Genomic DNA, 72,089 nt, shown 5'->3' on the forward strand with positions numbered 1-72,089 from the left:
CTCATCAACGTAACTTTTTGATTTCATTGATGATTTTATCCCTGTACAAAAACAATTTGTATTTAGTTTCCTATATGTGAAAATGAATATTGTTTTAAGACTAAGAGAGTCTCATAATCAATTGTAATGACCCATCTCCCGTTCAATATTGCCTTGAATACTTTGATAGTTCGGCCGCATCTACCATTAGCATCAATGGAAGCTATGACGTGAGTAACATCATCTCTCCACCTCATAGAGACCGTTGCACCACAAGTGCCAGCAAATTACACCATCAACAGCTGTGTAAAAAACAATAATATTGTCTATTAAAAGAACACGGTCATTACAATGAAAACTTACATAATATGGACAAAATGGATATAGGTCAAGAATAATACTATATCTTCACTAGATAATTGATTGGGGCAAAAAATTCATTCTCTGCCTACAGTGTTTGTGACAATTTCGTTGTTTCTTGCCTGCAAATTAAAAAAAAGATGTTTTGTTAATAACAAATATAAGTTTTCACTACATCAGTAACTAGAGTTTCGTGGAAATAATATACAAAACCTTAATTAAACCTAACCCTAAGTAGATTTTCCTAAATACGAAGGATTTTCATTGAAAGTGACATTTTCGGAGTAGGGCTTCCTAAATATGAACGAAATAACAACCTCATTGTGCGTACGTAATCCTAGGGTTTAGGGTTTTGTGGTTTCATAAATATAAAGAAAAGTTAACTATTTTCGTGTACGTACCATTGTCGAGACTGAAAGATCTTCTAGGCAATATTTTTCTGGTAGACGGGGAGCCGGATTCGAATCTCCGTGAAAGGAGATAAAAGCTTGAAAAGAGAGAGATGAATCTGAAGGAAGTGTTAAAAATAATGATATTAGGGTTTATATATAATAAAGCTATTAATACTAGTGAAGTAAGCATCGCTAAGTAACTCTTGAAGTGAATTATGCTTCAATGAAAAACGTCTCTTTATTCAGTTTTACATACATGAATGAATAAATGTTTTTACATGAACGTTAAAAGGTCTTTACATGGGTGTGTTGGAGGTATTACATGAACATCTAGGCATATAAACTAATTGAAGCGAAATATGCTTCACTGATAAGTGTCTCTTCATTCCGTTTTACCTGGCGCCTCGGCGAAGTATGCTTCGCTGAAAAGCGTCTCTTCAATCCGTTTTACATTGCGCTTGGGCGAAGTATGCTTCACTGAAAAGCGTCTCTTCATTCCATTTTACATGGCGTCTGTGCGAAGTATGCTTCGCTCCATAGCGCTTCTCTATATTTCATTTTACATGGTGCCTGAGCGAAGGAAGCTTCGCTCGATACCGTATCTCTAGTCATTTAAACTAATTGAAGCGGATTATGCTTCACTGAAAAACGACTCTTCATAATTTTTAATTTTTTTATTTTAATTTTTTTAATTATATATAAATTTTTCATTTTTCTTAATTAATTTATTTCACATACATGAATGAATAAATGTTTTTACATTACGTTAAAAGATCTTTACATGGGTGTGTTGGAGGTTTAAATGAACATCTAAGCATATAAACTAATTGAAGCGAAGTATGCTTCACTAAAAAGCGTCTCTACATTCCGTTTTACATGGCGTTTGGGAGAAGGAAGCTTCGTTCGATACCGTATATCTTCATTCGTTTTACATGGCGCCTGAGCAAAGTATGCTTCGCTCTATAGCGCTTCTCTACATTCTGTTTTACATAGCGCCTGGGCGAAGTAAGATTCGCTCGATACAATATATCTTCATTCCGTTTTACATGGAGCCTGGGTGAAGTAAGCTTCGCTCGATACCGTATATCTTCATTCTGTTTTACATGGAGTCTGGGGAAGGAAGATTCGCTCTGTATCTCTACATTCCGTTTAACGACGTTTGGGGTGAACCCGTAATAAAATTCGGGTTCCAAATTCTCTCTTTTCCTTTCAACCCATTTTAATTTATTAATATAATAATGCTTCTCAAATGTGATTGGTCCGCAACAAGGGAATACTTTTGGTTAAAAGGAACCCGTGATTAATATGTACATTTTGAATAGAAAAAAAAAATCCATTTCCAATTATATATATATATATATATTTAAAAGATAATTATTAAATAATAAATACTAATTGATATATAATGCTATGAAATAAATTGTAAACTATATATTATAAAAATTAACAACTGTAAATAAACAACTTTTATTATTACTTTTGTTAAAAGATAATTTATATATATATATATTTCATTCTTATAATTTAAACTAAGCCAAAATTTGATTTATTATTTAAAAAATGAAAAAATACTTTTTATTTATTTAAAGATAATGACTGTTATGCTTTTTGATCAGGTTTCTTTTGATTTTTTTTTTTTCTGAACTTTTATTAATTTTTTATAAATTAATTATTTATAATATTATTATTATTCTAATTATTTAATCATAATTAATTAACATATTTTTATTATATTTTTATTAAATTTAAATTTAAAAAATATTTTAATAATTAGAAACCCAAAATAATTTTAATATAATCTTATTTACTGCTAAGTTTTCGACGGCGAGCTGAATTCCGGTAAAGGCGAGATGCACTGCTCGTTCAGAGGACCATTGGAGGTTTTAAGTATGTTCTTGTTTCCTGCTAATTTTAGGGTTTCAGTTGGTAAATTATTGTTATTGCTTAAGAAGAACACGATGTCCCTATTTGTTGTTTGGAGAAATTACTAGCTAAGTTGGTAAGCATATCAGATGTTAGGTTGCTTAAGAAACTTTACTGTTATTGTAATTTGCTGGAAGGCTGGTGGAGGAAAGATGGGTCACTGTTTTTAGGCAGATAAAATATGCTGCCAATCATTGGAATCACTTTGGGAAATGCTTTCAGCTTATTTTTTCTTCATATTTTTGTAATTATGGTCTAGGACTGAATTATATTTTTCAGTTCTTAATGAAAATGATCATATGCAATCTAAGATTGCAACTTATTGTACTGTATTTTTGTAACTATATCTTATGATGGTTTGTAGGAGAAGTAAGTTTCAGTTTTACTGAAGGAAACCTAAGTTATCTGTAATTTGGCAAATGTTTTCCCTTGTTCCTCTATACTGAAATTTCAAAGCCTGAACAGGCTTACACCAGAAAATGTACAAAGGGGATGTAGTAGGAGATAACCAAATGGATCATCATCGCCTCCGGCTTCATGGAATTTATCTCCTTTGCGTTTTTTCTCAATGTTTGACCTGCCGTGTGTGGAAGCCACTACTGTCAGAAATCATTTGTTCTGAAACACAAAGACAAGACTGGTGCAGATTGTTCATCACAGGTTAGGGCAGTCAAACCATCTCCCATACAAGTTCTCTGCAGTTCATTAATCTGAATGTGGAAATAAATCAAAATTTTGAAATCTCAAAAAATGGTCTTTTGTTGTAGTAGTTTATTTTTTTTTTCTGGAGAAAGCTGCAATCAGTAGTATTTCGCTGAATTTCAGTTACATTTCTAGCTCTGGCGACAAAGGATTGCAGCAAATATATCTGTTGAAATCTCACATCCCAAAATTTTCTCAAGGTTAGACAGCAAAATAGTTCAGTAAATACGGTTTGTACAAGACTGGCAAAAATAGTGTAGTATATGTACCCTATCCGTTGTATTTGTTCACCAGGATTCTTTTGCAGAAATCATCAGCAAAGATGCAAATGAAATTTTCGGGTGGGAAGTCTGGGTTATCTTCTCTAAGCATGATAAATGGAAATGCTGGTAAAATTTTCATTGGAGATAATTCAATGTTACAGCAACCAGATATATGGTATGATGCGAAAATATGTGGTCCAGTTCCATGAATTATGCTAGCAACTCCAGCTTTCTCTGTGATCTAGTATGACATCCATCCTTTCTACCTAGTGGGGGTCATGACGGTGGGATGTTGTATTAGCATCCTCTGTAGTGGTCACAGAAAAAAAAATTCCAATGGAGATGGCAAGTTCTATCAATCTTTTGTTATTTAATCATCGGATGGACTTCCAAAAATATGGCATTTTCACTTGGAATTTTGATTGTTTATAATTTATAATTAAAATGTGGTCAAGGTAGACTACCAAGGCTAGAAAATACGAATAATTGTTTTTGTTGTATAAATAGGGTTGATCTCAATACTAGAAAATACTAATCATTGATTTTGTTGTAGAAATGGCGCTTAACATCACACCAAAGGTAGATAGTCGACAAATTATAACCGTTTTCATTGAAGCAACTTTTAAGAGCTTTTCGTCAGGTTCTATCAATTAAGATTGCATATAATTGTGGCATAAAATGGAAAAGGTGGTTATTTGGCGGCATGTTGATAAAAGCTCCACTAACTTGGTGAAATTCTCTTATGTTGGAAATTACATATTTGATAGAAGAGTACATCATTTCATGTTTATTGGTTTGTGAATATAGAATTTTCTTTTTGAGAAAATGTGTATAGATTTTAACTTTGTGGAAATCTCTTATGTTGGAAATTACATAATTGATAGAAGAGTACAGCATTTCATGGTTTATTGGTTTGTGAATATAGAATTTTCTTTTTGAGAAAATGTGCATAGATTTTAACTTGGTGAAATTCTCTTATGTTGGAAATTACATAATTTATAGAAGAGTACAGCATTTCATGTTTTATTGGTTTGTGAATATAGAACATTCTTTTTGAGAAAATGTGTATTGATTTTATCTTTGCCAAAATGGTACACCTAGCAATTTCATTAACAAAGCCACACCCACTATAATAAAATGAGAAAGAATGAATGAAGTTGAGTGCAAATTATGGATTATTATTTGAACTTTGGATAAACTAATGAAAAGTAGATAAATGATGCGATGATGATCCACATTGCATTTACAAACTTTATACTACTAGTTTTGGTTACCCAATTCCTTGTTGAATTACTCACTTTTTGTAGCTCGTCACATTTCTTTAGTTTTTCCCATACTTAATCCTAGTTAAATCAGGCAGGCTCCATTTTCAGATGGAGAAGAAAGAGTTTGGAAGTCTTTGATGAACATATATTTGATTCAACGTTATGCTGTCTTAATCCAAGCAACGGAACAATTTGGTAGCATTTGCCAACACATACTGACGTGTCTTTCTGTTCAGACGCCTTTGCCCTCGCTTCAAGTTTGACACGCGTAAATTTTTTAAAATGCCAGGTAATTTGAATAAAAGATAGAATTTCAACCAGATTGCAGTAATCCCAATTACATTAAGTACCACCTTCCCTAAGAAAATATTTTTCCTTTAAAAAGATTCCAAACTTATTACAGCTTTTCAATCTTATATGGGAGGCGAATTGAATATGAAATAAATAAATAAAATTACTGTTTTTGAGTGGTTGAAGATATTATTTTCCTTTTTCAGTTAGCTATAAATCGGAGTCTTGCTCTTTAGGATTATCACAGTGGTTGGGTATGCAATTAAAATCAGCATCGTCTCTCAAATGGGCTCTTCAAGAACATTTTGTTGAGACCATGGTTTCCTCAATCCTCAAAGATACAGAAAGGGAAGAAGAAAGCTGTGCTTGTTTCTGAATTACCTTCAGGTCAGCTTGTCTTGTTTGCTGTGCATATCAGTTTCTCTATTCACTAATCTTTTCTGTAGTTTAAAACAATATTTTTTTTAAAATCAGCATCGTCTCTCAAATGGGCTCTTCAAGAACATTTTGTTGAGACCATGGTTTCCTCAATCCTCAAAGATACAGAAAGGGAAGAAGAAAGCTGTGCTTGTTTCTGAATTACCTTCAGGTCAGCTTGTCTTGTTTGCTGTGCATATCAGTTTCTCTATTCACTAATCTTTTCTGTAGTTTAAAACAATATTTTTTTTAAAAGAAATTAAGGTTTTGACATTTATAAAGACAACTTTAAGATCCCATTTTCTATTTTGGAACTGACTAGTTGCATGGAACCAGAGAATGAGCTTATATCATGATCTGTTGTAACTGGTTCTTTTCTGTAGTTTGAAATAAATTTGTTTTAAAGAAATTAAGGTTTTGACATTTTATAAAAGCCAACTTTAAGAATTAACACCCCATTTTTTATTTTGAAGATGACTAATTACATGGAGCCAGAGAATGGCCTTATATTTTTTTGTTGACTTTTCCTTTCTATTTTTTTCCCGCTTCTCGGATTGCTAATGGCTTCACTATCAAATTTGTCTGGTGTGAAACAGGTTTGCCCAATTCCTAGGAACCTACCCCCTGATTTTGTTGTATCTGTATAATTTTCCAGTAAGATGAATTTTTTCATGACTGCTGCTCCATCTCCACCTGTATCCCTAGAAGAGTTCAAGAGTTTGCATTCAAATGATAGGGACCTCTACGCCGTGCTTATAAATGAGCTGGGGCGTGATTCGCTTGAGTCTATGAGGATCATGGCCCTTTGGCTATGGCTGGAGCGGTCTGGCTTCAGGAGTGTTGTGAAGAAAGCCCTGTCCTTACCCAAATTTCTAATCAATGAACTTGCAAATGAAGCTGTCGTATGCCTTAAACTCATTGAAAACAATGAAGCTGTCATATGGCTTTGCTCACCTGAATCCATAGACCTCTCACTAACCAAAAGCTTAGTGTACAAGGAAATCTCAGCCATGTATTTTCATGAAAACCGGGTATTGATTGTCAAAGGAACGACCAAGATTATAATGGATGTTTGCGTCAGGGTAATGAAGGACATCATGGAGGAAGCCATGGAGAGAAACCTCATCCACTATATGAGCTTGATGGATATGAGCAGCCCCAGGCCCTCCACCACTAATATTAGTAGTAATACAACAAGGTTCTTGTTCAATCTTAATGCAAGTGGGTCCCAGGGTCGAGAGGAAGTGTTGCACCCGGATGAAAGGACAATGTTTATGACGTTCTCAAAGGGCTACCCAGTTACTGAAATGGAGATCAAAGAATTCTTTACATGGATCTATGGGGATTGCATTGAGTCTCTATACATGCAAGAAGTGCTTCCTGGAGAACAATCTTTGTTTGCAAGAATTGTGTTTTATTTGCCTGTTGCTATTGATATGATCCTAAATGGTGCAGACAAGGCTAAGTTCACCATCAATGGCAAGCATATGTGGATTCGCAAGTTTGTGTCCAAACGTCATATGTACTATTCTTCTTCTTTTTCATCATACTTCATCGATACAACTTCAGTGCCATCGGGTATCAACATAGCTCCTTACAACAGACGCCTATTCTCTCGGTTCATTTAGGCTTGCGTTATCATTTTCACTTTTTTATTTTCAATTACTAGTCCCCAACCACACACATTTAATGGTTTCAGCATGATGAGGATTGTATTAATCTAGACAAAGACACCCTTTATTTGTTAATCCTTTAATATTGATTGTATCAATAAGTTTATTTGAATTTATTCAACCGTTATGAGATTTATTAATTGAAAAGGTTTTTTAAGTATAAAATATTTTATCAACTTTATTACATTTCCTTCTTATCCTTTCATCACATAACCTCGTTGCTTCACAAAAACATCCTCTTCAAGAAAACTGTTAAGAAATGTTATCTTCACGTCCAATTTGAATATTTTCCAATTTCTTTGTGCCGCTAGTGAAACAAAAAATCTAATTGTTTCTAAACGAGCAACTAGAGCAAATACTTCATCATAGTCCACTCTGTGTCGTTATGCATACTCTTTGACGATTAATCTCGCTGTATATTTTCGACAACACCTTTTGCATTTTTTTTTCTTTTTGAATATTCACTTGATACCAATAAACTTCTGACCCGCTGGAAGAGAAGTGAGTTCCCATGTATTGTTTCTTTCAATGACTTGAATTTCCTCTTCCATGGCTTGTCTCCATTTCTTCTTTTTACTAGCCTCTTCAAAACTCAAAGACGTTGTTTCGGCTAAAAGACAGAACATAAAGACATCATTCATTACCTCTGTATTCTCATATAGTTCTTGAATAGTTCTCATCATTCGTGACCCTTCATTAGGGCTTCCACTTGATGAAGATGCACTAGAAGATGTGTTCGATGTCATCATAGGAACTACGGGCTGCCATGTTTCTTCTCCTTGATTGTCCTCATTGAAGAATGAGAAGAATTCGTTGACGAGATCTTCATTAACATCTCAATTCCAAGAAGCATCTTCATTGACTTTCACATCATGACTCACAACCATCTTTCCGTTGACATGATTATAGAGCTTGTCCCCTTTTGATTTTCCGTCATAGCCGATGAACACAAACTTCACGCTTCTATCATCAAGTTTGGTTCTCTCTTGCTCTGGAACATGCTTGTAGGTAATACTCCCAAAAATCCTTAAGTGAGACACATTTGACTTCTTTCCGCTCCAAACTTCAATTGGTGTTAGATCTTTCACACTTTTGGTCAGACAACGGTTAAGGAGATAAATTGCACACGCCACTACTTCCGCCCAAAATTCTTTTTGCATCTTCTTATGTTTCATAATGCTCCGAGCCATGTTGAGGATAAACTGATTATTCCTTTCAACCACTCCAGTTTGTTGTGGGGATCTTGGAGTTGTGAGGAAACTCCTAATGCTATTTTCTTCACATAAATGATTAAAGGCATCAGAAGTAATTCTCTACCTTTATCGGTTCTCAACGCCCGAATCATATAGCCAGACTCTTTCTCCACCAAACTTTTGAAATTCTTAAAAGTATCAAAACTCTTAGATTTTTCTTTCAAGAAATAAACTCATGTCTTCCGGTTAAAATCATTGATGAAAAATAAGAAATAATTACTTTACCATAAGACGATGGTTTGATCGGTCCACACACATCAGCATGAATTAATTCGAACGACTTCGTTGCTCTTGACATTGCTTCATTCGGAAAGCTTTATCTTGCATGTTTTCTTAGAAGACACGCTTCACAAAGTTGATCTGGATGATTGATCAAAGGAATCCCCTTCACCATTTTCTTTTCGGACATCATTTTTAGACCACCGAAATTTATATATCACATCCTCATGTGCCAACACCACGCTAGATCCTTCACGGATACTTGCAAATAGTTTGGCCATTCGGTTTGAATAGGGAGCGAAAAATCATATTCTTTAACATCGTCACCTTCGCAATTAGGTTAGCGCTTTCGTCTCGTAGCCAAATATTACGATCCTTTATTAAAATCTGGTAGCCCATTTCTATGAGTTTCCCCAAACTCCAAATATTGCGTTTTTATTTAGGGACATAATACACATCGGAAATAAATTTGTGTGTATCATCCTTCAACCGAATCAAGATGGTACATTTGCCTTCATTAAAATCTGGTAGCCTCTTTTCATGAGTTGCCCCAAACTCAAAATATTGATTTTTAATTTAGGGACATAATACACATTGGAGATAAATTTGTGTGTACCATCCTTCAACCGAATCAAAATGGTACATTTTCCTTCAATCTGGATTTTTGAAGCATTTCCAAACGTGATATTTCTGGTTGTCTTTTTCTCAATCTCAACGAATTTCGACTTATCGCCATATATGTGGTTACTCGCACCGTTGTCAAGATACCATTAACTTCCTCCTCCAATAACTTCTTGATTTAGCGCCAACAACAATGTCGACTCCTCCGTTTCTTTTTCTTCCGTGAGATTTACTTCTACTTTCGCATTCTCGACATACCAGAAGTCATAAGCATAATGGTCCAATTTGTGACAATAATAACACTCAACGCATGCCATTTCGTATCCTTTCTCGTATTCGTCACTTCCTTGTCCACGTCTGCGTCCTCTTTCTCTTCCTCTACCTTTTGGATTTCCTCGATGTTTTTCACCATTTGCTCTTTCGATGTCTGAATTTCTACCATGTCCTCGACTACCACCACGAGAATAACCTTGGCCTCGACCGCCACTACGAGAATAGCCTCGGCCTCGACCACGGCCTCGATGAACTACGTTCCTCTTTTTTCCAAAAGAATGATTGACTAGAAGTGCTTGATCCAAAGGCTCATTTTTGTGTTTGTTCATCCGTTCCTCGTGCACCCGTAACGATCTATTTAATTCGTCGATTGAGAGTTTATTCAAATCTTTATTCTCTTCGATTGCAAGCACTACACGATCAAACTTTTGATGAAGAGAATGAAAAATTTTCTCGATTACTCATACGTCTTTTATGCTTTCTCCATTTCGCTTCATCTAGTTGACGATAGATAAGATCCACGTGAAATAGTCTGAAACAGACTTCGATGCTTCCTAATAAAGAGCTTCAAATTCTCCCCGTATGATCTGAAGTCACACCTTTTTTACCTTAACAACTCTTTTGTGGGAATTTTCTAGAATTTCCCATGCCTCCTTCGATGTTGAGGCATTTGCTACTTTCTCAAAAGCTTCATCATCCAGACACTAGTGGATGATAAAAAGGGCATGCTGATCCTTCTTTTTATTCTTCTTGAACGTTTGAGTCAAGACCAACGTCGCATCTTCATCAGGTTTAACAATCCCACTCTTTACGATTTCCCATGCACCTTGGGAACCGAGTAACGTCTTTAATCAGATAGACCAACTATCATAGGTGTCCTTCATATGATGCGGATATTGGAACATCAAAGACATCCTCGCTCTGATACCACTTTGTTGAAAATGTTAGTGGAGAATCGACTTATTTGATCACAAACTCAAGATAAGATTAAAAAAAGAGGAAAAGATTTTTTATTTCAGTTTATATTCTTTCGGCAAATACAATACTCTATTTATACTAGGACAAAAAAAACTCTTAAACGGTCATAATTAATACTAATTAAGACCCCTGTTAAACATAAGATTATAACGTCTAATATTAACTAGATATTTAATCCTTATTAAGACACATGTTAAACAAAAGATAATAATGTCTAATTTTCAATTAATTAATTTTATTTTCAACACTGGAATTTTTGAATCTTGAATCTCCCATTCTTTAAATTTTGGATTATTTTTGTTATCCCATCTTTGTTGGTGGAAGATTTTTTTTCTTCATTAATATGTTGTATGAGACCACATCTTTTAATGAGAAGAATAACTTGATGAGATTTCCACCTAACATAGTTGTGTTGATCTAGTTTTAAAGTTATTGATGGAAGCATGCTAGATTTTTATCCCCCATTAATCTTTGACGTATGGTTATCTTTTAGCTCTGATATTAGGACATAAATTAAAATACTTATAAATATAGAAATACAAAACAAATAGTAACGATGACTCTTAATATTGTTCGTGAATTGATATTATATTAATGAATGGATTAATTACAATATAATTGAATTATCTTATTTATATTTAAATTAAAAATATTAAGATTCTAAAAATAAATAAATAAAAATATTAAATACTCATAAAAGTATAAATAAGAGCACATGATTTTATAATTTTAATAAATTATTAAAGTTCTTGCGTCTTCTTTAAATTTCTAATTTTTTAAATTGAACAACACTTTGAGACATAAGTACTTAAATTTTGATTGAATGTGATATATATTGTTTTTCTTTTTATATTTATCCATGATGAGTTAAAACTTTAATGGTTATTTTGTTCTATGTTAATGAATTTTTCAGTAGGGTTATTTGAATAATTTGAATAGAGATAAAATTGATGATAGTAATGTGTTAGGTCTACGCATCAAGGCCTCGGTCCTATGGTGCACAAGGGCCAGTTTACATTTTTTGTTTAATAATTCTGTTTTTTTTTTCTTCTCTTATATTTCTCTCAAACTGAATTTTGTTATTTCTATAAGTTGTTGTAACAAGTTTGTAACCGACTACTCTTAGGTAATTCAGCCGCTATAAATGCTGATGCCCACCCCACTTTTTGGGCTATGAATTGAAGCTTGTGAAAGTTGTTATTATAAGTTATTCTCTTGGCCTTGAACCTCTATCTTGGACTACTAGGTGTATTCTAGTAGTATTCTCTTCTCACCCCGGTTTCTTTTCTCTTTAACCTCGAATTCTCTTATCACATTATATCCGCTATGCTTGATTAAAGAATTCCATACTTGGTCCCATCAATCAAGAACACGTTTCTTGAATCAAGAACTCGGAAAGTTAAGTTATAGTTTCAAGCTTAACATATTGGTATCAGAGCTGAGCGATTCTCCAAATGGTAGAAACCCGCCAGCAGACAGAAATGGAGCGCTAAAGTTCCTAATCGAAGGATTGTCCTAACAATCAGCGGCTACGCAGGTCATTTTGCACCAACACATGACTGAATCGGCTGCTATGAATGATGCCCTTAAACAGCAGATGGCCGAACTAAGCAATAATATGGACGGAAAATTCAATATCGCTGAAGAAAGACTTGCAGCAATCGAAAGTAGTGCATCGGGTAAGGGCCAAGATCCCCGCACCGGCCCCTATGATGATGATGAGCCTTCTTGCCACGGTCCCCCATATCGTCCCCATCACCCTAGCCAAAACCGCGACCAACACTATGTTCCTCCCACTCGGCTAACCAAGGTCGACTTTCCTCGGTTTGATGGACCCGATGTCGAGGGCTGGCTGATATCCGTTGACCAATTCTTCAGGGTGGACAAGACAAAGGATGCCATTAAATTAGAAATCGCCCCCATTCACTTTTCTGGCGAAGCAAGAATGTGGTACGGGTCATACCTTCAAAACCGCAACCATAGGGAAGCATTGTCATGGGATGTGTTCAAGAGAGACCTCTTGGCGCAATTTGGGCCCTCTATAAATGACACTCCAATGAGGCAGCTGATGAATTTGAAACAGGTTAGTTTGGTTCAAGAATATAATCTGCGATACATATCGATCTCTCAAAAACTCTACAGCATGCCAAAGGAATACGTCATAGATTGCTACTTGTCCGGTCTAAGGGAGGAGATTGCAAACTGCATTATGTTGCGATTTACCGAGTCTCTAAACGAATCCATGGCCATGGCTAAGGTCCAAGAAGCAACGTACCGGTCCCTAATGTGCAGCGGGCACTTGTACAGCGCTGAAGCACCGTTGCTGCCCACGCCATCCAGTATTAATACAGCCCGGCCGAGCACCAATACCGACATCAAGAATTCATCATATGGGTCCTCTTCAAGTGCAAACCAAGGCCACATTAAGCAATTAGACCCGGTCTCAATGGATGAAAAGAGAAAGAAGAACATATGCTACACTTGCAATAAAAAATGGCAACTAAACCATAGGTGCAAATCCAGATTATTCATGGTCTTGGCCAATCATCAAGAACATCAAGAACCCATTCAAGAATCTATTTTAGATGATATACCTTCGTTGCTCGGGGCAAGGGAAGAACCATCCATATTCCTACATGCATTGACCGGTTCTAAAGATTTTCAAACGCTTCAGATTCTTGGAAAAGTCGGGAACCTGCCGATAGTGATCCTGATCGATACAGGCAGCACCCACAATTTTATCAATAGCAGGATTTTGGAGAAAATAGATCACAAAATCATAGAAACCCAGGTGCAATGGGTTAGAGTGGTCGATGGGTCCAATGTTTTATGCTCTAGCGTTTGCAAAGACTTGAAGTGGTCGATGGAAGGCAATAACTATCAAACAGAAATGAAGGTAATTTCCATGGACGTATATGATATTGTGTTGGGCATTGAATGGCTGATTACTTTATGTCCTTCATCTTGGAACTTCGAAAAGCTGTCCCTTTCGTATGAGAAGCAAGGCATAACCACGGTCCTAAAGGGGATTCCTCGGTTGCAGATCTCCTTGATGCATGGAAACCAGTTGGAAAAGACTTTGGATGAATGTAGTGTTGCTGCCAAAGTACAAATAAAAAGTAAGCCTGAAGGCCAAACTGTTTCCCTCGCGGCAATGACCTTGGAAGATATTCCTGAAGATCTCCAACAACTATTTGAAGTGTTCAATGCTCTATTCCAGCAACCCGAAGACCGACCACAAGTTAGGAGAATAGTTAGAAGCTATGGCTCTTTTGCTGCCCCTGTGATGTTTGTTCGGGAAAAAGACTTGGCCTGAATTTTTGATAACACTATAGAGTATAATCGAAGCTAGAAGAAGTTTTTTATATATTTGCTCCAAGTCTTGGCAACATTGCAGCAACTAAGGTCAACTCTAAACAACGAAAAACTCGACCTTGGGTGCACATAAATTTCTAACATGGGCAGAATGGCGAAGACCCGACCAGCTCCACTACTGAAACGATTCTACCGAAAGATTATTAAGAAGTCCGGTCCTATGATGCGACCCTTGCTAAACATTCTGAAGCCCGACCGAAACAATAGTCTTTTTGAAGTTTTGAGGATGCGCATTAGAGGCTGACCAGTCCACGTTCTTTTTGTCGAGGGCGACGAACTTTGAAGGGGGAGATTATGTTAGGTCTACGCATCAAGGCCTCGGTCCTATGGTGCACATGGGCCAGTTTATATTTTTTGTTTAATAATTCTGATTTGTTTCCCTTCTCTTATATTTCTCTCAAACCGAATTCTGTTATTTCTACAAGTTGTTGTAAGAAGTTTGTAACCGAATACTCTTGGGTAATTTAACCTCTTTAAATGCAGATGCCCACCCCACTTTTTGGCTATGAATTGAAGCTTGTGAAAGTTGTTACTCTAAGTTATTCTCTCAGCCTTGAACTTCTAACTTGGACTATTAGGTGTATTTTAATAGTATTCTCTTCTCACCCCGGTTTCTTCTCTCTTTAACCTCGAATTCTCTTATCACATTATATCCTCTGCGCTTGATTAAAAAATTCCATAATCGGTCCCATCAATCAAGAACACGTTTCTTGAATCAAGAACTCGGAAATTTAAGTTATAGTTTCAAGCTTAACATAATGATTTTGAGGAGGGATGATTTTTTTTATAAAATAATTAAAAATTATTGATATATATAAATAAAATAATAATTTTAAATAAAGAAAATTTAAGATATTTTTTTTAATGAATTGAGTGATTTGATGAATGTGAGATAAATAAAATGATGTGTATTTTTTTTTGTTATTTAAATAATTCAAAACCGAATAAGGCCCAAGTATATATATAATATATATATATATATATATATATATATAAATATTATTTTATTTTATTTTAGATAAATAATTACAAATAATGTCATAACTTAAATTGTTCTGGTTTTAATTTTTTTTTTATTTTAAACTTTTTTAATAAAACTTGTTTCACTTTTCAAATTCTTATATACAGTTATACTCACTAACCTAACAAAAATAAGATTTATTAAAAAATGAAGATAACTAATCATTTAAATTAAAATATTTTTATTAATTTTAATGTTAAAATAATATATATCTTTATATAATTTTTAAAATAGTAAGAAACTAAAAAAACAATTGAATAATACATCATATCTTATTGAAAAACACTTTATTTGCATCTGTGGTCACCGCATAATTTTTATTGCGCTAATGACCACTTTATTTATTTTTTTTACGAAAATACCCCCATCGCGTAACGCGATGGGCCTTCACGTTTCGCGAAGTGAAAAAGTGTGAAAAGTCCAAAATACTCTTACTATTTAATATAACTTCGGCATCTTTTTTCATTTCTTTTCTTCTCCTTCTATCTCTTTCTACTCTTCTCCTCCTTCTCTCTAACCTAAACGGAGACCATCGATAGACAGCCACGGCGGGCGGCGATCTTCAACGGACACCAAAATGAGCACGACGAGCACGAGCACTATGACAACAGGTACGTTTGTTGTTTTTATTGTTTATTTAAACGAATAGGACATTCGGTTCTAATTCTGATTCGGTTATGAATCACCACCATCATGATGCTCTGATTCGATTATGTTTCAGAAGGAGCTTCCCGTTTTGCAAAGGGCCTTCCCGTTTCGCAAAAGGCCTTTCATTTTTTTCGAAGGGCCTTCCCGTTTTTCGAAGGGCCTTCCCGTTTTGCGAAGGGCCTTCCCGTTTTTCAAAGGGCCTTCCCGTTTCGCGAAGGACCTTTCCTTTTCGCATATTTAATGAATAATTGCATGACTTCAATAGTATTATTTATTCATTCATGTTTTCTATTGCAGCTAAAGTATTCTGAACGATATTCAAACATCATGGTATCAAATGAACATTTCATTGTCAAAATACTTAACAATCTCCTCTTGATGCGAATGCTCCTCTTCTCTGTGCCTGAAATTACAACTTATAGTCCTTTAAGGTACTTTGGTTTTGATAATCCATGAACCAATTTAGGTGTGGTGGGTCTTGGTGGGTTAGGTCATTGTGCGGTTAAGTTTTCCAAGGCTTTTGGTGCTAATGTGATTGTTATTAGTACTTTGATTAGCAAGAAGAATGAGGCGATTGAGAGACTCGGTGCTGATTTGTTTTTCTTAATAGTGATCCTAATCAAATGAATAGTCATGGAAAGATTGTTCTTGTTGGGGTGCCTGAAAAACCTCTTGATTTACATTCGTTCTCGTTAATCATGGGTAAGATAAATTTGATTATTTGGTTTGGTAATTGTTGAATATGGATGATTGTTGAGCAAGAAGGAATATAATTGTTGGGAGTAATATTTGGGGAATAAAGGAGACTCAAGAGATGATTGATTTTGCTGCGAAACATGGTATAAATGCATATATTGAGATCGATGAAGTGAACAATGCGATGGAGCGATTGGTGAAGGCGGATGTGAGATACCATTTTGTAATTGATATCGCTAACACTCTGAAAAACAAGTCCTAATTGTTCTTCATTGATTTAAGGATGATGGGGAATTAATTAATAAATGTGTATGTTGATGTGTTCTTGTTATGTATGTTGTTTATGTATGTTCTTATTATGTGTGTTGTTGGTAGTTTGGATTTGTTCAACTTTTGGGTAGTTATTATTTTTTTCCTTCATCAGTTCCTCTGCAAAAGCCTTTGGATCATTCTTTCTCTATACCAGACAACAATAAGCAAAAAGAATAAATCACATAAGCCAATTACTCGCTAAATTGTGCTTAATCCATGGTTGTTCTATCTCCAAGCTTAATTTAGGATAGGTAGACTATTTCTAATTTCTTTCAATTCAAACTCTAGAAATTTTAAACAAAAATACACATTCAAATGAATAAATATAATGACAATTGACCTAGATATCTAGTTCTAATTTCGGTCTATTTTACAGCCCGCATAGTCTACATTAGAGTAGCTGATTAGGTTAAAGCTTGAGTCCTTTGGATACCATAATTCCACATCTTGAGTGCCCTTTAGATATTTTAAGATTCTTTTGGCCGATGTATAGTGTGATTGCTTTGGATTAGCCTGAAATCTTCTGCATACTCCGACCGCAAACAATATGTCTGGTCGACTTGTTGTGAGGTACAATAATGAACCGATAATCCCTCAGTAAGCCGTAATGTTTACTCCTTGACCGTCCTCATCTTTGTCTAACTTGATAGATAACTCATAGGAGTGGCGGCTGAAGAGAAGATGTCCATTCCGAATTTCTTTAGCAATTCGGTTGTATACTTGGATTGGTTAGTAAATGTTCTACCCTCGATCTGCCGAACCTGGAGACCTAGAAAGAAGCTCAACTCCCCCATCATACTAATTTCAAATTTATCAGTCATTAACTTTGAAAATTTGTCACACAACATAGAATCGGTTGAACCGAAAATTATGTCATCCACGTAAATCTGAACCAGTAGAATGTGTCCCTTTTTCTCAAATTTAAACAAGGTTTTATCTACCGAGCCTATGGTAAAATCATGATTAAACAAAATTTTTGTTAATGTATCATACCATGCTCTAGGAGCTTGTTTCAAACCGTAAAGGGCTTTATCTAGCCGATATACATGACTTATTAATTCTGGATTTTTAAAACCGGGAGGTTGTTCAACATCAACCTCTTCACTTAACTCATCGTTTAAAAATGCACTTTTAACATCCATTTGAAATACTTTGAAATTTTTAAAAGCCGCAAATATAAGAAAAATTATAATGGCTTAAAGTCTAGCCATATGAGCAAATGATTTTTCAAAATCAATTCCTTCTTCCTATTTATATCCTTGGGCCACTAATATGGCCTTATTCCTCGTAACCAAACCATTTTCATTGAGTTTATTTCTGAACACTCATCTTATTCCTATAACCGATTGATGTTTTAGTCGTGGAACTAGATGCTAAAATTTATTTCTCTCAAACTGGTTCAGCTCCTCTTGCATTGCTAAGATCCAATCGGGATCTAACAATGCTTCATCCATCTTTTTCGGCTCAATTTGTTCTTATAACCGTTGATGTGAATGTAACATTTACAGCCAAAGATCTTAAGATACCGGATGTTAGGAACTCTGTCATAGTATACTTCAAACAACGTTTATTTAACCGTTTGTTGATCATAGATCGGTTTTGTGTATAACATGTAGTGTTGATAGCTTCAGCCCAAAACTTTTGAGCAACACCCGAATCGTCTATCATGGAACTTGCGACTTCCTTGAGAGTTCAGTTTCTTCTCTCAGCCAGTCCGTTTTGTTGAGGAGTTCTAGCACTAGACAACTCGTGCCTAATACCGGAATCATCAAGAAATGCAGTTAACGTGCTATTTGTAAATTCGGTTCTTTTATCACTTCTAATCTTATTTATTCGTATTGATTTTTCATTTCGTAATCTTCTAAGCAGTTTAATCAAGTTTGGAGTAGCTTCATTTTTAGACACCAAAAATATCACCCAAGTAAATCGGGAGTAGTCATCAATAACAACCATAGTATAGTGCATACCGCCTAGGCTTGTGACCCTAACCGGTCCAAATAAATCCATATGAAGTAATTCTAAGCATCGGTTTGATTGAAAATTTCCTTTACTATTTAAAAATTGTCTTTATTTGTTTCCCCATTTGATATGCAGAACATACTTTATCTTTTGCAAATTTCATGTTAGGCATTCCTTGAACCAACTCTTTGGTGCAAATGACATTAATATTTTTAAGATTCAAGTGGTTTAGCCATTTGTGCCAGAGCCAGTTTAAATCATTCTTAGCAATCATGCAAACCAAGTTTTCACTTTTCATTTTCCAATCAACTTTGTAATTGTTTCCTAACCTATTTCCGGTTAATAAAATATTATCTCGAGTGTTCTTAACTAAACATGCATGTTTGTGAAAATTCAACCGTGTATCCTACATCACACATTTGACTAATGCTTAACAGGTTAAAATACAGATTTTCGACAAGAAGTACATTGCTTATAGTTAAGTTGCCATGGACAATCTTACCCTTGCCCACAGCTCTACCTTTAGAGTTATCACCAAAAGTGATCATTTCACCGGTTTCCTGAATAATATCGGTTAGCAACCCACTGTTTCCGGTCATGTGTCTGGAACAACCGATGTCCATATATCATTTCGAGTTCCCTAGCCGCTTGTTCTTCTTAATCTGCAAAATAAATATTTACACATATTTGGTACTCACATTTACTTGGGTCTGTGGTTTATTAGTCCCTTGGAGATCCAAACTTTAATTAGTCGGATGACTTTCCCAGTAGTAGTGTTAATTATTTCACCGTTACTTGGCTTGACATCTCTATGTCTGCCGATTGGTGTTTCATTGTGCCGTGGTAGTGAACGTTGATTTGTTCTGTATGAACGTCTGTCGGATTCTTTTCTTACTGGCCGGTTGGCTTTCATTCTCTCAGGATGAAGTCATTTAGCCGTGTCAGTTGGACTTACATATTTAATTTCCTTAGCTAACGGTATTTCATGATCTGCCTCGATATCAGTTGAACTACTCTTAACAAAGCTTATGAACGAAAGCTTGTTCTTGTTGAGATTCAACTCTTTGGAATGTTTCCAGTTAGCCGATTTACCGCCTTTGTATCCAAGGCCAAACTTGCATTTGGGGTGTCTTTGGTAGGTAAACATCTGGTTTACGACTTCACTAGATTTCTTTGAAACAACCATGACATACTTAGATCTTTCATTTTCTCCGGTTAACGATTGAACTATCTCCTTGAGTTTCTCATTTTCGTAGGATAGTTCAATCGGTTCATCGGTCTTGGTTCCACTTGATTTACCGGTTTGGAAGTTACTCGGTTGATCGGTTTGGACATTCAGTAGGGTAGGTACAAGGGCAGACAAGTTCTTGAACTCAATGACCATGTCGTTGAGAGTAATGACCAAATCTTCCTTGGTGAACTCTTCAAAAGAGAAATCAAATATCTCTTCCTCCTTAGCCATGAGACAAGGAAATTTGTTGTCATCGTTCTCCGTGTCGGAATAAGCCCAATAGCTCCCACCATCATCGGCTAGTAATGCCTTCTGAACTTCTTTGCCTTCACCGGATTGCTGATATTCACATCTCTGGTTGTTATCAGCCAGTCTTCGGTCATCCGGACTTCGGTCGTCTCTCTTTGGTCTTCTGCACTCCGACCTGTAATGACCTAAAGCATTACAATTATAACATCTAACGTTAGATTTATCACCGTAATTGTAGTTGTTATTATTTGATGGTTAACTCCTCTTTATGAATTTTTCAAATTTTCTTGCAATCATTGCCATCGCATCTTCGGTAAACTGTTCATCGGTTTTGATTGGTGTCGGAACGGTTGTTTCCACAGATGTTACTAGAGCTTTGGTTGCGGTTGATGTTGAGGATTCATCTTCGATCCGAGATCTCATCTCGAACTCGTATGCCTTCAAGTCCTTAAACACATCATGCAGTTTCATTTGCCCGAGACTGCTAGATTCTCGCATCACTATTGTTTTTATGTCCCAAGCACTAAGAAGTGACCTCAATGCTTTGACAATGATCTCTTTGTTGTCATACTTCTTTCCAAGGGTAGACAACTCATTCACCACATTTGTGAACCGATCACTAAACTCCTTCATGGTTTCACCCGGTTTCATCTTAATGTTTTCAAACTTCTGAGTTGCCACTAGTATCTTGTTTTCTTTTGTTCTTTCATTTCCCTCATGAAGCTGAATCACCATTTCCCAGGCTTTCTTTGCAGTTGTACAATCTCTGACTTTTCCGAACGTGTTCCTGTCTAGAGATTTAAAGATATGTCTCCTGCAATGGTTGTCTAGGTTGTTCCTTCGCCTATCTTCGGTTGTCCATTCACCTTTCTCCTTCTCAATCTTTATCGGACCTTCGTTAAGAATGGTCGTCATTTCATCATCCATGGTAATCAGATGTAGATACATCTGAACCTTCCAATCAACAAATGCCTAACTTTCTAGCATCGGGGACTTCTCATTGTGAGTAATGTTTGTCAGCTTCGTGTTACTTGAGTGTTGAGACTAGCTGCTCTGATACCACTTGTTAGGATTGGGATCACCGATAGGGGAACGGGGTCCGGCTAAAGGAGACCTCTTTAAACACACACAACACACACACAACGGTTGGCTCTAATTCGGTTAAGAATTAAAACCAGTCTAAACACTACACAAATTATCACAAACTCTTGAACTGAGTTCAAGTGCGGAAGTAGTTTGTTTCAGCTTGAAGTAACAGACACGGATCGGTTAGAAATGGGAGTGGAGAGAAGTCGGTTAGAATGAGGGAAACCGGTTTGGTTGGTTTGGTGACCGAAAGTAAATGAAGAACACAAAACACAGATTTTATGGATGTTCGGAGATAAACTCCTACGTCACCCCTTCTTCTCAAACTGTGAGAAGGATATTCACTAAGGAATAATCCACAACACAATACAATACACAATCGAGTCTTATTTACTGTTCGATGTACACTTTACAATACTCACACAATATTGTAATACACTTTTATAAATACGTAAATACACAGATTTCTTCAATTCGTTCTTATCACTCAATAGCTTTTCAGATTTATCAGAGTTTATTCGCGGGATTCAGAGTTCAAAGCTTTTATGATGAGCGCAAGAATCATGTTAAAGAAGAGCAGATTTTCGTGTGGGAGCTAGAGAGAATCAGAAGAGATCTTTCTTTGGCATTTGTGCTTCCTTTTATAGTGGAAATATGACAACCATCATATTTCTCTCTCTTCAAAGTGATTGGTCAGAAGGAGCCGTGCCGGTCCGGATTAGGTGACTTGCATGCTTTGTCTTTTGTACACATGACAGTTGTTCATTTGGAGACCGTCTGCTCCTCGAAGATTGTTTGTGGACTTGTGCCAAGTCAGGTAATCATTTCCCTGTATTTTGCCATGTTTCAGAACCTTCTTCTGCATATTCACAAGGAATATTTTGTTTATCTTAACACGTTAACTTCCAACATATCCATATCTTTTAATAATCTGTTCGTTGGAGATGTGCAGTGGCTTTAAGATCTTCAAGATATTGAACCAGCCGGGCAATTTTGGTTTGCAATTCAACCGGTTCTGATTTTGAGCTGATCCGGTTTTCTAAGAAGATAGATCAGTTGAGGAATTCCGGTTTGAGTTCTTTCAGGATAATCGATTTAACCGGTCTGGTTGAAGATATGTATTTAGCAATGGTTTGACCGGTCTGGTTGGAGATGTGTACCTGCACATAAAATTGAATTTGATTAAGTTCTTTTAGATAGTTAATTACTTATTAATTAACTATTTAATTTTTCTAACAATTTTTCCCTTTTTGATTATTTAAAATAAATATTCAAACTTGTAAACGTTGGTCGGTTTAAGGAATTTGTATTTATTTTGCCGGTTAAGAAAGTTTGAGGAAAATTCTAACAAAAATTATGCGTTGTCCACGGATGCAAATAAAGACATCTTTAGGGTCATTTTGTCAAATTTTTCGTGTCTACTCACCCATTAATAAGGACATTTTGATTAGAAAAAAACATCCATTTCCAATGGGAAATTTGAGTAAATAACCCAAAAAACAGGCCTAATTGCGTTTGGTGAGGGGGGTAAATTAAATAGCGCTGGTGACCCCCATTTTTTTTAATGACATTTATACCCTTGCGTAACGCAACTCCAGTTGCGTGACGCACCCGAAACCCTATAAAGTCATAAAAAAAATTCTCATTTTTAATTCATTTTCTCTCTCATACAGGTCTTCTCCGCCGTGAACCCTAATGGTGACGGAGAAGACTTTCTCTTCTTTTTCATCGCCGAAGAACCAATCGAAGAGGCACCGTCGACCATTCCACTATATTCAATGGCCTAGAGCTGCGAAGAACTTCCAACGGCGAACGACGAAGGCCGAAACAAAAATTTCCACTATATATTCTTTTATATTTTGTTTTTATTTCGTTTACATATGATTGTTTGTGTTGATTTCCTATACATATGATTGTTTGTGTTGATTTCCTTTACAGAGCATCATTGATTTTCCCTAATTTGTTGAATGCAGGCTAGTTGGTTGGTTGGATGCGTCACGCAGGATGCGTCACGCAAGATTCAGCTCAAATCCCTTCCAACAATTCAGGTAACAAACAAATGTGTTTCTTGTATAGTTAGTTAATCCATCCAGTTCGATTTGATATCTTTAGTTATCTGGAAATCTTTTATGTAGTTTCCTAATTTTGTATAACCTCTAACATTGTCCAAGAAAGGAAATTTAATTATTTGTTTGTTTGGTTGGTTTTAGGATCCAAATAATAATAGTAATTTGTTTCTGATGTTTAATCAATTTGTTTGTTTATTTGTTTTTATGAACAATATTACAGTCTCATCTTGTTATAGAGAAAACAATGATATGATTATCCCATCTCCAAGATCAGAGAGTGAAATCCTTTCATCAACTCATGCCAAGGCATTCTCATATAACGAGCTAAGGAACGCCACCAGAAACTTTCGCCCTGACAGTCTTCTTGGCGAAGGTGGATTCGGTTATGTATTCAAAGGTTGGATTGATGAACAATTGCTCACTGCTTCCAGGCTAGGTTCTGGCATCGTTGTTGCTGTCAAGAAACTTAAACCTGAAGGCTTCCAAGGTCACAAGGAGTGGTTGGTATATTTTTTTTATTTTTTTCAGGTTGTAATTATTTTGCTCTGTTTTTGACTTCTTCCAAGTATTATTATATACAGACGGAAGTTAACTATCTTGGCCAACTTCTTCATCCGAATCTGTTTAAGCTTATTGGGTATTGTTCAGAAGGTGATAAAGATAAGCTCTTGGTTTATGAGTTTTTGCCAAAAGGGAGCTTGGAGAATCATCTTTTCAGAAGTGAGTTAGTTTTCAACATATGCCAATAAAATTTTGAATTTTTTATATGGATCCACATCTGGTTGAGAAATCAGGTCTTTTCAAATGAAAGTAATCAAATTAAGAGAATAAATCAGGTCTTATCTGGACGTGATCCAGATTTGAACACAAAACACAGACATACACATTAAAATGTTTATGGCAGTTTCTCATATGGATCGTGATTCAGATCCTGAAGCACATTTATGTTCTTTTTGCTGAAAACAGATTGTATTTTTTTTCTGTAGGAGGACCTCAACCACTTTCATGGTCCATAAGGTTCAAAGTGGCCATAGGAGCTGCAAGAGGCCTTTGTTTTCTACACGATAACGAGGAGCAAGTCATATATCGTTATTTCAATGCTTCCAATATCCTACTAGATACGGTAATAAGCCCATTTTTCACTTTTCACTTAGAAAATTATTACTTAGAGAATGTGTTGTAGGATTTCAATGCAAAACTGTCGGATTTTGGGTTGGCCAAGGCAGGACCAACTAGAGATAAGACACACGTATCGACTAAAGTGATGGGTACCCACGGTTATGCAGCACCAGAATATTTTTTCTTATATATAGAATCAACTTTCATACATTATTTTTGTGATTTTGTCAATCAACAAACAGGTCGGTTTACGACAAAAAGTAATGTGTATAGTTTTGGAGTAGTGTTACTCGAATTGCTATCTGACCGTCGAGCAGTTGATAAGTCAAGAATGGGTGTAGAACAGAATCTAGTGGAGTGGGATATTCTTTATTTAGGGGACAAACAGAAACTATTCAGGATTATGGACACAAAATTAGAAGGACAATATCCTCAAAAAGGAGCTTTTATGGCTGCTAACCTTGCTCTGCAGTGTCTAAAATCAGAGCCTTTCGAGTTATAGAGGGTTAAACAAGTCTGAATAGTTACAAATAAATTGTGATTTGTGAACCAGAAGTTGTGATTTGAGGTAAATGTAATGCTTTACAATATAAAAATTTATAAATAAATTGTAACAGAGTTCCAAGATAGTTAAATTGTTATTATTTGAAGTTAAAACCTATAGTAGAATATCTCATTCCAACATAAAAGGCACAAACACTAAAACTGATATAAGCAGAATTCAGTACAATAATGACTAACAGAATTGAAGAAATCAACCTTAATAGGCAGAGGGGGATCATCAACAATATATGCACAAGATTTGTCTAAAACTGAATACCCCAAAAATGAACTCAAGAAAATATGTGATGTTGTTGGTAGTTCACCATTCAAAACATTTTTCAAGTTCTAATAAAATCCCAGTATCTCTATTATAGAGACCAACCACCCTACCACCTCAGGAAGAATTAGTCTGTCGTCCAACTCTGCTCAACAACCTCCCTTACTTTCTGAGTTGGGAGAATATCATTGCAGCTTCTGAGTTGGAGAATATCCAAACAAATACTTCCATCTACATATACTGGCAAATGGGCAAGGGAAAAGAAGAACAAACTTTTAAGATTACCACAAATAGGTATGTTATGATGCATACATATCATAATTCAAATAATGGAGATGAGAATCTAGCAATAAATTTGTGTATATTGTTCGGACTAAGTTGAAAAAAGTTAAAAATCTGACCAAAATTGTGTTTCCAAATGAACCCATAGTATAATATTTAAGATACTTTAATTGATTGAAACTATATTGTTTTGTGACTTATTTATTATTTGGATGAAACATGCGAGAAACAAAGCAAACTGTTGGTGGCTTATTTGGATAGTCCTCATTAAATTGAAGACTCAACTTAAACGTACCTTCTGAAGAAAGAAAAAGAATTATTCATTCATGCCAAAGAAAGCAGACAACCAAAACCAACAATCATTAGAATGTAACCCTCCTAGCAGAAAATAGCAAGAATTGATGCCATGTTCAAGCCTATTTCGAAATAAAACTATGATCTTTACTTACCTCCATCCCATTAGGTATCATCAGGTCTGAAATGAAACCAAAAACAGGTAAACAAAGTTAGAAAGATACTATCAATCGAGAGACACCGTAACAATGAAATGCAAATACTAACTATAAATGGTCTGGGGTGCGTGACGCAGTTGCGTGACGCAACTGCTTGACGCACCTGTATTTCGCCGCCGGTGGCATTTAACTAATCAATCTCTAATCCCTAAACCCTAACAAACAATGCGAAAGAAATAAAGGAAGGAGGAAGAATACCAGTAGTAGCGGACATCTCCTTCGTTGGGATTCCGACGTCTTCATCGGGGGTCGTCGTCGGGGTTCATCGTCGGGGTTCATCGTCGGGGGTCATCTTTTTAGAGAGAAGGAGGAGAATGGGAGAATGAGAAGTGAAGAGAGAGAACAAGAAAGAAAAAATGAAAAGAAATGGAAAAAATTGGACATTTTTTTAATTATATAGTAAGTGTATTGTGGACTTTTCACAATGCACTCGGATGCGTCACGCAACTGGAGGATGCGTGACGCAATAGAGACATTTTCGTCAGAAAAAAAAAGAGGGTCACCAACGCTATTTAAATTATGCCCCACACCATACGCAATTAGGCCTGTTTTATGGTCATTTGCTCAAATTTCCCTTTCCAATTATATATATATATATATATATATATATATATATATATATATATATATTTAAAAGATAATTATTAAATAATAAATACTAATTGATATATAATGCTATGAAATAAATTGTATTATTACTTTTGTTAAAAGATAATTTATATATATATATCATTCTTATAATTTAAACTAAGCCAAAATTTGATTTATTATTTAAAAAATGAAAAAATACTTTTTATTTATCTAAAGATAATGACTGTTATGCTTTTTGATCAGGTTTCTTTTGATTTTTTTTTTTCTGAACTTTTATTAATTTTTTATAAATTAATTATTTATAATATTATTATTATTCTAATTATTTAATCATAATTAATTAACATATTTTTATTAAATTTAAATTTAAAAAATATTTTAATAATTAGAAACCCAAAATAATTTTAATATAATCTTATTTACTGCTAAGTTTTCGACGGCGAGCTGAATTCCGGTAAAGGCGAGATGCACTGCTCGTTCAGAGGACCATTGGAGGTTTTAAGTATGTTCTTGTTTCCTGCTAATTTTAGGGTTTCAGTTGGTAAATTATTGCTTAAGAAGAACACGATGTCCCTATTTGTTGTTTGGAGAAATTACTAGCTAAGTTGGTAAGCATATCAGATGTTAGGTTGCTTAAGAAACTTTACTGTTATTGTAATTTGCTGGAAGGCTGGTGGAGGAAAGATGGGTCACTGTTTTTAGGCAGATAAAATATGCTGCCAATCATTGGAATCACTTTGGGAAATGCTTTCAGCTTATTTTTTCTTCATATTTTTGTAATTATGGTCTAGGACTGAATTATATTTTTCAGTTCTTAATGAAAATGATCATATGCAATCTAAGATTGCAACTTATTGTACTGTATTTTTGTAACTATATCTTATGATGGTTTGTAGGAGAAGTAAGTTTCAGTTTTACTGAAGGAAACCTAAGTTATCTGTAATTTGGCAAATGTTTTCCCTTGTTCCTCTATACTGAAATTTCAAAGCCTGAACAGGCTTACACCAGAAAATGTACAAAGGGGATGTAGTAGGAGATAACCAAATGGATCATCATCGCCTCCGGCTTCATGGAATTTATCTCCTTTGCGTTTTTTCTCAATGTTTGACCTGCCGTGTGTGGAAGCCACTACTGTCAGAAATCATTTGTTCTGAAACACAAAGACAAGACTGGTGCAGATTGTTCATCACAGGTTAGGGCAGTCAAACCATCTCCCATACAAGTTCTCTGCAGTTCATTAATCTGAATGTGGAAATAAATCAAAATTTTGAAATCTCAAAAAATGGTCTTTTGTTGTAGTAGTTTATTTTTTTTTTCTGGAGAAAGCTGCAATCAGTAGTATTTCGCTGAATTTCAGTTACATTTCTAGCTCTGGCGACAAAGGATTGCAGCAAATATATCTGTTGAAATCTCACATCCCAAAATTTTCTCAAGGTTAGACAGCAAAATAGTTCAGTAAATACGGTTTGTACAAGACTGGCAAAAATAGTGTAGTATATGTACCCTATCCGTTGTATTTGTTCACCAGGATTCTTTTGCAGAAATCATCAGCAAAGATGCAAATGAAATTTTCGGGTGGGAAGTCTGGGTTATCTTCTCTAAGCATGATAAATGGAAATGCTGGTAAAATTTTCATTGGAGATAATTCAATGTTACAGCAACCAGATATATGGTATGATGCGAAAATATGTGGTCCAGTTCCATGAATTATGCTAGCAACTCCAGCTTTCTCTGTGATCTAGTATGACATCCATCCTTTCTACCTAGTGGGGGTCATGACGGTGGGATGTTGTATTAGCATCCTCTGTAGTGGTCACAGAAAAAAAAATTCCAATGGAGATGGCAAGTTCTATCAATCTTTTGTTATTTAATCATCGGATGGACTTCCAAAAATATGGCATTTTCACTTGGAATTTTGATTGTTTATAATTTATAATTAAAATGTGGTCAAGGTAGACTACCAAGGCTAGAAAATACGAATAATTGTTTTTGTTGTATAAATAGGGTTGATCTCAATACTAGAAAATACTAATCATTGATTTTGTTGTAGAAATGGCGCTTAACATCACACCAAAGGTAGATAGTCGACAAATTATAACCGTTTTCATTGAAGCAACTTTTAAGAGCTTTTCGTCAGGTTCTATCAATTAAGATTGCATATAATTGTGGCATAAAATGGAAAAGGTGGTTATTTGGCGGCATGTTGATAAAAGCTCCACTAACTTGGTGAAATTCTCTTATGTTGGAAATTACATATTTGATAGAAGAGTACATCATTTCATGTTTATTGGTTTGTGAATATAGAATTTTCTTTTTGAGAAAATGTGTATAGATTTTAACTTTGTGGAAATCTCTTATGTTGGAAATTACATAATTGATAGAAGAGTACAGCATTTCATGGTTTATTGGTTTGTGAATATAGAATTTTCTTTTTGAGAAAATGTGCATAGATTTTAACTTGGTGAAATTCTCTTATGTTGGAAATTACATAATTTATAGAAGAGTACAGCATTTCATGTTTTATTGGTTTGTGAATATAGAACATTCTTTTTGAGAAAATGTGTATTGATTTTATCTTTGTGAAAATGGTACACCTAGCAATTTCATTAACAAAGCCACACCCACAATAATAAAATGAGAAAGAATGAATGAAGTTGAGTACAAATTATGGATTATTATTTGAACATTGGATAAACTAATGAAAAGTAGATAAATGATGAGATGATGATCCAACATTGCATTTACAAACTTTATACTACTAGTTTTGGTTACCCAATTCCTTGTTGAATTACTCACTTTTTGTAGCTCGTCACATTTCTTTAGTTTTTCCCATACTTAATCCTAGTTAAATCAGGCAGGCTCCATTTTCAGATGGAGAAGAAAGAGTTTGGAAGTCTTTGATGAACATATATTTGGTTCAACTTTATGCTGTCTTAATCCAAGCAATGGAACAATTTTGTAGCATTTGCCAACATATACTGACGTGTCTTTCTCTTCAGACGCCTTTGCCCTCGCTTTCAAGTTTGACACGCGTAAATGTTTTAAAATGCCAGGTAATTTGAATAAAAGATAGAATTTCAACCAGATTGCAGTAATCCCAATTACATTAAGTACCACCTTCCCTAAGAAAATATTTTTCCTTTAAAAAGATTCCAAACTTATTACAGCTTTTCAATCTTATATGGGAGGCGAATTGAATATGAAATAAATAAATAAAATTACTGTTTTTGAGTGGTTGAAGATATTATTTTCCTTTTTCAGTTAGCTATAAATCGGAGTCTTGCTCTTTAGGATTATCACAGTGGTTGGGTATGCAATTAAAATCAGCATCGTCTCTCAAATGGGCTCTTCAAGAACATTTTGTTGAGACCATGGTTTCCTCAATCCTCAAAGATACAGAAAGGGAAGAAGAAAGCTGTGCTTGTTTCTGAATTACCTTCAGGTCAGCTTGTCTTGTTTGCTGTGCATATCAGTTTCTCTATTCACTAATCTTTTCTGTAGTTTAAAACAATATTTTTTTTAAAAGAAATTAAGGTTTTGACATTTATAAAGACAACTTTAAGATCCCATTTTCTATTTTGGAACTGACTAGTTGCATGGAACCAGAGAATGAGCTTATATCATGATCTGTTGTAACTGGTTCTTTTCTGTAGTTTGAAATAAATTTGTTTTAAAGAAATTAAGGTTTTGACATTTTATAAAAGCCAACTTTAAGAATTAACACCCCATTTTTTATTTTGAAGATGACTAATTACATGGAGCCAGAGAATGGCCTTATATTTTTTTGTTGACTTTTCCTTTCTATTTTTTTCCCGCTTCTCGGATTGCTAATGGCTTCACTATCAAATTTGTCTGGTGTGAAACAGGTTTGCCCAATTCCTAGGAACCTACCCCCTGATTTTGTTGTATCTGTATAATTTTCCAGTAAGATGAATTTTTTCATGACTGCTGCTCCATCTCCACCTGTATCCCTAGAAGAGTTCAAGAGTTTGCATTCAAATGATAGGGACCTCTACGCCGTGCTTATAAATGAGCTGGGGCGTGATTCGCTTGAGTCTATGAGGATCATGGCCCTTTGGCTATGGCTGGAGCGGTCTGGCTTCAGGAGTGTTGTGAAGAAAGCCCTGTCCTTACCCAAATTTCTAATCAATGAACTTGCAAATGAAGCTGTCGTATGCCTTAAACTCATTGAAAACAATGAAGCTGTCATATGGCTTTGCTCACCTGAATCCATAGACCTCTCACTAACCAAAAGCTTAGTGTACAAGGAAATCTCAGCCATGTATTTTCATGAAAACCGGGTATTGATTGTCAAAGGAACGACCAAGATTATAATGGATGTTTGCGTCAGGGTAATGAAGGACATCATGGAGGAAGCCATGGAGAGAAACCTCATCCACTATATGAGCTTGATGGATATGAGCAGCCCCAGGCCCTCCACCACTAATATTAGTAGTAATACAACAAGGTTCTTGTTCAATCTTAATGCAGGTGGGTCCCAGGGTCGAGAGGAAGTGTTGCACCCGGATGAAAGGACAATGTTTATGACGTTCTCAAAGGGCTACCCAGTTACTGAAATGGAGATCAAAGAATTCTTTACATGGATCTATGGGGATTGCATTGAGTCTCTATACATGCAAGAAGTGCTTCCTGGAGAACAATCTTTGTTTGCAAGAATTGTGTTTTATTTGCCTGTTGCTATTGATATGATCCTAAATGGTGCAGACAAGGCTAAGTTCACCATCAATGGCAAGCATATGTGGATTCGCAAGTTTGTGTCCAAACGTCATATGTACTATTCTTCTTCTTTTTCATCATACTTCATCGATACAACTTCAGTGCCATCGGGTATCAACATAGCTCCTTACAACAGACGCCTATTCTCTCGGTTCATTTAGGCTTGCGTTATCATTTTCACTTTTTTATTTTCAATTACTAGTCCCCAACCACACACATTTAATGGTTTCAGCATGATGAGGATTGTATTAATCTAGACAAAGACACCCTTTATTTGTTAATCCTTTAATATTGATTGTATCAATAAGTTTATTTGAATTTATTCAACCGTTCTTATTATGAGATTTATTAATTGAAAAGGTTTTTTAAGTATAAAATATTTTATCAACTTTATTACATTTCCTTCTTATCCTTTCATCACATAACCTCCTTGCTTCACAAAAACATCCTCTTCAAGAAAACTGTTAAGAAATGTTAACTTCACGTCCAATTTGAATATTTTCCAATTTCTTTGTGCCGCTAGTGAAACAAAAAATCTAATTGTTTCTAAACGAGCAACTAGAGCAAATACTTCATCATAGTCCACTCTGTGTCGTTATGCATACTCTTTGACGATTAATCTCGCTGTATATTTTCGACAACACCTTTTGCATTTTTTTTTCTTTTTGAATATTCACTTGATACCAATAAACTTCTGACCCGTTGGAAGAGAAGTGAGTTCCCATGTATTGTTTCTTTCAATGACTTGAATTTCCTCTTCCATGGCTTGTCTCCATTTCTTCTTTTTACTAGCCTCTTCAAAACTCAAAGACGTTGTTTCGGCTAAAAGACAGAACATAAAGACATCATTCATTACCTCTGTATTCTCATATAGTTCTTGAATAGTTCTCATCATTCGTGACCCTTCATTAGGGCTTCCACTTGATGAAGATGCACTAGAAGATGTGTTCGATGTCATCATAGGAACTACGGGCTGCCATGTTTCTTCTCCTTGATTGTCCTCATTGAAGAATGGGAAGAATTCGTTGACGAGATCTTCATTAACATCTCAATTCCAAGAAGCATCTTCATTGACTTTCACATCATGACTCACAACCATCTTTCCGTTGACATGATTATAGAGCTTGTACCCTTTTGATTTTCCGTCATAGCCAATGAACACAAACTTCACGCTTCTATCATCAAGTTTGGTTCTCTCTTGCTCTGGAACATGCTTGTAGGTAATACTCCCAAAAATCCTTAAGTGAGACACATTTGACTTCTTTCCGCTCCAAACTTCAATTGGTGTTAGATCTTTCACACTTTTGGTCAGACAACGGTTAAGGAGATAAATTGCACACGCCACTACTTCCGCCCAAAATTCTTTTTGCATCTTCTTATGTTTCATAATGCTCCGAGCCATGTTGAGGATAAACTGATTATTCCTTTCAACCACTCCAGTTTGTTGTGGGGATCTTGGAGTTGTGAGGAAACTCCTAATGCTATTTTCTTCACATAAATGATTAAAGGCATCAGAAGTAATTCTCCACCTTTATCGGTTCTCAACGCCCGAATCATATAGCCAGACTCTTTCTCCACCAAACTTTTGAAATTCTTAAAAGTATCAAAACTCTTAGATTTTTCTTTCAAGAAATAAACTCATGTCTTCCGGTTAAAATCATTGATGAAAAATAAGAAATAATTACTTTACCATAAGACGATGGTTTGATCGGTCCACACACATCAGCATGAATTAATTCGAACGACTTCGTTGCTCTTGACATTGCTTCATTCGGAAAGCTTTATCTTGCATGTTTTCTTAGAAGACACGCTTCACAAAGTTGATCTGGATGATTGATCAAAGGAATCCCCTTCACCATTTTCTTTTCGGACATCATTTTTAGACCACCGAAATTTATATATCACATCCTCATGTGCCAACACCACGCTAGATCCTTCACGGATACTTGCAAATAGTTTGGCCATTCGGTTTGAATAGGGAGCGAAAAATCATATTCTTTAACATCGTCACCTTCGCAATTAGGTTAGCGCTTTCGTCTCGTAGCCAAATATTACGATCCTTTATTAAAATCTGGTAGCCCATTTCTATGAGTTTCCCCAAACTCCAAATATTGCGTTTTTATTTAGGGACATAATACACATCGGAAATAAATTTGTGTGTATCATCCTTCAACCGAATCAAGATGGTACATTTGCCTTCATTAAAATCTGGTAGCCTCTTTTCATGAGTTGCCCCAAACTCAAAATATTGATTTTTAATTTAGGGACATAATACACATTGGAGATAAATTTGTGTGTACCATCCTTCAACCGAATCAAAATGGTACATTTTCCTTCAATCTGGATTTTTGAAGCATTTCCAAACGTGATATTTCTGGTTGTCTTTTTCTCAATCTCAACGAATTTCGACTTATCGCCATATATGTGGTTACTCGCACCGTTGTCAAGATACCATTAACTTCCTCCTCCAATAACTTCTTGATTTAGCGCCAACAACAATGTCGACTCCTCCGTTTCTTTTTCTTCCGTGAGATTTACTTCTACTTTCGCATTCTCAACATACCAGAAGTCATAAGCATAATGGTCCAATTTGTGACAATAATAACACTCAACGCATGCCATTTCGTATCCTTTCTCGTATTCGTCACTTCCTTGTCCACGTCTGCGTCCTCTTTCTCTTCCTCTACCTTTTGGATTTCCTCGATGTTTTTCACCATTTGCTCTTTCGATGTCTGAATTTCTACCATGTCCTCGACTACCACCACGAGAATAGCCTCGACCGCCACTACGAGAATAGCCTCGGCCTCGACCACGGCCTCGATGAACTACGTTCCTCTTTTTTCCAAAAGAATGATTGACTAGAAGTGCTTGATCCAAAGGCTCATTTTTGTGTTTGTTCATCCGTTCCTCGTGCACCCGTAACGATCCATTTAATTCGTCGATTGAGAGTTTATTCAAATCTTTATTCTCTTCGATTGCAACCACTACACGATCAAACTTTTGATGAAGAGAATGAAAAATTTTCTCGATTACTCATACGTCTTTTATGCTTTCTCCATTTCGCTTCATCTAGTTGACGATAGATAAGATCCACGTGAAATAGTCTGAAACAGACTTCGATGCTTCCTAATAAAGAGCTTCAAATTCTCTCCGTATGATCTGAAGTCATACCTTTTTTACCTTAACAACTCTTTTGTGGGAATTTTCTAGAATTTCCCATGCCTCCTTCGATGTTGAGGCATTTGCTACTTTCTCAAAAGCTTCATCATCCAGACACTAGTGGATGATAAAAAGGGCATGCTGATCCTTCTTTTTATTCTTCTTGAACGTTTGAGTCAAGACCAACGTCGCATCTTCATCAGGTTTAACAATCCCACTCTTTACGATTTCCCATGCACCTTGGGAACCGAGTAACGTCTTTAATCAGATAGACCAACTATCATAGGTGTCCTTCATATGATGCGGATATTGGAACATCAAAGACATCCTCGCTCTGATACCACTTTGTTGAAAATGTTAGTGGAGAATCGACTTATTTGATCACAAACTCAAGATAAGATTAAAAAAAGAGGAAAAGATTTTTTATTTCAGTTTATATTCTTTCGGCAAATACAATACTCTATTTATACTAGGACAAAAAAAACTCTTAAACGGTCATAATTAATACTAATTAAGACCCCTATTAAACATAAGATTATAACGTCTAATATTAACTAGATATTTAATCTTTATTAAGACACATGTTAAACAAAAGATAATAATGTCTAATTTTCAATTAATTAATTTTATTTTCAACACTAGAATTTTTGAATCTTGAATCTCCCATTCTTTAAATTTTGGATTATTTTTGTTATCCCATCTTTGTTGGTGGAAGATTTTTTTTCTTCATTAATATGTTGTATGAGACCACATCTTTTAATGAGAAGAATAACTTGATGAGATTTCCACCTAACATAGTTGTGTTGATCTAGTTTTAAAGTTATTGATGGAAGCATGCTAGATTTTTATCCCCCATCAATCTTATAAATATAGAAATACAAAACAAATAGTAACGATGACTCTTAATATTGTTCGTGAATTGATATTATATTAATGAATGGATTAATTACAATATAATTGAATTATCTTATTTATATTTAAATTAAAAATATTAAGATTCTAAAAATAAATAAATAAAAATATTAAATACTCATAAAAGTATAAATAAGAGCACATGATTTTATAATTTTAATAAATTATTAAAGTTCTTGCGTCTTCTTTAAATTTCTAATTTTTTAAATTGAACAACACTTTGAGACATAAGTACTTAAATTTTGATTGAATGTGATATATATTGTTTTTCTTTTTATATTTATCCATGATGAGTTAAAACTTTAATGGTTATTTTGTTCTATGTTAATGAATTTTTCAGTAGGGTTATTTGAATAATTTGAATAGAGATAAAATTGATGATAGTAATGTGTTAGGTCTACGCATCAAGGCCTCGGTCCTATGGTGCACAAGGGCCAGTTTACATTTTTTGTTTAATAATTCTGTTTTTTTTTTCTTCTCTTATATTTCTCTCAAACTGAATTCTGTTATTTCTACAAGTTGTTGTAACAAGTTTGTAACCGACTACTCTTAGGTAATTCAGCCGCTATAAATGCTGATGCCCATCCCACTTTTTGGGCTATAAATTGAAACTTGTGAAAGTTGTTATTATAAGTTATTCTCTTGGCCTTGAACCTCTATCTTGGACTACTAGGTGTATTCTAGTAGTATTCTCTTCTCACCCCGGTTTCTTTTCTCTTTAACCTCGAATTCTCTTATCACATTATATCCGCTATGCTTGATTAAAGAATTCCATACTTGGTCCCATCAATCAAGAACACGTTTCTTGAATCAAGAACTCGGAAAGTTAAGTTATAGTTTCAAGCTTAACATATTGGTATCAGAGCTGAGCGATTCTCCAAATGGTAGAAACCCGCCAGCAGACAGAAATGGAGCGCTAAAGTTCCTAATCGAAGGATTGTCCTAACAATCAGCGGCTACGCAGGTCATTTTGCACCAACACATGACTGAATCGGCTGCTATGAATGATGCCCTTAAACAGCAGATGGCCGAACTAAGCAATAATATGGACGGAAGATTCAATATCGCTGAAGAAAGACTTGCAGCAATCGGAAGTAGTGCATCGGGTAAGGGCCAAGATCCCCGCACCGGCCCCTATGATGATAATGAGCCTTCTTGCCACGGTCCCCCATATCGTCCCCATCACCCTAGCCAAAACCGCGACCAACACTATGTTTCTCCCACTCGGCTAACCAAGGTCGACTTTCCTCGGTTTGATGGACCCGATGTCGAGGGCTGGCTGATATCCGTTGAACAATTCTTCAGGGTGGACAAGACAAAGGATGCCATTAAATTAGAAATCGCCCCCATTCACTTTTCTGGCGAAGCAAGAATGTGGTACGGGTCATACCTTCAAAACCGCAACCATAGGGAAGCATTGTCATGGGATGTGTTCAAGAGAGACCTCTTGGCGCAATTTGGGCCCTCTATAAATGACACTCCAATGAGGCAGCTGATGAATTTGAAACAGGTTAGTTTGGTTCAAGAATATAATCTGCGATACATATCGATCTCTCAAAAACTCTACAGCATGCCAAAGGAATACGTCATAGATTGCTACTTGTCCGGTCTAAGGGAGGAGATTGCAAACTGCATTATGTTGCGATTTACCGAGTCTCTAAACGAATCCATGGCCATGGCTAAGGTCCAAGAAGCAACGTACCGGTCCCTAATGTGCAGCGGGCACTTGTACAGCGCTGAAGCACCGTTGCTGCCCACGCCATCCAGTATTAATACAGCCCGGCCGAGCACCAATACCGACATCAAGAATTCATCATATGGGTCCTCTTCAAGTGCAAACCAAGGCCACATTAAGCAATTAGACCCGGTCTCAATGGATGAAAAGAGAAAGAAGAACATATGCTACACTTGCAATAAAAAATGGCAACTAAACCATAGGTGCAAATCCAGATTATTCATGGTCTTGGCCAATCATCAAGAACATCAAGAACCCATTCAAGAATCTATTTTAGATGATATACCTTCGTTGCTCGGGGCAAGGGAAGAACCATCCATATTTCTACATGCATTGACCGGTTCTAAAGATTTTCAAACGCTTCAGATTCTTGGAAAAGTCGGGAACCTGCCGATAGTGATCCTGATCGATACAGGCAGCACCCACAATTTTATCAATAGCAGGATTTTGGAGAAAATAGATCACAAAATCATAGCAACCCAGGTGCAATGGGTTAGAGTGGTCGATGGGTCCAATGTTTTATGCTCTAGCGTTTGCAATGACTTGAAGTGGTCGATGGAAGGCAATAACTATCAAACAGAAATGAAGGTAATTTCCATGGACGGATATGATATTGTGTTGGGCATTGAATGGCTGATTACTTTATGTCCTTCATCTTGGAACTTCGAAAAGTTGTCCCTTTCGTATGAGAAGCAAGGCATAACCACGGTCCTAAAGGGGATTCCTCGGTTGCAGATCTCTTTGATGCATGGAAACCAGTTGGAAAAGACTTTGGATGAATGTAGTGTTGCTGCCAAAGTACAAATAAAAAGTAAGCCTGAAGGCCAAACTGTTTCCCTCGCGGCAATGACCTTGGAAGATATTCCTGAAGATCTCCAGCAACTATTTGAAGTGTTCAATGCTCTATTCCAGCAACCCGAAGACCGACCACAAGTTAGGAGAATAGTTAGAAGCTATGGCTCTTTTGCTGCCCCTGTGATGTTTGTTCGGGAAAAAGACTTGGCCTGAATTTTTGATAACACTATAGAGTATAATCGAAGCTAGAAGAAGTTTTTTATATATTTGCTCCAAGTCTTGGCAACATTGCAGCAACTAAGGTCAACTCTAAACAACGAAAAACTCGACCTTGGGTGCACATAAATTTCTAACATGGGCAGAATGGCGAAGACCCGACCAGCTCCACTACTGAAACGATTCTACCGAAAGATTATTAAGAAGTCCGGTCCTATGATGCGACCCTTGCTAAACATTCTGAAGCCCGACCGAAACAATAGTCTTTTTGAAGTTTTGAGGATGCGCATTAGAGGCTGACCAGTCCACGTTCTTTTTGTCGAGGGCGACGAACTTTGAAGGGGGAGATTATGTTAGGTCTACGCATCAAGGCCTCGGTCCTATGGTGCACATGGGCCAGTTTATATTTTTTGTTTAATAATTCTGATTTGTTTCCCTTCTCTTATATTTCTCTCAAACCGAATTCTGTTATTTCTACAAGTTGTTGTAACAAGTTTGTAACCGAATACTCTTGGGTAATTCAACCTCTTTAAATGCAGATGCCCACCCCACTTTTTGGCTATGAATTGAAGCTTGTGAAAGTTGTTACTCTAAGTTATTCTCTCAGCCTTGAACTTCTATCTTGGACTATTAGGTGTATTTTAATAGTATTCTCTTCTCACCCCGGTTTCTTCTCTCTTTAACCTCGAATTCTCTTATCACATTATATCCGCTGCGCTTGATTAAAAAATTCCATAATCGGTCCCATCAATCAAGAACACGTTTCTTGAATCAAGAACTCGGAAATTTAAGTTATAGTTTCAAGCTTAACATAATGATTTTGAGGAGGGATGATTTTTTTTATAAAATAATTAAAAATTATTGATATATATAAATAAAATAATAGTTTTAAATAAAGAAAATTTAAGATATTTTTTTTAATGAATTGAGTGATTTGATGAATGTGAGATAAATAAAATGATGTGTATTTTTTTTGTTATTTAAATAATTCAAAACCGAATAAGGCCCAAGTATATATATAATATATATATATATATATATATATATATATATATATATATATATATATATATATATATATATATATATATATAAATATTATTTTATTTTATTTTAGATAAATAATTACAAATAATGTCATAACTTAAATTGTTCTGGTTTTAATTTTTTTTTATTTTAAACTTTTTTAATAAAATTTGTTTTCAAATTCTTATATACAGTGATACTCACTGACCTAACAAAAATAAGATTTATTAAAAAATAAGATAACTAATCATTTAAATTAAAATATTTTTATTAATTTTAATGTTAAAATAATATATATCTTTATATAATTTTTAAAATAGTAAGAAACTAAAAAAACAATTGAATAATACATCATATCTTATTGAAAAACACTTTATTTGCATCTGTGGTCACCGCATAATTTTTATTGCGCTAATGACCACTTTATTTATTTTTTTTACGAAAATACCCCCATCGCGTAACGCGATGGGCCTTCACGTTTCGTGAAGTGGAAAAGTGTGAAAAGTCCAAAATACTCTTACTATTTAATATAACTTCGGCATCTTTTTTCATTTCTCTTCTTCTCCTTCTATCTCTTTCTACTCTTCTCCTCCTTCTCTCTAACCCTAAACGGAGACCATCGATAGACAGCCACGGCGGGCGGCGATCTTCAACGGACACCAAAATGAGCACGACGAGCACGAGCACTATGACAACAGGTACGTTTGTTGTTTTTATTGTTTATTTAAACGAATAGGACATTCGGTTCTAATTCTGATTCGGTTATGAATCACCACCACCATGATGCTCTGATTTGATTATGTTTCAGAAGGAGCTTCCCGTTTTGCAAAGGGCCTTCCCGTTTCGCAAAAGGCCTTTCATTTTTTTCGAAGGGCCTTCCCGTTTTTCGAAGGGCCTTCCCGTTTTGCGAAGGGCCTTCCCGTTTTTCGAAGGACCTTTCCTTTTCGCATATTTAATGAATAATTGCATGACTTCAATAGTATTATTTATTCATTCATGTTTTCTATTGCAGCTAAAGTATTCTGAACGATATTCAAACATCATGGTATCAAATGAACATTTCATTATCAAAATACTTAACAATCTCCTCTTGATGCGAATGCTCCTCTTCTCTGTGCCTGAAATTACAACTTATAGTCCTTTAAGGTACTTTAGTTTTGATAATCCATGAACCAATTTAGGTGTGGTGGGTCTTGGTGGGTTAGGTCATTGTGCGGTTAAGTTTTCCAAGGCTTTTGGTGCTAATGTGATTGGTATTAGTACATTGATTAGCAAGAAGAATGAGGCGATTGAGAGACTCGGTGCTGATTTGTTTTTCTTAATAGTGATCCTAATCAAATGAATATTCATGGAAAGATTGTTCTTGTTGGGGTGCCTGAAAAACCTCTTGATTTACATTCGTTCTCGTTAATCATGGGTAAGATAAATTTGATTATTTGGTTTGGTAATTGTTGAATATGGATGATTGTTGAGCAAGAAGGAATATAATTGTTGGGAGTAATATTTGGGGAATAAAGGAGACTCAAGAGATGATTGATTTTGCTGCGAAACATGGTATAAATGCATATATTGAGATCGATGAAGTGAACAATGCGATGGAGCGATTGGTGAAGGCGGATGTGAGATACCATTTTGTAATTGATATCGCTAACACTCTGAAAAACAAGTCCTAATTGTTCTTCATTGATTTAAGGATGATGGGGAATTAATTAATAAATGTGTATGTTGATGTGTTCTTGTTATGTATGTTGTTTATGTATGTTCTTATTATGTGTGTTGTTGGTAGTTTGGATTTGTTCAACTTTTGGGTAGTTATTATTTTTTTCCTTCATCAGTTCCTCTGCAAAAGCCTTTGGATCATTCTTTCTCTATACCAGACAACAATAAGCAAAAAGAATAAATCACATAAGCCAATTACTCGCTAAATTGTGCTTAATCCATGGTTGTTCTATCTCCAAGCTTAATTCAGGATAGGTAGACTATTTCTAATTTCTGTCAATTCAAACTCTAGAAATTTTAAACAAAAATACACATTCAAATGAATAAATATAATGACAATTGACCTAGATATCTAGTTCTAATTTCGGTCTATTTTACAGCCCGCATAGTCTACATTAGAGTAGCTGATTAGGTTAAAGCTTGAGTCCTTTGGATACCATAATTCCACATCTTGAGTGCCCTTTAGATATTTTAAGATTCTTTTGGCCGATGTATAGTGTGATTGCTTTGGATTAGCCTGAAATCTTCCGCATACTCCGACCGCAAACAATATGTCCGGTCGACTTGTTGTGAGGTACAATAATGAACCGATAATCCCTCAGTAAGCCGTAATGTTTACTCCTTGACCGTCCTCATCTTTGTCTAACTTGATAGATAACTCATAGGAGTGGCGGCTGAAGAGAAGATGTCCATTCCGAATTTCTTTAGCAATTCGGTTGTATACTTGGATTGGTTAGTAAATGTTCCACCCTCGATCTGCCGAACCTGGAGACCTAGAAAGAAGCTCAACTCCCCCATCATACTAATTTCAAATTTATCAGTCATTAACTTTGAAAATTTGTCACACAACATAGAATCGGTTGAACCGAAAATTATGTCATCCACGTAAATCTGAACCAGTAGAATGTGTCCCTTTTTCTCAAATTTAAACAAGGTTTTATCTACCGAGCCTATGGTAAAATCATGATTAAACAAATTTTTTGTTAATGTATCATACCATGCTCTAGGAGCTTGTTTCAAACCGTAAAGGGCTTTATCTAGCCGATATACATGACTTATTAATTCTGGATTTTTAAAACCGGGAGGTTGTTCAACATCAACCTCTTCACTTAACTCATCGTTTAAAAATGCACTTTTAACATCCATTTGAAATACTTTGAAATTTTTAAAAGCCGCAAATATAAGAAAAATTATAATGGCTTAAAGTCTAGCCATATGAGCAAATGATTTTTAAAAATCAATTCCTTCTTCCTATTTATATCCTTGGGCCACTAATATGGCCTTATTCCTCGTAACCAAACCATTTTCATTGAGTTTATTTCTGAACACTCATCTTATTCCTATAACCGATTGATGTTTTAGTCGTGGAACTAGATGCTAAAATTTATTTCTCTCAAACTGGTTCAGCTCCTCTTGCATTGCTAAGATCCAATCGGGATCTAACAATGCTTCATCCACCTTTTTCGGCTCAATTTGTTCTTATAACCGTTGATGTGAATGTAACATTTACAGCCAAAGATCTTAAGATACCGGATGTTAGGAACTCTGTCATAGTATACTTCAAACAACGTTTATTTAACCGTTTGTTGATCATAGATCGGTTTTGTGTATAACATGTAGTGTTGATAGCTTCAGCCCAAAACTTTTGAGCAACACCCGAATCGTCTATCATGGAACTTGCGACTTCCTTGAGAGTTCGGTTTCTTCTCTCAGCCAGTCCGTTTTGTTGAGGAGTTCTAGCACTAGACAACTCGTGCCTAATACCGGAATCATCAAGAAATGCAGTTAACGTGCTATTTGTAAATTCGGTTCTTTTATCACTTTTAATCTTATTTATTCGTATTGATTTTTCATTTCGTAATCTTCTAAGCAGTTTAATCAAGTTTGGAGTAGCTTCATTTTTAGACACCAAAAATATCACCCAAGTAAATCGGGAGTAGTCATCAATAACAACCATAGTATAGTGCATACCGCCTAGGCTTGTGACCCTAACCGGTCCAAATAAATCCATATGAAGTAATTCTAAGCATCGGTTTGATTGAAAATTTCCTTTACTATTTAAAAATTGTCTTTATTTGTTTCCCCATTTGATATGCAGAACATACTTTATCTTTTGCAAATTTCATGTTAGGCATTCCTTGAACCAACTCTTTGGTGCAAATGACATTAATATTTTTAAGATTCAAGTGGTTTAGCCATTTGTGCCAGAGCCAGTTTAAATCATTCTTAGCAATCATGCAAACCAAGTTTTCACTTTTCATTTTCCAATCAACTTTGTAATTGTTTCCTAACCTATTTCCGGTTAATAAAATATTATCTCGAGTGTTCTTAACTAAACATGCATGTTTGTGAAAATTCAACCGTGTATCCTACATCACACATTTGACTAATGCTTAACATGTTAAAATACAGATTTTCGACAAGAAGTACATTGCTTATAGTTAAGTTGCCATGGACAATCTTACCCTTGCTCACAGCTCTACCTTTAGAGTTATCACCAAAAGTGATCATTTCACCGGTTTCCTGAATAATATCGGTTAGCAACCCACTGTTTCCGGTCATGTGTCTGGAACAACCGATGTCCATATATCATTTCGAGTTCCCTAGCCGCTTGTTCTTCTTAATCTGCAAAATAAATATTTACACATATTTGGTACTCACATTTACTTGGGTCTGTGGTTTATTAGTCCCTTGGAGATCCAAACTTTAATTAGTCGGATGACTTTCCCAGTAGTAGTGTTAATTATTTCACCGTTACTTGGCTTGACATCTCTATGTCTGCCGATTGGTGTTTCATTGTGTCGTGGTAGTGAACGTTGATTTGTTCTGTATGAACGTATGTCGGATTCTTTTCTTACTGGCCGGTTGGCTTTCATTCTCTCAGGATGAAGTCATTTAGCCGTGTCAGTTGGACTAACATATTTAATTTCCTTAGCTAACGGTATTTCATGATCTGCCTCGATATCAGTTGAACTACTCTTAACAAAGCTTATGAACGAAAGCTTGTTCTTGTTGAGATTCAACTCTTTGGAATGTTTCCAGTTAGCCGATTTACCGCCTTTGTATCCAAGGCCAAACTTGCATTTGGGGTGTCTTTGGTAGGTAAACATCTGGTTTACGACTTCACTAGATTTCTTTGAAACAACCATGACATACTTAGATCTTTCATTTTCTCCGATTAACGATTGAACTATCTCCTTGAGTTTCTCATTTTCGTAGGATAGTTCAATCGGTTCATCGGTCTTGGTTCCACTTGATTTACCGGTTTGGAAGTTACTCAGTTGATCGGTTTGGACATTCAGCAGGGTAGGTACAAGGGCAGACAAGTTCTTGAACTCAATGACCATGTCGTTGAGGGTAATGACCAAATCTTCCTTGGTGAACTCTTCAAAAGAGAAATCAAATATCTCTTCCTCCTTAGCCATGAGACAAGGAAATTTGTTGTCATCGTTCTCCGTGTCGGAATAAGCCCAATAGCTCCCACCATCATCGGCTAGTAATGCCTTCTGAACTTCTTTGTCTTCACTGGATTGCTGATATTCACATCTCTGGTTGTTATCAGCCAGTCTTCGGTCATCCGGACTTCGGTCGTCTCTCTTTGGTCTTCTGCACTCCGACCTGTAATGACCTAAAGCATTACAATTATAACATCTAACGTTAGATTTATCACCGTAGTTGTAGTTGTTATTATTTGATGGTTAACTCCTCTTTATGAATTTTTCAAATTTTCTTGCAATCATTGCCATCGCATCTTCGGTAAACTGTTCATCGGTTTTGATTGGTGTCGGAATGGTTGTTTCCACAGATGTTACTAGAGCTTTGGTTGCGGTTGATGTTGAGGATTCATCTTCGATCCGAGATCTCATCTCGAACTCGTATGCCTTCAAGTCCTTAAACACATCATGCAGTTTCATTTGCCCGAGACTGCTAGATTCTCGCATCACTATTGTTTTTATGTCCCAAGCACTAAGAAGTGACCTCAATGCTTTGACAATGATCTCTTTGTTGTCATACTTCTTTCCAAGGGTAGACAACTCATTCACCACATTTGTGAACCGATCACTAAACTCCTTCATGGTTTCACCCGGTTTCATCTTAATGTTTTCAAACTTCTGAGTTGCCACTAGTATCTTGTTTTCTTTTGTTCTTTCATTTCCCTCATGAAGCTGAATCACCATTTCCCAGGCTTTCTTTGCAGTTGTACAATCTCTGACTTTTCCGAACGTGTTCCTGTCTAGAGATTTAAAGATATGTCTCCTGCAATGGTTGTCTAGGTTGTTCCTTCGCCTATCTTTGGTTGTCCATTCACCTTTCTCCTTCTCAATCTTTATCGGACCTTCGTTAAGAATGGTCGTCATTTCATCATCCATGGTAATCAGATGTAGATACATCTGAACCTTCCAATCAACAAATGCCTAACTTTCTAGCATCGGGGACTTCTCATTGTGAGTAATGTTTGTCAGCTTCGTGTTACTTGAGTGTTGAGACTAGCTGCTCTGATACCACTTGTTAGGATTGGGATCACCGATAGGGGAACGGGGTCCGGCTAAAGGAGACCTCTTTAAACACACACAACACACACACAACGGTTGGCTCTAATTCGGTTAAGAATTAAAACCAGTCTAAACACTACACAAATTATCACAAACTCTTGAACTGAGTTCAAGTGCAGAAGTAGTTTGTTTCAGCTTGAAGTAACAGACACGGATCGGTTAGAAATGGGAGTGGAGAGAAGTCGGTTAGAATGAGGGAAACCGGTTTGGATGGTTTGGTGACCGAAAGTAAATGAAGAACACAAAATACAGATTTTATGGATGTTCGGAGATAAACTCTTACGTCACCCCTTTTTCTCAAACTGTGAGAAGAATATTCACTAAGGAATAATCCACAACACAATACAATACACAATCGAGTCTTATTTACTGTTCGATGTACACTTTACAATACTCACACAATATTGTAATACACTTTTATAAATACGTAAATACACAGATTTCTTCAATTCGTTCTTATCACTCAATAGCTTTTCAGATTTATCAGAGTTTATTCGCGGGATTCAGAGTTCAAAGTTTTTATGATGAGCACAAGAATCATGTTAAAGAAGAGCAGATTTTCGTGTGGGAGCTAGAGAGAATCAGAAGAGATCTTTCTTTGGCATTTGTGCTTCCTTTTATAGTGGAAATATGACAACCATCATATTTCTCTCTCTTCAAAGTGATTGGTCAGAAGGAGCCGTGCCGGTCCGGATTAGGTGACTTGCATGCTTTGTCTTTTGTACACATGACAGTTGTTCATTTGGAGACCGTCTGCTCCTCGAAGATTGTTTGTGGACTTGTGCCAAGTCAAGTAATCATTTCCCTGTATTTTGCCATGTTTCAGAACCTTCTTCTGCATATTCACAAGGAATATTTTGTTTATCTTAACACGTTAACTTCCAACATATCCATATCTTTTAATAATCTGTTCGTTGGAGATGTGCAGTGGCTTTAAGATCTTCAAGATATTGAACCAGCCGGGCAATTTTGGTTTGCAATTCAACCGGTTCTGATTTTGAGCTGATCCGGTTTTCTAAGAAGATAGATCAGTTGAGGAATTCCGGTTTGAGTTCTTTCAGGATAATCGATTTAACCGGTCTGGTTGAAGATATGTATTTAGCAATGGTTTGACCGGTCTGGTTGGAGATGTGTACCTGCACATAAAATTGAATTTGATTAAGTTCTTTTAGATAGTTAATTACTTATTAATTAACTATTTAATTTTTCTAACAATTTTTCCCTTTTTGATTATTTAGAATAAATATTCAAACTTGTAAACGTTGGTCGGTTTAAGGAATTTGTATTTATTTGGCCGGTTAAGAAAGTTTGAGGAAAATTCTAACAAAAATTATGCGTTGTCCACGGATGCAAATAAAGACATTTTTAGGGTCATTTTGTCAAATTTTTCGTGTCTACTCACCCATTAATAAGGACATTTTGATTAGAAAAAAACATCCATTTCCAATGGGAAATTTGAGTAAATAACCCAAAAAACAGGCCTAATTGCGTTTGGTGAGGGGGATAAATTAAATAGCGCTGGTGACCCCTATTTTTTTTAATGACATTTATACCCTTGCGTAACGCAACTCCAGTTGCGTGACGCACCCGAAACCCTATAAAGTCATAAAAAAATTTCATTTTTAATTCATTTTCTCTCTCATACAGGTCTTCTCCGCCGTGAACCCTAATGGTGACGGAGAAGACTTTCTCTTCTTTTTCATCGCCGAAGAACCAATCGAAGAGGCACCGTCGACCATTCCACTATATTCAATGGCCTAGAGCTGCGAAGAACTTCCAACGGCGAACGACGAAGGCCGAAACAAAAATTTCCACTATATATTCTTTTATATTTTGTGTTTATTTCGTTTACATATGATTGTTTGTGTTGATTTCCTATACATATGATTGTTTGTGTTGATTTCCTTTACAGAGCATCATTGATTTTCCCTAATTTGTTGAATGCAGGTTAGTTGGTTGGTTGGATGCGTCACGCAGGATGCGTCACACAAGATTCAGCTCAAATCCCTTCCAGCAATTCAGGTAACAAACAAATGTGTTTCTTGTATAGTTAGTTAATCCATCCAGTTCGATTTGATATCTTTAGTTATCTGGAAATATTTTATGTAGTTTCCTAATTTTGTATAACCTCTAACATTGTCCAAGAAAGGAAATTTAATTATTTGTTTGTTTGGTTGGTTTTAGGATCCAAATAATAATAGTAATTTGTTTCTGATGTTTAATCAATTTGTTTGTTTGTTTTTATGAACAATATTACAGTCTCATCTTGTTATAGAGAAAACAATGATATGATTATCCCATCTCCAAGATCAGAGAGTGAAATCCTTTCATCAACTCATGCCAAGCATTCTCATATAACGAGCTAAGGAACGCCACCAGAAACTTTCGCCCTGACAGTCTTCTTGGCGAAGGTGGATTCGGTTATGTATTCAAAGGTTGGATTGATGAACAATTGCTCACTGCTTCCAGGCTAGGTTCTGGCATCGTTGTTGCTGTCAAGAAACTTAAACCTGAAGGCTTCCAAGGTCACAAGGAGTGGTTGGTATATATTTTTTTATTTTTTTTCAGGTTGTAATTATTTTGCTCTGTTTTTGACTTCTTCCAAGTATTATTATATACAGACGGAAGTTAACTATCTTGGCCAACTTCTTCATCCGAATCTGTTTAAGCTTATTGGGTATTGTTCAGAAGGTGATAAAGATAAGCTCTTGGTTTATAAGTTTTTGCCAAAAGGGAGCTTGGAGAATCATCTTTTCAGAAGTGAGTTAGTTTTCAACATATGCCAATAAAATTTTGAATTTTTTATATGGATCCACATCTGGTTGAGAAATCAGGTCTTTTCAAATGAAAGTAATCAAATTAAGAGAATAAATCAGGTCTTATCTGGACGTGATCCAGATTTGAACACAAAACACAGACATACACATTAAAATGTTTATGGCAGTTTCTCATATGGATCGTGATTCAGATCCTGAAGCACATTTATGTTCTTTTTGCTGAAAACAGATTGTATTTTTTTTCTGTAGGAGGACCTCAACCACTTTCATGGGCCATAAGGTTCAAAGTGGCCATAGGAGCTGCAAGAGGCCTTTGTTTTCTACACGATAACGAGGAGCAAGTCATATATCGTTATTTCAATGCTTCCAATATCCTACTAGATACGGTAATAAGCCCATTTTTCACTTTTCACTTAGAAAATTATTACTTAGAGAATGTGTTGTAGGATTTCAATGCAAAACTGTCGGATTTTGGGTTGGCCAAGGCAGGACCAACTAGAGATAAGACACACGTATCGACTAAAGTGATGGGTACCCACGGTTATGCAGCACCAGAATATTTTTTTCTTATATATAGAATCAACTTTCATACATTATTTTTGTGATTTTGTCAATCAACAAACAGGTCGGTTTACGACAAAAAGTAATGTGTATAGTTTTGGAGTAGTGTTACTCGAATTGCTATCTGACCGTCGAGCAGTTGATAAGTCAAGAATGGGTGTAGAACAGAATCTAGTGGAGTGGGATATTCTTTATTTAGGGGACAAACAGAAACTATTCAGGATTATGGACACAAAATTAGAAGGACAATATCCTCAAAAAGAAGCTTTTATGGCTGCTAACCTTGCTCTGCAGTGTCTAAAATCAGAGCCTTTCGAGTTATAGAGGGTTAAACAAGTCTGGATAGTTACAAATAAATTGTGATTTGTGAACCAGAAGTTGTGATTTGAGGTAAATGTAATGCTTTACAATATAAAAATTTATAAATAAATTGTAACAGAGTTCCAAGATAGTTAAATTGTTATTATTTGAAGTTAAAACCTATAGTAGAATATCTCATTCCAACATAAAAGGCACAAACACTAAAACTGATATAAGCAGAATTCAGTACAATAATGACTAACAGAATTGAAGAAATCAACCTTAATAGGCAGAGGGGAATCATCAACAATATATGCACAAGATTTGTCTAAAACTGAATACCCCAAAAATGAACTCAAGAAAATATGTGATGTTGTTGGTAGTTCACCATTCAAAACATTTTTCAAGTTCTAATAAAATCCCAGTATCTCTATTATAGAGACCAACCACCCTACCACCTTGGGAAGAATTAGTCTGTCGTCCAACTCTGCTCAACAACCTCCCTTACTTTCTGAGTTGGGAGAATATCATTGCAGCTTCTGAGTTGGAGAATATCCAAACAAATACTTCCATCTGCATATACTGGCAAATGGGCAAGGGAAAAGAAGAACAAACTTTTAAGATTACCACAAATAGGTATGTTATGATGCATACATATCATAATTCAAATAATGGAGATGAGAATCTAGCAATAAATTTGTGTATATTGTTCGGACTAAGTTGAAAAAAAGTTAAAAATCTGACCAAAATTGTGTTTCCAAATGAACCCATAGTATAATATTTAAGATACTTTAATTGATTGAAACTATATTGTTTTGTGACTTATTATTTGGATGAAACATGCGAGAAACAAAGCAAACTGTTGGTGGCTTATTTGGATAGTCCTCATTAAATTGAAGACTCAACTTAAACGTACCTTATGAAGAAAGAAAAAGAATTATTCATTCATGCCAAAGAAAGCAGACAACCAAAACCAACAATCATTAGAAGGTAACCCTCCTAGCAGAAAATAGCAAGAATTGATGCCATGTTCAAGCCTATTTCGAAATAAAACTATGATCTTTACTTACCTCCATCCCATTAGGTATCATCAGGTCTGAAATGAAACCAAAAACAGGTAAACAAAGTTAGAAATATACTATCAATCGAGAGACACCGTAACAATGAAATGCAAATACTAACTATAAATGGTCTGGGGTGCGTGACGCAGTTGCGTGACGCAACTGCTTGACGCACCCGTATTTCGCCGCCGGTGGCATTTAGCTAATCAATCTCTAATCCCTAAACCCTAACAAACAATGCGAAATAAATAAAGGAAGGAGGAAGAATACCAGTAGTAGCAGACATCTCCTTCGTTGGGATTCCGACGTCTTCATCGGGGGTCGTCGTCGGGGTTCATCGTCGGGGGTCATCTTTTTAGAGAGAAGGAGGAGAATGGGAGAATGAGAAGTGAAGAGAGAGAACAAGAAAGAAAGAAATGAAAAGAAATGGAAAAAATTGGACATTTTTTTAATTATATAGCAAGTGTATTGTGGACTTTTCACAATGCACTCGGATGCGTCACGCAACTGGAGGATGCGTGACGCAATAGAGACATTTTCGTCAGAAAAAAAAGAGGGTCACCAACGCTATTTAAATTATGCCCCACACCATACGCAATTAGGCCTGTTTTATGGTCATTTGCTCAAATTTCCCTTTCCAATTATATATATATATATATATATATATATATATATTTAAAAGATAATTATTAAATAATAAATACTAATTGATATATAATGCTATGAAATAAATTGTAAACTATATATTATAAAAATTAACAACTGTAAATAAACAGCTTTTATTATTACTTTTGTTAAAAGATAATTTATATATATATATATATCATTCTTATAATTTAAACTAAGCCAAAATTTGATTTATTATTTAAAAAATGAAAAAATACTTTTTATTTATCTATAGATAATGACTGTTATGCTTTTTGATCAGGTTTCTTTTGATTTTTTTTTCTGAACTTTTATTAATTTTTTATAAATTAATTATTTATAATATTATTATTATTCTAATTATTTAATCATAATTAATTAACATATTTTTATTATATTTTTATTAAATTTAAATTTAAAAAATATTTTAATAATTAGAAACCCAAAATAATTTTAATATAATCTTATTTACTGCTAAGTTTTCGACGGCGAGCTGAATTCCGGTAAAGGCGAGATGCACTGCTCGTTCAGAGGACCATTGGAGGTTTTAAGTATGTTCTTGTTTCCTGCTAATTTTAGGGTTTCAGTTGGTAAATTATTGCTTAAGAAGAACACGATGTCCCTATTTGTTGTTTGGAGAAATTACTAGCTAAGTTGGTAAGCATATCAGATGTTAGGTTGCTTAAGAAACTTTACTGTTATTGTAATTTGCTGGAAGGCTGGTGGAGGAAAGATGGGTCACTGTTTTTAGGCAGATAAAATATGCTGCCAATCATTGGAATCACTTTGGGAAATGCTTTCAGCTTATTTTTTCTTCATATTTTTGTAATTATGGTCTAGGACTGAATTATATTTTTCAGTTCTTAATGAAAATGATCATATGCAATCTAAGATTGCAACTTATTGTACTGTATTTTTGTAACTATATCTTATGATGGTTTGTAGGAGAAGTAAGTTTCAGTTTTACTGAAGGAAACCTAAGTTATCTGTAATTTGGCAAATGTTTTCCCTTGTTCCTCTATACTGAAATTTCAAAGCCTGAACAGGCTTACACCAGAAAATGTACAAAGGGGATGTAGTAGGAGATAACCAAATGGATCATCATCGCCTCCGGCTTCATGGAATTTATCTCCTTTGCGGTTTTTCTCAATGTTTGACCTGCCGTGTGTGGAAGCCACTACTGTCAGAAATCATTTGTTCTGAAACACAAAGACAAGACTGGTGCAGATTGTTCATCACAGGTTAGGGCAGTCAAACCATCTCCCATACAAGTTCTCTGCAGTTCATTAATCTGAATGTGGAAATAAATCAAAATTTTGAAATCTCAAAAAATGGTCTTTTGTTGTAGTAGTTTATTATTTTTTTTCTGGAGAAAGCTGCAATCAGTAGTATTTCGCTGAATTTCAGTTACATTTCTAGCTCTGGCGACAAAGGATTGCAGCAAATATATCTGTTGAAATCTCACATCCCAAAATTTTCTCAAGGTTAGACAGCAAAATAGTTCAGTAAATACGGTTTGTACAAGACTGGCAAAAATAGTGTAGTATATGTACCCTATCTGTTGTATTTGTTCACCAGGATTCTTTTGCAGAAATCATCAGCAAAGATGCAAATGAAATTTTCGGGTGGGAAGTCTGGGTTATCTTCTCTAAGCACGATAAATGGAAATGCTGGTAAAATTTTCATTGGAGATAATTCAATGTTACAGCAACCAGATATATGGTATGATGCGAAAATATGTGGTCCAGTTCCATGAATTATGCTAGCAACTCCAGCTTTCTCTGTGATCTAGTATGACATCCATCCTTTCTACCTAGTGGGGGTCATGACGGTGGGATGTTGTATTAGCATCCTCTGTAGTGGTCACAGAAAAAAAAATTCCAATGGAGATGGCAAGTTCTATCAATCTTTTGTTATTTAATCATCGGATGGACTTCCAAAAATATGGCATTTTCACTTGGAATTTTGATTGTTTATAATTTATAATTAAAATGTGGTCAAGGTAGACTACCAAGGCTAGAAAATACGAATAATTGTTTTTGTTGTATAAATAGGGTTGATCTCAATACTAGAAAATACTAATCATTGATTTTGTTGTAGAAATGGCGCTTAACATCACACCAAAGGTAGATAGTCGACAAATTATAACCGTTTTCATTGAAGCAACTTTTAAGAGCTTTTCGTCAGGTTCTATCAATTAAGATTGCATATAATTGTGGCATAAAATGGAAAAGGTGGTTATTTGGCGGCATGTTGATAAAAGCTCCACTAACTTGGTGAAATTCTCTTATGTTGGAAATTACATATTTGATAGAAGAGTACATCATTTCATGTTTATTGGTTTGTGAATATAGAATTTTCTTTTTGAGAAAATGTGTATAGATTTTAACTTTGTGGAAATCTCTTATGTTGGAAATTACATAATTGATAGAAGAGTACAGCATTTCATGGTTTATTGGTTTGTGAATATAGAATTTTCTTTTTGAGAAAATGTGCATAGATTTTAACTTGGTGAAATTCTCTTATGTTGGAAATTACATAATTTATAGAAGAGTACAGCATTTCATGTTTTATTGGTTTGTGAATATAGAACATTCTTTTTGAGAAAATGTGTATTGATTTTATCTTTTCCAAAATGGTACACCTAGCAATTTCATTAACAAAGCCACACCCACAATAATAAAATGAGAAAGAATGAATGAAGTTGAGTGCAAATTATGGATTATTATTTGAACTTTGGATAAACTAATGAAAAGTAGATAAATGATGCGATGATGATCCACATTGCATTTACAAACTTTATACTACTAGTTTTGGTTACCCAATTCCTTGTTGAATTACTCACTTTTTGTAGCTCGTCACATTTCTTTAGTTTTTCCCATACTTAATCCTAGTTAAATCAGGCAGGCTCCATTTTCAGATGGAGAAGAAAGAGTTTGGAAGTCTTTGATGAACATATATTTGATTCAACGTTATGCTGTCTTAATCCAAGCAACGGAACAATTTGGTAGCATTTGCCAACACATACTGACGTGTCTTTCTGTTCAGACGCCTTTGCCCTCGCTTCAAGTTTGACACGCGTAAATTTTTTAAAATGCCAGGTAATTTGAATAAAAGATAGAATTTCAACCAAATTGCAGTAATCCCAATTCATTACATTAATTACCACCTTCCCTAAGAAAATATTTTTCTTTAAAAAGATTCCAAAGTTTTTACAGCTTTTCAATCTTATATGGGAGGCGAATTGAATATGAAATAAATAAATAAAATTACTGTTTTTGAGTGGTTGAAGATATTATTTTCCTTTTTCAGTTAGCTATAAATCGGAGTCTTGCTCTTTAGGATTATCACAGTGGTTGGGTACGCAATTAAAAGCAGCATCGTCTCTCAAATGGGCTCTTCAAGAACATTTTGTTGAGACCCATGGTTTCCTCAGTCCTCAAAGATACAGAAAGGGAAGAAGAAAGCTGTGCTTGTTTCTGAATTACCTTCAGGTCAGCTTGTCTTGTTTGCTGTGCATATCAATTTCTCTATTCACTAATCTTTTCTGTAGTTTAAAACAATATTTTTTTAAAAAGAAATTAAGGTTTTGACATTTATAAAGCCAACTTTAAGATCCCATTTTCTATTTTGGAACTGACTAGTTGCATGGAACCAGAGAATGAGCTTATATCATGATCTGTTGTAACTGGTTCTTTTCTGTAGTTTGAAATAAATTTGTTTTAAAGAAATTAAGGTTTCCAACTTTAAGAATTAAGACCCCCATTTTTTATTTTGGAGATGACTAATTACATGGAGCCAGAGAATGGGCTTATATTTTTTGTTAACTTTTCCTTTCTATTTTTTTCCCGCTTCTCGGATTGCTAATGGCTTCACTATCAAATTTGTCTGGTGTGAAACAGGTTTGCCCAATTCCTAGGAACCTACCCCCTGATTTTGTTGTATCTGTATAATTTTCCAGTAAGATGAATTTTTTCATGACTGCTGTTCCATCTCCACCTGTATCCCTAGAAGAGTTCAAGAGTTTCCATTCAAATGATAGGGACCTCTACGCCGTGCTTATAAATGAGCTGGGGCGTGATTCGCTTGAGTCTATGAGGATCATGGCCCTTTGGCTATGGCTGGAGCGGTCTGGCTTCAGGAGTGTTGTGAAGAAAGCCCTGTCCTTGCCCAAATTTCTAATCAATGAACTTGCAAATGAAGCTGTCATATGCCTTAAACTCATTGAAAACAATGAAGCTGTCATATGGCTTTGCTCACCTGAATCCATAGACCTATCACTGACCAAAAGCTTAGTGTACAAGGAAATCTCAGCCATGTATTTTCACGAAAACCGGGTATTGATTGTCAAAGGAATGACCAAGATTATTAAGGATGTTTGTGTCAGGGTAATGAAGGACATCATGGAGGAAGCCATGGAGAGAAACCTAATCCACTATATGAGCTTGATGGATATGAGCAGCCCCAGGCCCTCCACCACTAATATTAGTAGTAATACAACAAGGTTCTTGTTCAATCTTAATGCAGGTGGGTCCCAGGGTCGAGAGGAAGTGCTGCACCCGGATGAAAGGACAATGTTTGTGACGTTCTCAAAGGGCTACCCGGTTACTGAAATGGAGATCAAAGAATTCTTTACATGGATCTATGGGGATTGCATTGAGTCTCTATACATGCAAGAAGTGCTTCCTGGAGAACAATCTTTGTTTGCAAGAATTGTGTTTTATTTGCCTGTTGCTATTGATATGATCCTAAATGGTGCAGACAAGGCTAAGTTCACCATCAATGGCAAGCATATGTGGATGCGCAAGTTTGTGTCCAAACGTCATATGTACTATTCTTCTTCTTCATCATACATCATGGATTCAACTTCAGTGCCATCGGGTATCAACATATCTCCTTACAACAGACGCCTATTCTCTCGGTTCATGTAGGCTTGCGTTATCATTTTCACTTTTTTATTTTCAATTACTAGTCCCCAACCACACACATTTAATGGTTTCAGCATGATGAGGATTGTATTAATCTAGACAAAGACACCCTTTATTTGTTAATCCTTTAATATTGATTGTATCAATAAGTTTATTTAAACTTATTCAACCGTTCTTATTATGAGATTTGTTAATTGAAAAGCTTTTTAAGACAGACAAAGCTACTTTCGTAGCGATATAAAACAAAACCAACTTGAATACATTTGAGAACATTCTTGAATGGCAAAACATGAAGAGGAACTTGAACCGGTTCTATTTGCATATGAAATCAACTATCAATTAGTGATGACCAACGGTCACTCATATGGTTAGGATAATATTGACTCATTTATTTAGATGAATACAGAAAGAAGCTTAATTTGAATTCAAATCTCCTTACAATATATTAATAATATTTTTAAATGCATTTTTTCTTTTTCTTTTTCTTTTTTTCTAAATTGAACATTTTTACAAAATTACTATTTTTATTATTTTTATAAATTGTCATAACTTTTTCTTATTTTCTCAAACTTTTTACTTATCATTTTACTCTAAGGTCATGTTCGGATGGGGTTATTTAAAAAATCTATAGAGAGAAAAAAATAGTGATGGTGGATGATTTTGAGAAGGTAATAATTATTTTTGGTAAAAAAATTTAAAAAGTATTAATATATTTAAATAAAATAAAAAATAATAATTTAAAATAAAGGTATTTAATATTTTGGTTAATGATTTGAGTGATATAATGGATAAAAAATGAGTAAAATAATGTTTGGTTTTATTTAAGTTATTTAAAAATCCCAAAACGAACCAAGCCTTAAATTTTATCACTTTTTGGTCATGATATTTCATTGTTTTCTTTTTACCATCTACTTCTACCAATATACCACTTATCTACTTAGATAAAGTTAATTTGACAACAATTTCTTAATAAAAAAAAATAAATATACTTTTTTTACTTAACAGATATACTTTATTATTATAAATGACTTTATTTCTTTCCGTTTTTTTAAGATTAAGAATAGAAATTAAATATTTTAGATAAAACTATTATTATTTAAATTTAATTAGTTTTGAATTAATTTTAATTATAAAATTTTGGTTCAATTCAAATTTAATGTAAACATATATTTTTAAATAAATATACAAGTATTTAAAGTTACATAATTTTTTTTATAAGTTTAAATATAATTTTATTTATTTGAAGAACCCCTCCAGAAAAAATCAAATATAAACTATGCTCGCTACAAACACTCACCTAAATGGACAAAATTCACTAGGTGGGATAAAAAATTAATTTCGGCAAAATGTGTTAAACATTGTGTTTTTGCATAAAATCTATCTATCAAATTATATAGAGTCCTACTAAGGTTTAATATTATTTATTATTGATATATTTATCTTTATGTATGTAAATTAATATCCTAAATACAAACTAATATCATAATTAAAACAACTCATCTTAAATTTAATATAAAGTAGAATATTGTTAGTGGGGTGATTCTATATTTTCTTAATTTTTATTTAACTTATGTTATATTAAAAATATATAATATTATACAATATTTGAGTAGTAGGAAAAATTTGCAGTTAGTAATGAGATAAGTAGAATTTTCTCTTTATCTCTTTTTACTTTTATAACAGATTTAATAATATTTTTTTTAATTTTTTATTATTAAAAAAATATTTAATAATTCTACTCTTTTTAATTTATTATTATTATAAATAACTTTTTTAAATTATTAATATTTTAATATGTTTTTAAAATTATATATATATTTATTACATATATAAATGTATTATTATATATAATAAATTTGCTATTATATATATATATATATATATATATATATTGATTATTTATTTCTGGTTATGCTCAATAATTTATTCTTTTTTATTTATTAAAAAATTAAAAAAAAAATATTTTTTTCAATAATAAAAATGATTCAAATTAGAATAAATAATAAATAACTATATTATATTGAATTAAAAATATTCCCATTACTTTAATACCTATCTTATGTAAATAAATTGTACAATTTAATTAAAAGTATAAATGAAAAATCATATCTCAAGAAAAATAACATGGAAATTGACTCTTCTATTTGATTGAGCTTAAAGAAATGAATCACATCAAAAAAGAAAGAGACGTTTAACAATTAAGATCTTCGACTACAAATCCTCTATTTCCGTCTTCATGACCAATCATAATATAACATTATTATTTTATTATTAAATCAAGCTTTGGATTAAAATGAAGAGAGTGATTCGAAATCGAATATAATTATAAGTCCACTTCACTTCGCTACTTACCATAAATATATAATGTAAATTCACTTAATTCATGTAAAACCATTTATACATTCTTTAAAATCATTTATATATTCGTTTAAACCTACTGAACAATACAGAATAAAATATATTAATTATTTTATCGTCAATATAATTATATATTATATAAATATATATAGCAACATATTTATAAATTTATTTGTGATATATTTAAATTAATTTATATGAATTATTTTATAGTTTATATAATTATATATTATATATATAACCATATATTTAAAAACAAATTGTGTAAGACATCTAAACAAATTTGTAAAAAAAAATATATTAAAATTTATTTGTAAAATATTTAAATGTTATTTTAATTATTTTATATAATTATATATAACAACATATTAAAAAAAATTATAAGATATTTAAATAAAATTTTAAAATAAAATATTTTAAAATTTATTTATAAGATATTTAAATAAATTTATTTTAAATATTTTATATTTTATATAATTATATATTAAATATATATAAATGTTATTGTAAAATCACTAATAAAAACATTTATACGTTAATGTAGAAGCATTTATGACTTCATGTAATCCATGCAAAACAATAAAAAAATGAAACAAGCGCTACCTAATGAGACTTGCTTCACTAGGTATTTACATCGCTTAAATGAGTGAAACAAGCGCTACATGATGATGCTTTCTTCATTAGGTATTTACAGAGCTCAAAGTAGTGAAACAAGTGCTACCTGATTATGCTTGTTTCACTAAGTATTTACAGTGCTGATAGGAGTGAAACAAACATTACCTAATGAAGCAAACTTCACTAGGTACTTACATTAACCAATCATTCACTTGCGCTTGCTTCACTTTTATTTACATTATTATTAAAAGTAAATCTAAGTTCACTAAAGTAATAATTTAAATAAATAGAATTTTATCTACTGTACTTCCATTATTTACTTTCTCTCTCATCGATTTTTTAAACCCTAGCACGAATCTTCTCCGCTACAATGGCATTTAATGGGGGTGGTGTCGAAGGTTCTTTGTGGTCTTTAAGATGATGCTAATGCAACATTGGATTCCTTAAAGTGTGTAGCGATTTGTTGTTATACATCTGCGATTTCTCTGTTAGAAATAGTCCGTCGAGTTTTTTTCTTCTTTATGCAGATTCGGGTAAATCAAATCTGCAAGAGAGTGTTCATCTTCTTTTCTATTTTTAATCATCTTTTCAAAGTGTCTGGATGAAGCCGTCTGTTAACCAGATAAAACCCTAAATGATCTTCTCGTATTTCTTAACATGTACATTGTCGGTTTTATTTAACAACTATTGAGACAAAAATACTTCATATCATTCATTATTCATCAACATTATTATTCTATAATTCAGAAATTTGTTTACTTTTCTCATGGACAAGAGAATGATTATATATATTGTGAGATATGCGAGAATGAAGGGTATAATGAATGTTTGTTATTTGTTTTACTGCGATTCTCAACGACATATGTAAGATAAGATCATTCTGCTTGTCTGTCAGTCATTTTTATTAGATATTTGTTATCAATAATAATCTACTTTAGGTATATCAAGTCTTTTTTTATAGAGATGCAAATTTTTCTACTTCATCTTTTTGATAATAATAGAACATTATAATAGATTATTAAATCACTGTTTTTGTATTTCTTTTAGGTATTGAATGGTGGAAGTAGCCATGGAGATGAAAACTTTAAAAGAATACATAAGTAAAGATATGGTTAGTACAACCGTTGCATATAAAGTTAACAAAAAGGTTTGTTATTGTCTTTAGCTACTTAATTTGTATGCTTATTCCTTTACAGAATATAAACCAAAAGACTTCAAACCAGACTGCTCAAGACATTTCATTGAATCGAGATCATCTATCCGACAGGTTTAAAATTTTAATCTTGTTTGATGGTTTCTTTAAATAATTGGCATGACATAATTGATATTTGTCACTATTCTGTATTTTGAAAGCCTTTTCTTTTCATGGCAGGGAACTCTTGCCCAAAAGAGATCGAATTTTCAAGGTAACAAATTTCCTTTGACAACTAAAACTTCTAGAAAAGCGGTCATCACTTATATGTTTGTAAGTGGTAGATGTTAGATATATTATTTTTATTATCTTTATTAGCAATTAAGGATATTTTAGTCTATTAGCACTTAAGGATATTTCAGTTTATTGTAATCACTAACTATAAAAACTCTTTCATTACATTCAATTTATTTCATGCTTATTAATAAGAAACCCTAGAGTCTCTCTTTATTTTATCATAGTATCAGAGCCTCCATTATGGATTCTCTTTGTTCAACCTAAAACTTTCAATCTAAATCTTTCGATTTGGATTTGGTGTTTGAGTCTGCAATCGTCAATGGTTTGTTTTCGCTTTCTTTTGCTCTAGTTTATTTTGTTTGTAAATTTATATTCGTGCCACATCGTGTCGCATCGTGTCATATTCGTGATATTATATTTGTGTTATCGTTGTTGGTATTTGTATTTGTGTCACGTCGTGCCGCGTTGTGTCGCATCGTATCGTGTCGTGCCATATTTGTGTTGCCATTGAAGATTTGTATTTGTGACGCATCGTGTCATATTTGTGTTGTTGTACTTGGGTTGTCGTTGGAGATTTGTATTCATGTCGCATCGTATTGTGTCGTGCCATATTTGCTGTTGATATTTTCACCATGTCTTGTCGTAAATATGATTCTCCAACGAGTGCACAATGGACTTATCTTCCACCGCATAGTGGTAATACAATTGTTGCTCCAACCTTGGATCGATATATGTTTGAGAAGTTTGAGCAGTTTAAGCAGTTCCTCGCCTCACAGCCACATGTCATGTCTGCCTCCTTTCATAAAGGTTTGTCATCGTCTGATAATTCAAGTATAAATAGAAGCCCAAAGAGAACGGACGAACTCTCGATCTCTCAATTACTCAATTCACAAGTTATCAAGTTGTTTAAGCTCTCTCTTTGATTATTTAATCTCTCAAAGCTCAAGCACAAATTACTCATTGCTTGTTTGTGTGATTATTCTGTAAATCATATACTATTTATTCGGTGTGAAATCTCAGTGTTGTAAGTTGAACAGAGGGTGTTTTGTTCAACAAAGATTTAGCTAGAAGTTCAGAAGCAGTTAGTTGTTAAGTCCTGTGATTTCTGACTTGGTCTGTGTAGTGTGTTCTATATCGATCAAAGTCTTCTAGTGAATATCTTTCAGGTTGTGGAATAAGGGGTAATGTAAGAGTTTTATCTCCGAACATCCATAAAACTTCTTGTGTTCTTACTTTCTGCCATTTACATTCATCTATCTGAAGCTTCAAATCCAACAAACAATTCTGCATTTGAACTTGTTCAAGAGTTTGTAAAGATTTACGAAGAATAGAAACAAATCTTAATCCCTCACATGATTAATATTGAATCAAAGTGTGTAAGCTGTTAATAATAGTCAGACACAGTCTCTATTGTCAACACCGATCCTATCACATATGTTACTCTTTGTACAGGAAGGAAATCATTTTATAGCATTGTTATGAAAATTTTAAAATTCTTGTTGAGTCATTAGACTCACTATGCTTGTGTGATGTAGGTACCCAACCATAGTTTCATAGGCTAGCTGAAGAGACTCTTGGAAGGGAGGCAACATATAGGAATGAGTGTGGAAGGAAGGGCCAGCGTTTAACACCTTTGTATTTTGTGAAACACATGTTGTATGACTATATTTTGTTTAAACAAGACCGAGTATTTTATAAAGATCAAAGCTATTGGACCGTATTTATAATAAATGACCAATTTTTGTAGCATCCTTTGGCATCAAATGCCCTATGTTTATAAAACTTGTCTTTAAATAAAAAAAAATACACATTTTAGCTTCCACTTATGTGACAGTTATCGGTATTTTATATTTTCAAGCATGATTAGGTTCCACCATCTCTATTACAGACCGGAAATTTAGATTTAGGGATGTTTCAGTTGGTATCAAAGCAATGGTCCCGATCCTTAGTACTTTCACACTCATGCGCCTATAGTTGCACCTCTAAGAGCTCTTCTTCAAAGTCTGTAAGTTATTTAATAACTTTTTGAATGAAATTGATATTATTATAATTACATCAGTATTATTAATACAGTAATGAGATAGGTGTGGAAACACAACTTATGCATTCTTATAAAATGTTAAGTTGTTAATAAGATGTAGTTTTATTACTATTAGAACTATGAGAAGAGGGACTAAGGCAAATGTTACTACATCCTCAGATGAGCCAGCAAGAGATGATATTTTAATAGGTCTGGTAGAGGCATTGCGGGATTAGAACCGCATCCAAAGTGAGCAGATGCGCGAAATGTTTCATGCCAATAGGAACAATAACAACAATCACAGTAGCAACAACAACTCGGATGGAGGCCAACAACCGGTGTACAAACAATTTATGGACTTCAAACCAGCGGAATTTAAAGGAAGCACTGACCCCAATGGTTGATGAAGAAAGAATTCAATCCCTGGAAACTATTGGTAATGTGGATAAGGTTCGGTGTGCAACCTTCATGTTTAAAGATGATGCCCGCATCTGGTGGAAAGGAGCAAATACTACCTTAGACATTTCTACTATGACATGGGAAGAATTCAAAGACACTTTTTATGGTAAATACTTCATTCTGAACACTAGAAATAAGCTGGTCCGTGAATTTCTAGAGATTCGTCAAGGAGAATCTAGTATGGCAGAATATGTGAAAAAATTCTAAAGGGGAAGATATTTTGCTCCTATGATCCTTGGAAGTGTTGTTATGGAGCTGAATCATTTTATGGAGGGGCTCAATGCTACCATTCGTAGGAATGTCCATCTTAGTGGAGCGAAAACTATGCGGGAAATTATTAAGAAGATACTTATAGAAGAATAGGATAGTGCTGCTATTATTAAGGAGTCACAAACTAAGAGAAATAACTATGCATGAAGAGATTTTCAAGGACTAAATTCTAAGAGGAACTTTCAGAAGTCTTATAATCATTCTACTCCACCACACCAGTCAAGGAACCCATATCAGGATCGATATTCCCAACGGCCACAACAACAACATCAACACAAGAGGATACAATCTGTTAAGTCAGCAACGTCGGCCAAATCTTCCTAGGGGTCAATCCCAACTAGTACTCGATGTGGGAAGATTCATCAAGGGGAATGCTTGTAGGGATCCAACTTATGTTTTATAGGTAAGAAGCAAGGTCACTATCATAAAGACTGCCCACAGAAGAAGGACATTGTTCCAAGAGAGGTGTTTGCAATGAAGCAAGAGAAGGTAAACCCGAAGTCAACCATCATTACGGGTAATCTATTAATTGACAATACTTTAGCCAATACCTTAATAGATACTGGAGAAACACATTCTTTTGTTTCTGTCAATTTTGTGTAAAACCCTGATTTAAAACCTGATGAAACTAGGACTGTATATAGAATTTCTCTACCATCAGGCACTAGTTTAAATACTAATAAGTACGTTAGAGCCTTCAAAGTACATATTCAAAAGTACAAGATGTTAGTAAATCTTGTGGTAGTAGAAATGGTTGGTTTTGATGTCATTTTAGGAATGGGCTAGCTAACCCGTCATGAGATCCAAATTGATTGTAATAAAAAGACAGTAAAATTAACCGATCAAGATGGGAGAACCTTTTAGTTTAGAGTGACGCCTCAATTCAATCCTTCCCTTAAATCTCAATAGCTTCTTCAATCAAGAGTTCCAGGAGTGTTGGCTACTTCTTATGCAATGCTAGGAGATCAGTGACCAAGAGTGGAGGACATCAAAGTGGCAAGGGATTTCCTTAGTGTATTGCCTAAAGACATTCATGGTCTACCATCAGTAAGAGAGGTGGAGTTTAGCATCACATTGAAGGTTGGAACTCTTCCAATTTCAAAAGCACCTTATTAGTTAGCATCCACATAACTGAAAGAACTGAAGGATCAATTACAAGACTATTTAAGTAAAGGTTCATCCGCCCAAGTGTGTCCCCATGGGGAGAACCAGTGCTACTAGTGAAGAAGAATGATGGGTCCCAACGTCTATGTATAAACTACCGTGAGCTAAACAAGGTGACGATCAAGAACAAATATCCTTTGCCCATAATTGATGACCTGTTCGACCAACTAAAAGGGGTTTCGGTCTTCTCTAAGATAGATCTAAGGTCGTGTTATCATCAAATACGCGTCAAAGATGAAGATGTGAAGAAGACAGCGTTCAGAACTCGTTATGGGCACTACGAGTTTCTGGTAATGCCTTTTGGTTTGACTAATACACCAGTTGTATTTATGGAGCTGATGAATAAGGTCATTCACCCCTACTTAGATCAGTTTGTAGTGGTCTTCATAGACGACATTCTGATTTACTCTCGATCAGAGGAGGATCATCAACAACACTTAGCTTTAGTTTTGTAAGTATTAAAGAAGAATCATCTTTTTGCAAAATTAAGCAAGTGTGAGTTCTGGCTAAGTCAAGTTTCTATCTTGGGCCATATTATTTCAGCCAAGGGTATTAAGGTTGATCCTTCTAAAGTAGAAGTAGTAAGGGACTGGGTTTCACCAACCAGTGTGACTGAGGTGAAAAGCTTTCTGGGACTGGTCGGCTATTACAGAAGGTTCATCAAGGGATTCTCCAAGATTGTGTTGTCTCTTACCACCTTGACCCGAAAAGATGTGAAGTTCGTATGGACTAAAAAATGCACAGACAATTTTGAAGAGTTAAAGAATAGTTTGGTAACTGCTCCTGTTCTTAAAATTCCAACTTAGGTAGGAAACTTTGCAATGTTCATCGATGCCTCAAAGCAGGGATTGGGGGTTGTGTTAATATAGAAAGGGAATGTTGTAGCTTATGTTTCAAGGAAGCTAAAGACTTACGAGAGGAATTATCCCACACATGACTTAGAATTAGCAGAAGTTGTGTTTGTCTTGAAGATTTGGAGGCATTATCTCTATGGAGAAAAGTGTCAAATCTTCACAGATCATCAAATCTTGAAGTACTTGTTCAATCAAAAGGAGCTCAACATGAGGCAGAGGCGCTGGCTAGAGTTGGTTAAAGATTATAACTGTGAAATTGTTTATCAACCAGGAAAATCCAATGTGGTAGCAGATGCTTTGAGTCATAAGACAAGCACGCTAAACCAGATTACTGCTCAGCCAAGCTTAGTTCTGGAATTTGAAAGGCTTAACCTGGTGGTGATAGAGCCAAAGCAAGATTGTATCCTTACAACCTTGGAAATTGTTCCAGATCTAATTGATAGAATTCGATTGGGTCAAGCTCAAGATCCCCAACTATCTTTTTATAGGAAAAGGATGAGAAGAAATGCACATCATTATATACAACTAAGAACAACCTGGTGTATCACAAGAACTGACTATGGGTACCTTCTGTGGACTCATTGAGACATGAATTATTGGTTAAAGTACATTCAACGCCCTACTATGTTCATCCAAGAAGTACCAAGATGTTTAAGGACTTGTAAATGTTATACTAGTGGTCAGGAATGAAGAAGGACATCATGAAGTATGTTAGTGAGTGCCTAACTTTCCAACAAGTGAAAATTGAACATCAAAGGCCCTCTGGATTGCTATGCCCATTGCCCATACCCGTTTCGAAATGGGATGATATTTCAATGGATTTTGTAGTTGGGTTGCCCCAAACCCTACGTAAGATGAATGTTATATGGGTCATAGTGGACCGTCTCACAAAAGCGGCTCACTTTCTACCAGTTCGAACAACTTTCACAATGACCAAAGATGCAGAGTTGTACCTATAAGAAATTGTTCGACTTTATGGCATCCCAACAAGAATAGTATCAGACAAAGATCCTCGTTTCACTTCATATTTCTAGGAAAGCTTACACAAGGGTCTAGGCATCAAGTTGTCATTCAGTAATGTCTTTCATCCACAAACAGATGACCAATATGAGCGTGTGATCCAAACTTTATAAGATCTGTTAAGGGCTTGTTTCATCAATTATAGAGGCAATTGGGAACCAAGATTACCTTTGATCGAATTTTCTTACAGCAACAACTTCTAGTCTTCAATTGGTATGGCACCCTTTGAGGCTTTATATGGGAAGAAATGTAGGATTCCCCTGCATTGGAATGAAGTGGGTGAGAGAGTTATCATTGGGCCAGAAATAGTGACTAATGCAATGGCCCTTGTAAGCAAGATCAGGGAAAGGTTATTAACAACACAAAGTAGACAGAAAAGTTATGCAGACAAGAAGCGGCGTGATCTGAAATTTGATAGAGGTGACCAAGTTTTTCTTAAAGTATCTCCCTGTAAAGAAATCATTAGATTTGGGAAGAAAGATAAGTTAAATTCCAAATATATTGGTTCCTTTGAAATCCATAAAAAAAATTGGAGATGTGACTTATAGACTAACTCTTCCTCTAAATCTGGATACAGTTCACAATATTTTTCATGCGACCAATTTGAGGAAATATATTCTCAATCCAACTCATGTCATCTAACATGAATAAGTGCAGTGGACACTTGATATAGCCTATGAAGAGTTCCCAACACAGATTATTGCCACACAACTTAGGAAGTTGATGAACAAGAAGATCAAAATAGTTAAGGTACTATGGAGTAACCATTCAAGTGATGAGGTAACTTGGGAGGTGGAGCAGGACATGTTGTGAGACTATCCATAATTATTCAGTAAGTTTAATTTCGAGGTCGGAATTTTTTATTAGTAGGGTAGAGTTGTCACACCCAAAAATCACTTTCCGACTGAGAATCTTCAGTCCTGGCACACGACCCAAGAAATGGGAACCCAGGAAATTCGAGACCCATGACCGAGAAATTCTATTAGGACCGAGAATTTCCATTATGATCGAGGATTTTCCTTAAGACCGAGGATTTTCATTTGAACCGAGACCAATGATCCTTTGAACAAGTTCCTTTAATTATTTAACTTTTGCCCATAATTTTGTCATGCTTTACCTTGCCAGCTCATAGTTTTAATTGACAGCTCATGCATATGCCCATGTCTTAGCCTTGTGTCAAAATTAGTAAAGACACATGTCTTTTAGTTGTTAAATTAGTATGTCTAAGGACACATGTCTTCCAGCTATCAATATTTAATAAGTTCTATTGACACATGTCCACCAGCTGTAAATCCTAATGACACTTGTCATTTCCACCGTACCATGACTTAGGCTATATAATACTCGCTATTGATTCATTAGTAAAGACTTTCTCTCTCTACAAAGAAATAGAACTAACATCTTTAGAAGCCCTTGAAGTACAACTAGTCTTAGAAGCCATTGGAGATCAGTCATCCTTAAAACTTTAGGAATATAAGGCAATCAAATTTTCTTAAACCATCTTTAGAAACCCACACATACAATATATAATTCATGTATTTTCTATAACTGATGCATGTTGTTTTTAAAGCATGAATTTATTGCATGTACATGTTTTATGATAAACAAGATTGATCAGCATGTTTCCAAAGTATGAGATATTTATGGAATCATAGTATGGTTTTCCAAAAGAATGATATGTTCTTCTTTGCATATTCTTGTTTTCCAAAGGATGATCTGATTTTCCTTACATGGCTATGTTTTCCAAAACATGTTCTGTTTTTATATAATCATGGTGAAACTATACCAAGATATTTGACGGATTGTTATGGGATGACGAAAAGACAAGATGAGTTCTAGTAGTTCGATTCCAAATTACTGGCTGAATAATATGGGACTGACATTTGGAGATGAGCTCTCAGAATATCTACCCACACAGATAAACAGGTTGTGGACTTTAGAGATGGACTCCGGCAAGTTCCCTTCTAAATATGTGCTCAAAAGATATGGATTCTTCCCCTTCAGGATCATCTCTGAAGGGCTTAGGGTCAAAATATGTGCTCACGATGTTACTGTAGTTTCACCATGATGAAATATTTTTAAACCCCACATGAATATTTTATAAACTTTTTATGCATATGTTACTCTTTGTACAGGAAGGAAATCATTTTAAATCATTGTTATGAAACTTTTAAAATGCTTGTTGAGTCATTAGACTCACTATGCTTGTGTGGTGTAGGTACCCAGCCATAGTTTCTTAGGCTAACTGAAGAGACTTTTGGAATGGAGGATACATACAGGAATGAGTGTGGAAGGAGGGACCAACTTTTAACACCTTTGTATTTTGTGAAACTCAGATTGTATGATTGTATTTTGTTTAAACAAGACCGTGTATTTTGTAAAGATCAAAACTATTGGATCGTATTTGTAGTAAAGGACCAATTTTTGTAGCATCTTTTGGCATCAATTGCCCTATGTTTATCAAACTTGTCTTTAAATGAAAAATACACCTTTTAGCTTCTGCTTATGTGATAATTTTCGATATTTTATATGTTCAAGCATGATTAGGTTCCACCATCTCTATTCTAGACCGAAAATTTAGATTTGGGGATGTTTCACTAAGAGTGCCAAATACTTAGTTTAGGTGGACAAGCTAAGTTAGACACATAATATTTAACTTAAATGGACAAGCTAAGTATTATAAAGTTCCTTAGTTTAAGTGGACAAACTAAGTCAAATGTAAAGTTTTCATTTCTTAGCTAAAGTGGACAAATTAACTCAAACACCATAGCATTTTTAGTTCTTAGTTTAAGTGGACAAACTAAGTTATAGTCAGGTTAAAAGTAGAAATATTTCAGGATTCTTAGTTTAAGTGGACAAGCTAAGTCAAACATAAATTTTTTATTTCTTAGCTAAAGTGAACAAGTTAAGTCAAATACCATAATATTTTTAGTTCTTAGTTTTAGTGGACAAATTAAGTCTTGGTCGAGTAAAAAACCAACAGTTGTCAAGTTTCTAAATGAACCAAATGGATAGCCGTTGTATTTCGAATTCTTCAACAAATGTCATACGAACATTAGGTTGGAAATATCGTGAACATGGGCGCCGTCAGGTTTTATCTTTCTATCTTGTAATTTTTTCACTAAAAAAAATCCGAAAAAATTAATAAATTTGGGAGATTCAAATGAAGTGTCAATTAGTCAAATTTGGACATTCGTTTTACTAAAAACCAAAATTTTCATCCAAACTTTGTCCAAGAGGGGTATTCTGTAGACATCAATATTTGTTCCCCAAGTATATATTTTTAAGTAAATCTAGAGTCTACCAAATATATTTTTTGAAAAATAAAATTACTTTGGGAAAAATATTGTATTCATCTAAAAATAAAATAAAGTGTTGTAAATAAAATAAATAATATGTTGAATTTTAAATGATTTAATCTATTATTAAAAATATAATTTTATTTTATATGCATTAGTAAAATAAATAAGCAAATAAATAGGCTAATATACATATAAATATAATGTTAAATTTATTTGTGAAAATAAATAGGCTAAATAAAATAAATGTAAACTAATATTGATTTATTTATTTATTATAGATATTAAATAAATATGGAGAGAGAAAAAAAATGGTGATTATTTGAAGGCACAAATGATCGAGCAAACTAATAGTGGTGTTATTTATAGCCATAAATTACACACTTCTTTCCTCAAAATAAGGCCAAAATAAAATTTACTGTGGGGCAAGAGCATTGAGACTAATATAGATAACAAACCAATACAACACTTTTATTTTCTCAATTTCTTATTGAAACTACATTGTATGAACATTGTAATAGTAATTGACTTTTTTATAATATTGCATTTATATAATATATTTTGAGAAGTGGTTAAAAGTTGCTATAGTCATTTAGAATTTACATATACGACTTATAATGCTTGAAAATTAAAATATATATATATGAAAATACAATTTATAATGCTTAAAAACTGAAATATATACAGTAAACTATCATATAAAACGACTTACATGAAGGTGTAAAATGATTAATACCTTCATGTAAAATGAATTACACCTTCATATAAACCGTAATACAGACATATCAAAAGATTAACTGAAGTACTTAAAAAATAAAATATGATAACAAAAGGTTGTTATAATCATTTATAATGATTGGTTTAATGTTCAAATACGACTTATAATGCTTGAAAATTAAAATATATACAGAAAATGCGATTTATAATGTTTGAAAATTGAAATATATACAGTAAATTATCATGAAAATACGATTTATAATGCTTGAAACTGAAATGTATAGTGATAGTTATGAATATGAAATAATTTTACATGAAAAATTGTTTTGTATACACCTATAGTTATGAATAAAGAATAGTTTTAGATGAAAATTTATTGTATATACCTATATTTATGAATAAAAAATAGTTTTGCATGAATAAAGAATGAAGAATTAAGTAAAAATTGGGGTATACTTGCACCGTGGATTTTGAGAATTCCACAAAAAACTAGAGACAACATAAACAGCGAAGTTTATCTTAAAGTTGTTGTCTCCATCTCTGTTCTCTAGAATTCTTTGGGGGTATTTCATGTGTTGGAGGAGCTCCATTGTTCTCCATCTATTTCTCCACGCCCTCAACTTGTCCGTGTATTTCAGCTCGTTAGAGTCGACTCTAATGGACTTTTCAATTTTTAATTCCCCTCTTGGGATGTTCAATACACACTTAACATCATCTTCTTCAATTTGTACATTTTCTTCACTATTTAGAATGATAGTTCTCCTTCTAGAGTTGAAGAGGCTCACAATGCTTCGAGAGAAACCAAATCTAATTGCCCTCACTACATCTCTTTTTTCTTCGGATAATTATTGAACGAGGTTGTGAATGCCCATTGGAGAGATTCTGATTTTAAATATTGGATCTTTTTTCTGTAAAGAACTTTCTTTTTTTAAGAGGATGCATAATAGAATCTTCATATGTTGTTGTTGCCAGTATTTCTAAGGGTGTGGAGTGCTTATATGATGTGAAGGGTTTGTTTAATTTATTTATCCTCCTGTATTATTTTAGGTGAACTCTACAAATGAAATCAAACAAATAAAAGAAAATGTTAAAAAAAATTAAATGAAGGCGTGTACTACGGTTTATATAAAGGTGTAAATCGCTTTATATGAAAGTGTAAATCATTTTACACCTATTGTATATATTTCAGTTTTCGACCATTAAAAGTCGTATGTCTGATATATATTTCAGTTTTCAAACATTATATATCGTATTTGAACATTAAACCAAGCTTTCTACATGATTTTAAAAACTTTTGTTATCATATTTTATTTTTTAAGCACTTTAGTAATTCGCATTGCAGGTGTGTAAAATGATTTACATGAAGGTGCAAATTACTTTACATTAAGGTATAAATCGTTTTACATCTTCATGTAAATCGTTTTACATTACAATTATATATATATATATTTCAGGTTTCAAACATTATAAGTCGTATTTCTTGTATATATTTCAATTTTCAGGCATTATATGTCGTATTTGAACATTCTAAATAATTTACATGAAAATCTTCTACGAATCATTCACTTAAAAGCTAATCAGTCTGCTAATTACATGAAAACATTGATATATGATTCAAAAAGTTTAGTCAAATTTGTACATTATCTACTTTTTAAATGATTTACTTGAAAACATTTTGCTAATCATTCACTTAAAAATAAATTCATTTACATGAAAATATTGACATATGATTCAAAAAGTCCAGGCAAATCTATACATTATTTACTTTTAAATTATTTAAATGAAAACCTTCTGCAAATCATTCACTTAAAAGAAAATTAGTATTGTCATTTACATGAAAACCTATACATTATCTACTTTAAATGAATACTACATAAATACAATTTTAAATGAGTTAACTCCTATTTTTTTCCAATTTTTTCATCGAGTCAATAAACGGAATTATTTGTTTATTTGATTCTTAATTATCAAATGAGAAACAAACGTAAAGCTTCAAAATAAATAAGAAATAAAACGTAAAGCTTAAAAAACTAAAATGAGAAATAAAACTGAAAAACTTACCATTTTTATTTCATAAGACAATAGCTTCAGAACTGTTTGATATCGAGGTGCTCCAAGAAGAGAGACTCGAGCAAACGGAAGAGAAGAAGATAAATGTGACACGAGCAAACATAAGAGAAA

General features: G+C 34.4%; 4 protein-coding genes, 1 long non-coding RNA gene and 3 pseudogenes across 5 annotated transcripts; all 8 read left to right on the forward strand.

The window, feature by feature from the left end:
- Positions 1 to 3,484: 3,484 nt before the first annotated feature.
- On the forward strand, positions 3,485 to 5,431 carry LOC124940386. Its single transcript, XR_007099465.1, has 3 exons — positions 3,485 to 3,556; positions 3,664 to 5,173; positions 5,382 to 5,431. It is a non-coding gene; the product is annotated as an uncharacterized LOC124940386 (long non-coding RNA).
- A 688-nt stretch (positions 5,432 to 6,119) lies between these two features.
- Positions 6,120 to 7,374, forward strand: LOC124937739. Its single transcript, XM_047478060.1, has one exon. It carries the CDS (start codon positions 6,252 to 6,254, stop codon positions 7,218 to 7,220), a length of 969 nt encoding a protein of 322 aa, XP_047334016.1. The 5' UTR covers positions 6,120 to 6,251; the 3' UTR covers positions 7,221 to 7,374.
- Positions 7,375 to 12,164: 4,790 nt separating this feature from the next.
- On the forward strand, positions 12,165 to 16,635 carry LOC124937740 (annotated as a pseudogene).
- A 5,302-nt stretch (positions 16,636 to 21,937) lies between these two features.
- On the forward strand, positions 21,938 to 24,876 carry LOC124937743 (probable serine/threonine-protein kinase PBL3). Its single transcript, XM_047478063.1, has 6 exons — positions 21,938 to 22,003; positions 23,160 to 23,234; positions 23,397 to 23,759; positions 23,837 to 23,975; positions 24,242 to 24,378; positions 24,439 to 24,876. Exons 1-6 carry the CDS (start codon positions 21,938 to 21,940, stop codon positions 24,874 to 24,876), a joined length of 1,218 nt encoding a protein of 405 aa, XP_047334019.1.
- Positions 24,877 to 29,968: 5,092 nt separating this feature from the next.
- On the forward strand, positions 29,969 to 31,631 carry LOC124938513. Its single transcript, XM_047478956.1, has 2 exons — positions 29,969 to 30,021; positions 30,931 to 31,631. Exon 2 carries the CDS (start codon positions 30,935 to 30,937, stop codon positions 31,475 to 31,477), a length of 543 nt encoding a protein of 180 aa, XP_047334912.1. The 5' UTR covers positions 29,969 to 30,021; positions 30,931 to 30,934; the 3' UTR covers positions 31,478 to 31,631.
- A 4,738-nt stretch (positions 31,632 to 36,369) lies between these two features.
- Positions 36,370 to 40,851, forward strand: LOC124937746 (annotated as a pseudogene).
- A 6,463-nt stretch (positions 40,852 to 47,314) lies between these two features.
- On the forward strand, positions 47,315 to 49,093 carry LOC124937748 (annotated as a pseudogene).
- A 3,094-nt stretch (positions 49,094 to 52,187) lies between these two features.
- On the forward strand, positions 52,188 to 55,867 carry LOC124938511. The gene is made up of 4 exons (XM_047478955.1): positions 52,188 to 52,259; positions 52,367 to 53,876; positions 54,088 to 54,269; positions 54,678 to 55,867. Exon 4 carries the CDS (start codon positions 54,741 to 54,743, stop codon positions 55,704 to 55,706), a length of 966 nt encoding a protein of 321 aa, XP_047334911.1. The 5' UTR covers positions 52,188 to 52,259; positions 52,367 to 53,876; positions 54,088 to 54,269; positions 54,678 to 54,740; the 3' UTR covers positions 55,707 to 55,867.
- Positions 55,868 to 72,089: the final 16,222 nt, after the last annotated feature.

Source organism: Impatiens glandulifera, chromosome 5 (genome assembly GCF_907164915.1).
Source record: "Impatiens glandulifera chromosome 5, dImpGla2.1, whole genome shotgun sequence".
Classification (NCBI taxonomy): domain Eukaryota; kingdom Viridiplantae; phylum Streptophyta; class Magnoliopsida; order Ericales; family Balsaminaceae; genus Impatiens; species Impatiens glandulifera.

Excerpts from the sequence above, each read along its gene's own strand:
- LOC124938511 (XM_047478955.1), top strand. The coding sequence starts at position 54,741 with ATGAATTTTTTCATGACTGCTGTTCCATCTCCACCTGTATCCCTAGAA.
- LOC124937743 (XM_047478063.1), top strand. The coding sequence starts at position 21,938 with ATGACAGTTGTTCATTTGGAGACCGTCTGCTCCTCGAAGATTGTTTGT. Across the intron at positions 23,235-23,396 it reads AATCCCTTCCAACAATTCAG|GATCCAAATAATAATAGTAA; the intron begins GTAACAAACAAA and ends GGTTGGTTTTAG. Across the intron at positions 23,760-23,836 it reads AAGGTCACAAGGAGTGGTTG|ACGGAAGTTAACTATCTTGG; the intron begins GTATATTTTTTT and ends TATTATATACAG.
- LOC124937739 (XM_047478060.1), top strand. The coding sequence starts at position 6,252 with ATGAATTTTTTCATGACTGCTGCTCCATCTCCACCTGTATCCCTAGAA.
- LOC124938513 (XM_047478956.1), top strand. The coding sequence starts at position 30,935 with ATGAAGGACATCATGGAGGAAGCCATGGAGAGAAACCTCATCCACTAT.